The following is a 72,089-nucleotide window of genomic DNA, read 5'->3' as shown; positions in this document are numbered from 1 at the left end:
ATTTTTAAAGAATTTTCCTATATATTTCTATGTAAAACGTTGGTCGGCCATTTTGGCCCCGCCCTACCCCCGGGGGTCATGATTTGAACAAACTTGAATCTACACTACCTGAGCATGCTTCCATATAAATATGATGAATTATGGCTTTGTCATTCTTGAGAAGAAGATTTTTAAAGAATTTTCCAATATATTTCTATGTAAAACTTTGGTCGGCCATTTTGGCCCCGCCCTACCCCCGGGGGTCATGATTTGAACAAACTTGAATCTACACTACCTGAGCATGCTTCCATATAAACATGATGAATTATGGCTTTGTCATTCTTGAGAAGAAGATTTTTAAAGAATTTTCCTATATATTTCTAATCTATGTAAAACTTTGGTCGGCCATTTTGGCCCCGCCCTACCCCCGGGGGTCATGATTTGAAAACTTGAATCTACACTACCTGAGCATGTTTCCATATAAATATGATGAATTATGGCTGTGTCATTCTTGAGAAGAAGATTTTTAAAGAATTTTCCTATATATTTCTATGTAAAACTTTGGTCGGCCATTTTGGCCCCGCCCTTACCCGGGGGGTCATGATTTGAACAAACTTGAATCTACACTACATGAGCATGCTCCCATATAAATATGATGAATTATGGCTTTGTCATTCTTGAGAAGAAGATTTTTAAAGAATTTTCCTATATATTTCTATGTAAAACTTTGGTCGGCCATTTTGGCCCCGCCCTACCCCCGGGGGTCATGATTTGAACAAACTTGAATCTACACTACCTGAGCATGCTTCCATATAAATATGATGAATTATGGCTTTGTCATTCTTGAGAAGAAGATTTTTAAAGAATTTTCCTATATATTTCTATGTAAAACTTTGGTCGGCCATTTTGGCCCCGCCCTACCCCCGGGGGTCATGATTTGAACAAACTTGAATCTACACTACCTGAGCATGCTTCCATATAAATATGATGAATTATGGCTTTGTCATTCTTGAGAAGAAGATTTTTAAAGAATTTTCCTATATATTTCTATGTAAAACCTTGGTCGGCCATTTTGGCCCCGCCCTACCCCCGGGGGTCATGATTTGAACAAACTTGAATCTACACTACCTGAGCATGCTTCCATATAAATATGATGAATTATGGCTTTGTCATTCTTGAGAAGAATTATGGCTTTGTCATTCTTGAGAAGAAGATTTTTAAAGAATTTTCCAATATATTTCTATGTAAAACTTTGGTCGGCCAATGTGGCACCGCCCTACCCCCGGGGGTCATGATTTGAACAAACTTGAATCTACACTACCTGAGCATGCTTCCATATAAATATGATGAATTATGGCTTTGTCATTCTTGAGAAGAAGATTTTTAAAGAATTTTCCAATATATTTCTATGTAAAACTTTGGTCGGCCATTTTGGCCCCGCCCTACCCCCGGGGGTCATGATTTGAACAAACTTGAATCTACACTACCTGAGCATGCTTCCATATAAATATGATGAATTATGGCTTTGTCATTCTTGAGAAGAAGATTTTTAAAGAATTTTCCTATATATTTCTATGTAAAACGTTGGTCGGCCATTTTGGCCCCGCCCTACCCCCGGGGGTCATGATTTGAACAAACTTGAATCTACACTACCTGAGCATGCTTCCATATAAATATGATGAATTATGGCTTTGTCATTCTTGAGAAGAAGATTTTTAAAGAATTTTCCAATATATTTCTATGTAAAACTTTGGTCGGCCATTTTGGCCCCGCCCTACCCCCGGGGGTCATGATTTAAACAAACTTGAATCTACACTACCTGAGCATGCTTCCATATAAATATGATGAATTATGGCTTTGTCATTCTTGAGAAGAAGATTTTTAAAGAATTTTCCTATATATTTCTATGTAAAACCTTGGTCGGCCATTTTGGCCCCGCCCTACCCCCGGGGGTCATGATTTGAACAAACTTGAATCTACACTACCTGAGCATGCTTCCATATAAATATGATGAATTATAGCTTTGTCATTCTTGAGAAGAAGATTTTTAAAGAATTTTCCTATATATTTCTATGTAAAACCTTGGTCGGCCATTTTGGCCCCGCCCTACCCCCGGGGGTCATGATTTGAACAAACTTGAATCTACACTACCTGAGCATGCTTCCATATAAATATGATGAATTATGGCTTTGTCATTCTTGAGAAGAAGATTTTTAAAGAATTTTCCAATATATTTCTATGTAAAACTTTGGTCGGCCATTTTGGCCCCGCCCTACCCCCGGGGGTCATGATTTGAACAAACTTGAATCTACACTACCTGAGCATGCTTCCATATAAATATGATGAATTATGGCTTTGTCATTCTTGAGAAGAAGATTTTTAAAGAATTTTCCTATATATTTCTATGTAAAACTTTGGTCGGCCATTTTGGCCCCGCCCTACCCCCGGGGGTCATGATTTGAACAAACTTGAATCTACACTACCTGAGCATGCTTCCATATAAATATGATGAATTATGGCTTTGTCATTCTTGAGAAGAAGATTTTTAAAGAATTTTCCTATATATTTCTAATCTATGTAAAACTTTGGTCGGCCATTTTGGCCCCGCCCTACCCCCGGGGGTCATGATTTGAAAACTTGAATCTACACTACCTGAGCATGTTTCCATATAAATATGATGAATTATGGCTTTGTCATTCTTGAGAAGAAGATTTTTAAAGAATTTTCCTATATATTTCTATGTAAAACTTTGGTCGGCCATTTTGGCCCCGCCCTTACCCGGGGGGTCATGATTTGAACAAACTTGAATCTACACTACATGAGCATGCTCCCATATAAATATGATGAATTATGGCTTTGTCATTCTTGAGAAGAAGATTTTTAAAGAATTTTCCAATATATTTCTATGTAAAACTTTGGTCGGCCATTTTGGCCCCGCCCTACCCCCGGGGGTCATGATTTGAACAAACTTGAATCTACACTACCTGAGCATGCTTCCATATAAATATGATGAATTATGGCTTTGTCATTCTTGAGAAGAAGATTTTTAAAGAATTTTCCTATATATTTCTATGTAAAACTTTGGTCGGCCATTTTGGCCCCGCCCTACCCCCGGGGGTCATGATTTGAACAAACTTGAATCTACATTACCTGATGATGTTTCCCCATAAGTTTCATCTTTCCTGGCACAGTGGTTCTTGAGAAGAAGATTTTTAAAATATACCACTAAATTTTCATTAATTCCCAATTATCTCCCCTTGAATAAGGGCGTGGCCCTTCATTTGAACAAACTTGAATCTTCACCCAAGGATACTTTGTGGCAAGTTTGGTTGAAATTGGCCCAGCGGTTCTTGAGAAGAAGTCGAAAATGTGAAAAGTTTACAGACAGACAGACGGACAGACAGACGGACAGACGGACGCCGGACAAAAATGTGATCAGAAAAGCTCACTTGAGCCTTCGGCTCAGGTGAGCTAAAAAGTTGTAACCAAGGTTAAAGTTTAAAAAGTAGTTAAAACTCCAAGGTCAAGGTCAAAGGGTAAAAGTTGTTGGTACATAATGGAAGGTCTTTTCACAATGATTACATATATGAAGTACGAAAGCCCTAGCTCTCGCCGTTCAAAAGTTATGGTCAAGGTTAAAGTTTTTTCGTAAGTACGTGAAACTCCATGGTCAAGGTCAAAAGGTCAAGGTTGTTGGTATCTAATGAAAGGTCTTGCCACAAAAAATACATATGTGAAACATAAAAGTCCTAGTACTTACCTTTCAAAAGGTATGGCCAAAGAAAAAGTTTGGAATTTTTGTGTAAAAATGTGTCAAACTCCAAAGTCAAGGTCAAAAGGCCAAATTTGGTGGTACCCAAAGAAAGGTCTTGACACAAGGAATACACCTGTGAAATATGAAAGCCATAGCCCCATCCAGTAAAAAGTTATGTGCAAGGTTGAAGTTTTTGTGACGGACAGACTGACAGACTTACAGACTGACAGACTGACGGACAGACGGACAGACGAATGAGATTTAATGTCCCCTCGCTTTCGCGAAAGCGGGGGACAATAGACTATGACCTTTCCATTCTATAGAAGATTTTCCCTATATATTCCTATAAATAAAACTCGTTTATTGTACGTGTCCAAGCCCTAACACCCCCCCCCCCCCCCCCCCCCCCCCCCCCCGTCATGATTTGAACAGACTTGATTCTAAATTAACCGAGGAAACTTCCATTTAAATATGACCAATCATGTCTTACGTTTCCTGTTCTCCTAAAGAAGATGCGTGTTTCCACATAAGTTTGATCGTTCCTGACCCGGATGTTCTTGAGATTTTAAAAAGAATTTTCCTATATATTCCTATGCAAAACTTTGATTTTTTTCGTTGTGACCACCCTATCCCCGGGGGTCATAATTTGTACAAACTTGATTCTACACTACCCCAAGATGCTCCCACATAAGTTTTATCTTTCCTGACTCATTGTGGCCCCATCCTACCCGTGGGGATCATGATTTGAACAAACATGATTCTACACTACCCAAGAATGCTTCCACATAAGTTTTATCTTTCCTGACCCAGTGGTTCTTGAAAAGAAGATTTAAAAAAAAGAAGACTTTTCCTATGTATTCTTTTTTATTAACTTTGATCCCCCATTGTGGCCCCATCCTACCCGTGGGGATCATGATTTGAACAAACTTGAATCTACACTACCTGAGGATGCTTCCACATGATTTTCATCTCTCCTGGTCCAGTGGTTCTTGGGAAGAAGATTATTTAAAGATGCCATTTATTTTTCACAAATTCATAATTCACAGTTCTGCAGCTATAATGCGATGCTCCAAAGATTGAAAGAATTAAGATGGGCGCATTTGGCGTGTGATCTGTAGGAATCATTTGTACGAAACATTTATGGTTTAAAGGTACTTGGACACAGATTTGAAGTTATTATTTTCTCTATAATATTACGACTTAGTTATATATATTTTAATAGCATTTCACATAAAAATTAATTTAATATCTTATTTCATTTAAAGTGAAAGATAGTAAAATTTCAAATTTTTTGGCGGGTTTGATTGACACATCCTTGCACTTTCACAAATTAATTCTATTCTTAATATTTATATAGGAAAAGTGACAATCTCGTTGTGTATAAATGAAAAATATTAATACTATAATCCAGAAAATTCAGAGTAGACATGTTTGAAAGCAAAACAAACACACAATATATTGTCAGTCCGTGCAGTTGTGGTAAGCAGACTGTGACTATTGAACGCACCCGGTGAATTGTAAACATCGACAATAAGAACTTGTGCCCTGTTTACAAAAACTGTGTACATAACACAAGTGTGCTCGATTTGCTAAACTCTAGATCTGTACACAACTCTTACCCCAGAATGACGATACTTGTGAAGGAGTTTTGCTTCCTAACATTTCTACTCTGAATAAAATTATTTTTCTGGATAAAAGTTTTAATATTTTTTATTAATACACACCAATATTGCCACATTTCCTAAGGATTAAGAATAAGGTTAAAATTTGAGAAAGTGCAAGGATGTGTCAATCAAACCCGCCCAAAAAATTGAAGTTTTAATGATTTTTAAATGAAATAAGATTTTTTATTAATTTTTGTGTGAACTGCTATTAAAATATTTAAGTCGTAATATTGTACAGAAAATATTGACTTCAAATATGTGTCCAAGTACCTTTAAATGTCCATAATTTGGTTGGCTGATCATAGCTGGTCAGATTTTACAAACACGTCCATAGGGTTTTTTTTTCATTAAGTTTGAAAGACTTTGTGAGATTGTAACATTCAATATGTCCGTTTTTCCTAGGGGGTACTATAACACAGTAATGTTTCACAAAAATTAACACCTAAATATTTAATGTATGGATTCTTGATACGAAGTAAAGAAGATTGGAATTGATTTCGCTCAAGAACCAAACTGAACCAAAATTTATCTAATTCAAAATTTTAATACATCAGTATATAAAACGAAACTGACAAAATAAATGGTTGTTTGCATGAAAAAATAATTAACGCCCCATGCAAGGCTCGAACCAAAAAACTTTTCACTTCAAGTGCACTGAACAGGTAGCAAAACTTGCTGAGCTATCGCCGCTACACAAACAAAGCTGATCACCACATTTACATATTTGGATTTTTGGGGAAAAGTTCATTTTTCGTGGTCTCTGGGTCTTCTCTCCATTTTTCAAAAATGTGTATTCGTTTCTTTGAATTAAATTACATACAAATAACGTTAAAAAATAATGGAGAGAAGACCCAGAGATAGAAGAAAAAACGTTTAAAAATGTACCATTTTGTACCAAATGTCTGATCTGGCCAATTTTCAAGTTATTTTTTAGCAAATCAAAGCTCAATTTCGGGAAAATATTTTTTCTTTCCTGTTGCACAGGAACCCGATAAATAAAAAAATGTAAAAATTTCATGTGACATGTCGATAAAATTTTCACTTTTCAATTACGCCCAGATTCCTGCCGAATGCCAATCAAAAGCGCCCTCGTTCTTAGAAATGGGAAAATCGCGAAAGCGAGGGGGGGGGCATGTCCATCACAAAAACTTAAACCTTGCAATTGGTCAGATCTTTTGAATTCGGACTTCAATCATATTACACGTCATGTGTAAAATGTACCATTTTGTACCAAATGTCTGATCTGGCCAGTTTTCAAGTTATTTTTAGCAAATCAAAGCTCAATTTCGGGAAAATATTTTTCTTTCCTGTGGCACAGGAACCCCATAAATAAAAAAAAATGTAAAAATTTCATGTGACATGTCGATAAAATTTTCACTTTTCAATTACGCCCAGATTCCTGCCGAATGCCAATCAAAAGCGCCCTCGTTCTTAGAAATGGGAAAATCACGAAAGCGAGGGGGGGGGGGGGGCATGTCCATCACAAAAACTTAAACCTTGCAATTGGTCAGATCTTTTGAATTCGGACTTCAATCATATTACACGTCATGTGTATAACTTGTAACGAGACCTTTCTAAATCCATTTTGATTTTTGACCTCGAGACCTTTTTAAATTTGACATACTTCCAACTTTTTTTTAAAAAACATTATTTTAAAAAGTTTAAATCGGCCATAACTTTTGAATGAGAAGAGATATGGCTTTAAAATTATAACTATATATTACCTGTGACGTCCTTTCTAATAATTTATTACATGCTTTTTGACCAAGTTACCTTGAAGTTTGATCTAGTTTTGAATGAGAAGAGACAGGACTTTATTTCACATGTACACCACCTGTGACAAGACCTTTCTAAACACATTATTTACGACCCCATGACCTTGAGGTTTGACCTACACTGTACCTTTCATATTTTTTCCTCCTTAAAAACTTTTGAGAAGAGATAAGGCCTTCATATTTGTTACCTGTGACAAGATATTGTCGTTTTCTGACCTTTCGACCTTCATGTTTGACCCAATTTTTCAACAACAAAAACATATGATAGGATGTCCATATTTGTCACAATGTGCCAAAAAAAATATCTCACCCACAGAGACAATGAGAGCAGGGTACAATTCTTTGTTTACCTTTATAGATTAGGCAGCAACAGAGAAAAAAAAATCACGAATTATTTCCATATTTTATTCTTTCATCCAAAAGGTGAAACCCATCTACAGAGAATTGCAAGTGGTATTAATCCCTTTTTTTTTTAATGTAAAATTTGTAATATTTGAAGATACGAGATGATAAAAATCATTGTCAAATCTTATAATTGAACTTTAGTCAAAACTGATTAAATGCAAACTTGGTTGTACATTGTTGGCACCATAAAAAATGGATGCGAGACAACATCCTAATGAATGATATACTTAATCTATTCCCAGCTTTGCTGGTGTATTTTCTCTGTATTCTACTATTTTTGGCTACATAAATACTAATATCAATGCACAAGGACAAAAGATAACATACACAATGATGAAATGATCTGCACTACTAAAAATATCAGATGATAAAATTATGGTTACAACACTATAAATCAAAACTACCATAACAAGCAGATTATAAAATGAAGGATTAATAAAATGATCAGCATAAAAATATGTAATGTTTCTTGAACACAATACAGGTACATGAAAAAGTGACTGAAAAAGAGAGAGAAAGAAAGTTTTGAGATGACTATACATAAATATCTATACAATTCTAAAATTACCTGAATTTTCATGCAAACTGACTACTCTCTCACAATATACACAGAATAAATATACAATCTTATTTGCCACTGAAAAGTAAAATGGACATTTTCATCTTCAAGATTGTTTCCAAATTATTCAGGTTCAAACTGGATAAGAATGTACATCCAATGCTTAAAAAAAATACTCTAATGAACACAATTGTGGCTGCTGCCTGAATTAAAAAAAAAATTGCCCATTCTTAAAAATTTTGTTACTTACACCAGTAAATATTTATATAAATATCTCCGGCATTTGATGAGATTGCCATTTATAAAACTTTTACAATAAATACATAAAATACATTTTTTACACGAAGAATTGGCAGTCAAAAAATATCAGAATTCACACTTCACTTCCTTCGTAACCGTGTCGTCCTTTTAGCTGGAGTTGGTGATTTTGCTGCAGCTTTGCCTCTAGTTTTCTTTGGGGAAACCTTGGGAGTGGGAACTGATTTCTCAGGTGCAGCTGCTTTGCTTTTTGTTGCTTTTTTAGGTGTTGCTTTGGCAGGCTTCCCTGCTGCCTTGCCTCTGGTTGCTCTTGATTTTACAGGACTGGCTTCTTTCACTGGTGTAGCAACTTTACTTTGTTTTGGGGCTGCAGCTTTCTTGCCTCGCGTAGTTTTTGTGACTGGGCTTTCTGGTGTTACTTCTGCAGGTGCATCTTTAACTGGAGATGGAGCTTTGCTCTTGATGGCCTTCTTTGGAGTTGCTGCTTTTGTAACAACAGCCTTTCCTCTCCCTCTCCTTGCTTTTACAGGACTGACAACAACAGGCTCTTCAGTTGTTTTCTGCTGTTTGGGTGAACTTGGGCCCTCTGATGCTTTTCCCTTAGTAGCTCTTTTACGAGAAGCAGCAGGAGTTGCAGTTTTCTTGGGTGTTGCTTTAGCAGCTTTACCTCTTGTAGCTCTTTTCACTGGACTCACTGCAACTGGTGCTTCCTTCTTTGGGGTAGCTTCTTTCTCTGCTTTACGCTTGGTTGCTCTGCTCATTTTGGGACTTGCTACTGGGGTTGTAGCTTTCTCTTCTACTGCAGTTTTCACTTGTGCTACTTTCTGGGGAGTTGCTTTCTTTGCAACAGCTTTTCTTCCACCTCTTCTGGTAGTCTTGGGAGTAACTGCTGGTGTGGCAACTTTCTCTTCCACGGCAGATTTCACTGGTGCTGCTTTTTGAGTTGCTTTCTTCCCTCTTCCACCTCTTCTGGTTGTCTTTGGACTAACTGCTGGTGTGGCAACTTTCTCTTTCCCTGAAGTTTTTACTGCTGCAGCTTTTTGAGGAGTTGCTTTCTTTGCAGTGGCTGCCCTTCCACCTCTTCTGGTAGCTTTAGGACTAACTGCAGGAGTTGCTGCTATTACTTCTTGTGTCTCTGCTTCTGCAGCTTTCTTTCCCCGAACTGTCCTCTTTTTAGTACTAACTGCTGGTGTTGCTGGTTTGGCAGGCGAGGCTGCCTTGACTGCCTTTTTAGGTGTAACTTTTTTAGCAGTTGCTGTTTTCTTTCCTCTAGTTGCTCGTCCCTTCACTGGACTTTCCTTGACAGGGGAAGCAGGTTCCTCCATTTTCTGACATTTTGCAACGGCTTCAACCTCATCCTCTTTAGCTACTTCTCTACCTCTTTTCTGTGCAACTGGTTTAGCAGGAGAAGCTGCCTTCTTTGGTGTGGGTTTTGCTGCAGCTTTCCTCCTAGTGGCTCTACCTTTGACTGGACTAACTTTAACAGGCGTACTCTCCTCTTCAGTGGCTACTTTAGCTGCCTTTCCTCTTGTAGCACGCTTTTTAGGTGTAGGTTTGGGAGATTCCTTGACAGGTGTTGCTGCTTTCTTCGCAGAAGCCTTTGTTGCACGTTTCTGCTCCTTCTCCACAGCCTTCTTCATTGGTGTGATGCTAACCACAGGCTCTTTATCCTTTCCATTCTTGACTGGTTTCACCACCTCTTCCTCAACTTTTTTCTTAGCACTCATTGGTGCCACAATAGCCACAGGCTTGGGAGATGTCTGCACTGTTGCTGGAGACACAGGAACAGTCGCCTGGGTCTGTCTTCCTCTCCTTTTCAGGGCATCTACCATGAATAAAATACACAGTAAAATAACTGTAGTCAACCTTTGTAATTTTTTTTGTCTTATGACTATCATTTTTTATGCTTCTTCGTTTTTTTAATGAAACAAGTGATACAGGCAATGCTTATATATATGTTGTCAGCACATACTAAAATTTAGAAAATTCCATAGACCAATGAAAATTGAAATTTTCCAAAGTACACAGGATTATTTTGGTTAAAGTTTATAAAAGCTTTGAAGGAATTTGAGAAACATATTGAAGTTTAAATGATTTTTTTTTTGTCAACAAAGTACAGCATTTAAAATTAAATGTTACCATGTAAAAATCGATATGGTAAACAAGGGAACAGAAAAATTCTTTGTTTTTCCTTGTATCTCAGGTATCTGGGTATAAAAATGCTACGCATGCACTTGAAGATTTCCTTATCCAGAATTGTTATTTACCTTTCCTCTGCTTGACTGGGGTTGCTTTTTTTGGCAGGAGTCTTCTTTGCTGTTCTGCCTCTGTAATATGTATAAAAATTGGATCAGTTTTTCTCCATTCTCTTTAACTTTTTTATAAGCATGAAACTCATTTCACAACAAATTAGAAACTATATCTTTTTATAGTTTTCTTAAAAAAGCAAGTTTGTATGAAATACACACACTATTTCTTTATCTATATCATTACATCTGATTTTTCAGACCTGTATTGATTTATACCCACCCTCTTCTAGCTACAGGGGATTTAGCAGGAGCTGGGGAGGCAGGGGTGGCTACAGCAGCTATTACTTCTGTACCAACAGATTTTTCCTCTGGGGTGGCCTCCACACGAATCTTCTTTGTGGGCTGTGGTGGGGTAGCTAAAACCTTGGCTCCCCTCTTTGTCCCTCTCCTTAGGAAAATATAAATAATTTAAATCCAATTCCGATTACCTTGTTATCTTTAAAAAGCTCAATTTTTTTCTTTTCATTTTCTCTATGTACATAAACTGATCACTACCTAGTTGCCGGGGATTTCGATTTTGTGGACTTTGGACTCTTCAATTTTTTCACCGATGAGGCTTTTGGACTCTTTGCTTTCTTGGTTGATGAAACTTTAGGACTCTTCTTGGCTGATGAAGGTCTTGAAGATCCAGGAGTCTGAAATTCAAAAGCAAATTTTATTAAAGAGCTCTTCCAAAAGCTACAGAAAACTTGTTAGAATTTTGAAGATAAGCATGTTAGGCTTCTTTAAATATATTTTTTTTATACCTTCATCAAATCCTTGATTCCCAGTGGACTTTTAGGTGACTGTACATTTTTAGGCTGAGCAAAGAGCCTCTTCATGCCACCCAGACGAGGACTTGCTGCAGCAACGCTGTTTGACAGAGGTGACACGGCCATTTCTCCAGGTCCAACGGGAGTGTCTGGCAGGTCAGAGAATAGAGAGTGGGGGGTTCCTGTACTCAGTGGAGTGCCTGTTGGGGATTTCCCTTTGGGCGTGGCAAACAATTCTTGGACTCCTGATGGGCTTACTGCCTTGTTCTTTATTGCCTACAAGGTAGAATACAAATATGACATTTCCTTAGAAATGTTGTAGAATTATGACACTTTCCGATTCCAAGATGGGAAACAAGGAACACTATAAATAGTACAGGAAAAAATACCTTTGACTTTCCAACTGATTTTCTTCCTTTCTTAGGTAGAGCAGTAGGAGTTTTGACTCTCTTCTTGCCTATGACAATAGTCATTGGTGAATCTGCATGTCCAGTTGTTGGTGCAGTGGCCCTTGCCTTGGTTCTGGGTGTCTTGGCAATGGACTGAAATGTACGCAAAAAATCTATAAATTTTACTGTTGTTAGTATTTTTAGCTGTTGCTGAAATAACACTTTATATATTTGGAGGATAAATATGTATAAAAAATGATACTTGATTTTAGCAAATTTCACCTTTCACACTGAATACCGTTAACTTTGTGTTCAAGCCATTGTAAAATTTTTCTTTTTATATAAAAAAAATATTATCCCCTAATTCTATAAAGAACTTTATATAGTTGGGGGGTGGGTGTTTTATTTTAATTAGAAAATAAATAACGTCAGATGTCTGTGCCTGGTACCATTCATTAGAAAAGAAAAAAAAATTTTCTGTGAAATACTGTTACATACCTTCCTTGTATTCTTCTTGGCACTCTTCTTTGCTATTCTCTTCAAATGCATAACTCTCTTGGCTTGTGGGGGAACCACTTTTTTGGGCACACCTTTCTTCACTACATCTGCCCAGCTTTTAGGTGCCATCTTAGGCAATTTTGGGGTCGCTCCCTTGCCATGAATGGCTCGGATGGCAACTGCTTTCCTCAGATCAGCCATAGGAGCATCAATTTTCTGTACAGCTGGGGAAGCAACAATTATCCTGGGTGTCTTCTTCTTTGCGGAGGCCACCTTTTGTTTAGGAGTAGCTATCATTTCAGCAATGCCAGTGTAACTTGTCTCTGCAGGAGTCTTGGCAGATTTGACCTTTGGAGTAGTCTTCTTTCCTGAAGCAGATTTTGGAGTTTCCATCATGTCAGAAATGCCAGTATAGCTGGTGTCTGCCAGTCTTTTAGGGGTCTTTAGTAGTCTCTTAACACCTGCAAGACTTCCTGTACTTGCTCTTCTGTCACCCTCCATTTTCTTCTTTGACTGAGAGCTGACAGCTGATCTCCTCCTTTTATTGCTACCAGCAGCTGGGGTACTTGCAACCACACTTGGTGACTGAAACAAATTATCCAGTCCCATGGATTCATCCAAGGATCCTGTAGATGCAGCCTTCTTGGGACTTTTTGGTGATTTTTTGGGGGTAGCTTTAGAGGACTTAGGTTGTGGAGTTTTACTCTGCACAGGAGACTTTGCCTTTGGTGACTTCTGCTGAGCTGGAGACTTGGGAGAAGATGCTGCTACTGGTGTGGAAACTGGTGTTTCTTGAAGTGTCTTGGGTGATGCACCTTTGGGGGTTGCTGCCTTTGCTGGTGATCTGCTTTTAGGGCTCTTGGGGCTTGGGGTGACAGCCTTTACCTCTGGGGATTTTGTCTCAGCTGAAGCCTTTGGTGAGGCCCTTGGACTCTTTGCTTTAGGCTGTGGAGATTTTCCTTTCTTTGCACTTCCAGGAGAACGGCCTCTAGCCCTGGGAGATTTATGTGGACTTTCCTCTTTAATAGGTGACTTTTTGGCAGTAGCAATAGATTTCCTTTTCAGCAGTGGTTTCAGTGACTCTGTGCTGGCTGTCTGCCGTTTGGGTGTTGCCCCTTTTCTTACAGGTGTTGATGGAGGAAGAGTCTTCAAGAAATGCTCAGGACTCAGTTTGGGTCCGAAGGACACTCTTGATCGTTTAGACTTGGACTCCAAAGTTTCTGTAGACTTTCTTTTCTTTCCAGAACTTACAGGTGTTTTAGGCAATGCTGAAGTAAAATATGAAAATTAATATTCATGCATTGTTTTTATTCCTCAACAATTTGAATGAAGTAAGTCATTTTACATAATTTATAGTTTGTAGGCCTAAGATACATATATTGCACATGCAGCAGTCTTCACGAAAACTTTTCAAACTAACTGGCCAGTCGGACCAGTGAACTTTCAAACTTTACTGGCCCACCAAAATTTTTACTGGCCCCTAATAAAATACTAGTAATAAAAAACTAGTAATAAAATAAATACATTTTCATAACTGTTAATTTACTGTAGATCACTAAATTTTCGCGACACCTTATTTGGAGATTAGTCGTGTGACTCTTTATAAGCGAGACACAAATTTTCACGAATTGTGGTCATTGCTCTATATAATCTTAAGGGATTCCATATATACGCGAGAAAATCAAATTAAATTTCAGCATCTGAGCATACCAGCTCGCAACTGGTTTATATAAGCCTTATAGTTTCTTGGTGATAGACGAAAATAAAGCTATTATCTTGCGAATAAAAAGTGATTTGTGTGCATCCTAAGAACAATCCATGTTTTGGTCAACATACTTAAAGTTGACTTGCAAATGCCGCCAAAAAATTTTTCGTCCTTTGTCGCGTTTCGGTAAGTTGTTCGTTGGAATTTTTGAACATGCAATTTACGTCATTATACGGTTAATAGTAACTAGCTAAAATGAAACTTTCACCAAAAACTTTAACCTGTTCACTCAACCGGAAAATGTAGGTCAGATTCAGCATCCGAAACAAGGCTGGTTATCATCCTACGATGTATCAACACATGTAAGTTTGGTCATTATATGTCTCATAGTAACTTAAATATTAATGAAAAAACTTTAACCTGTTCACTCAACCGGAAAATGTAGATCAGATTCAGCATCCGAAGCAAGTCTAGTAGAATACATCCTAAGATGTACCATCCATGCAAGTTTGGTCATTATAGGGCTCAAAGTATCTTCGAAATGAAACCTTCACCAAAAACTTTTAACCTGTTCACTCAACCGGAAAATATATATCGACAGGTCAGATTTTATATCCGAAGCAAGGCTGGTAGTATGCATCACTACCCGATGTATCATTCATGTAAGTTTGGTCATTATATGTCTCATAGTAACTTGGAAATGAAACCTTCACCAAAAACTTTAACCTGTTCACACAAAAAAATTAACATGGTGTATTTATTATATAAAATTTGCATTCAGTATTTTTTTACCAAAAACTTTATTATGAAAATTAAAAATTACAAAGCAATATTTTAAATATATCCATGTAAGTTTGGTCATTATATGTCTCATAGTAACTTGGAAATAAAACCTGCACCAAAAACTTTAACCTGTTCACTCAACCGGAAAATGTAGGTCAGATTCAGCATCCGAAGCAAGTCTAGTAGAATACATCCTAAGATGTATCAATATGTATAATCCATGCAATTTGGTCATCATAGGGCTCAAATTAATAAAATAAATTCACCAAAAACTTTAACCTGTTATAGAGAGCACTCAAGCAAGGCTATGTACACAACACCATGGTTTGGTCAACTAAACTAAATGATATTCAAGACACTCAAACATTTCTTTTTCAATGACTGTTTGACACAATGAAACTCACTAGCAACATCTTCCATGCATGTCTAATCAATATAGGACAAAGAAGTACTTGATGCTCCAAAAAACTTAACCTTACCACTGACAGCTATTTACTTCGGATGAACAAAAATGTGAATGACAGCACTAATTAACACCTTTCACTTCAGCTAAATGTTCACCTCTGTTTAAAACAACACTAATTAATTCACTACTTCAATTTTATATCAAAATATACCACTGCTTAAAATTATTATTTTTTCTTTTTATTACTTACTCTTCTTTCCATTTTCTTTTTGTTCACTGAAAGAAAAAAAATCAAATCAAAGGGTTAAAATTTAAGAACATACACATCACAGTGTCAGCTCAAGTTCATTATCATTTACTTCTTCTATACACAGAAAAATATTCATGAATCAAATCAATCTTTTTAAAGTTAAACTACCACCAAGTTAAAATTTTTTATTATAATTATTATAAAATTATAACTTTACAATTTATTTCAACTGCTTACCAACTGGTGTCCATCCGCTGGTGCTTGGAGACTCCAGAGTGGTGTTTACTGATGCAGCAGCTTTTGGGGAGGGAGTTCTCGTTTTCCTCCCAGGACTAGTAGCTTTAGGAGTAGTAGCCGGTGATTTAGCCAGTGTCTTTGCCTTTGGGGAGGGGCTCCTGGATTTAGGTGATCTGGCCTTCTGTGCAGATTTTGGAGTGGCAGCAGGTGTTGTTGACTTTGGAGAAACACTTCCGGACTTTCTACCTGACTTGGGTGTGGACAAAGCTTCTTCAGAAGTTACCACTGGAGTAGTAGATATTACAGGAGTCTTAGGAGATGCCTTGGGGGTCTTGGCTTTAGGTGATACACTCCTTGATTTTCTACCTGATTTTGGAGTTTGTTTTGGTTCCCCGACAACAGGAGTGGTAGACTTTGCAGGTGTCTTGGCTTTTGGTGAAGCCTTAGGAGTCTTGCCTTTAGGTGATACACTTCTTGATTTCCTACCAGACTTAGGGGTTGCAATTACGTTAGCCTCTTTGACAGGAGTTGAAGCTACAGGTGTCTGTACCTTTGGAGATACAGTTCCAGAGATTTCTGCCTTGGGAGAAGCACTCCTTCCAGGTGACCTGCCCTTTGGAGACCTTGCTTTAGGAGTTGCAACTTTAGGTGTTTTGGCCTTAGGAGATGCACTTCTTGCAGGTGACTTGGCTTTAGGAGTTGCAACTTTGGGGGTTTTGGCCTTAGGAGATGCACTTCTTGCAGGTGACTTAGCCTTTGGTGAACTTGCTTTAGGAGTTGCAACTTTCCTTAGGAGTTTTAGCCTTTAGGAGATGCACTTCTTGCAGGCGACTTGGCTTTAGGGGTTTTAGCCTTAGGAGATGCACTTCTTGCAGGTGACTTGGCCCCAGGAGACTTTGTTTTCGGAGTTGCACTTTTTGGTGTTTTGGACTTAGGAGAGGTGCTTCTAGATTTCCTGCCTGGTTTAGGGGTTGACTGAATCTCTGCAGGTTCTGCTGGATTTGCCACTACAGGTGTATCAGCTCTTGGTGATATACTCCTTGATTTTTTCCCTGTTTTAGGTGTTGTCTTGGATTCCTCAGTAGCTTTAGCTGGCGTTGTGGATGTCACTGGGGTCTTGGCTTTGGGTGACCTGTTTGGTGTCTTGGTTTTCGGTGAAGCACTCCTCGATTTTCTACCTGATTTTGGAGTTTTAGCAGGGGTTACCTTTGCCTTTGGTGAAGAACTTCTTGACCTGGGCTGAGATTTTGGGGTTGCCACCTTCTTTACTGGAGATTTTGCTGGCGTTTCTGAAAGTACCGCTGACTTTAAATTCGACGCTGGTGTTTTCTTTGGTGAAGGAGATCTTCCTTTTGCATTTGGAGTGGCAGCGGTATTTGAGCTTGGAGACTTGGGTGCAGCTAATGAAGTACGCCTGTTAGGGCTTTTGGCAGAAGGAGTATTAGGCTTCTGAGGTGTTCCAATTGGTGGTTTTACCTTAGGGGTAAGGATTTTCGAGTCTGCCTTCATCTGCAAGGATTAAATTAAAGCTCATAGTTCCTGATTATTCTGTAACATTTCAACGTCATCTTTAAAATTTTTCTTACACAAGAAGAAAACATTTAATTAAAGTTGTTAAAACTATTAATGATTGCAATCAAAAACAATAATTTTAATTCTTTTCTTTCTCCCTACACCGTTTACTTATTTGAATTACTGTACTTCTATTTTCATAATTTAACTTTTTTCAAAAATGAATTAAAAGTATAAAAGAATCTATTTTTTTCCCAGGTATGAAAATTGTTTTGAACATTTAGAGTAGCATCTACAGTACTATTGAACAATCAATGAAAGCATTATGCCAGTGATGAAAATTTGAAATTTAATATCTCCCATTCATGTGGTTTTACATTTGAAAAATATTTTTTTAATCATATTTTGTTTCTTTTGGTTTAATACGGTTATACCTTTTAAAATTATCAAAGGATGTCTCTTTTTCTTCTGCAAATTGTAGACAAACTTTACAACTTTGCAGATGTTGGTCTGACCAATTTAAAATGTAGTTTTATTTTCATTCTTTTTTTTAAATCTGAATACTGTAAAAGCAGAAATATTTGTGGGGGATTAAATTTTGTTTATTTGTTGTTAACAATTATCAACGAAATTAAATCCCACACAAAATTTTTAAATGACATATATATTGTATAGGGACACTTTCAAAACAACGAAATCAAATCCCCACGAAACTATTCTAGGCAACAAAACAATGAAATTTTATCCCAACGAAAATTTGTGATTCTACAGTATTCATGCTCAACATGCAATTTAAATGCAACCATTCATAAAAGTGCAAACTATCAATTATACAATTGATTCTAAGCAGATCTAGTATCACACACAAACACATGAACAAAATAAAAACAAACGGACGGATGGACATCCTGATCAATTTATCCCTCCCACTTTTCAAGCGGGGTATAATAAAGCATGCAGTTGCTAAAAATACCTTGTGTGGAGATTTGACAGGGGTCTTCTTCGGAGATGCACTGCGCATGTTCTCAGGAAGTTCGAGCCTAAATGATCTGTCTATGATTGTGAAGACATCTTTGTTGGAGAGTTTCTTCTTTCCATCCAGAACTTTTCCATTAAGTGACACGGGATTTGAGTCACTCAGATTAGTTAGATATACCTTAAAAGGACATCAAATATATATATTTTTTTAAATTAAAGGCTATAATGGTTTGAACCCAACCCTCCCAAGGTGATGATTCCAAACAAATTTTTCAAAGATGACCCTGTCATATATTAATACAGGCATTTAATTATCTTAACTTGACATGAAAATATCTTGTAAGTGTTAGTCTGTGAGCATGCATGGTATTATCACATAAAGTGATTTGGTTTTTCATTATTTTTGATGATCCCATACTTACCGCACCATTTTCCACAGTCACTCGACAGTGTTCCCTTGATACATTTGGCAGCTGTATTCTTATGTCACATTCACTGGACCTGTTTTACAGAAATCATCATATAAACAACAAAAGAATAAATTTTATAGCCCTGTTCTTGCATGTATTATGTCTACAGGGTTTAATGTTTTGCTTTATAATCAGAAATTAAATCAAAGACTTATGTTCGATTATTATATATACCCTTAGGGAATGATGAAAATCTGCAAGATTTATAAAATATTGCCAGAAAACATTTTGTTTCATACCTGCCAAACACACAGTTCTCAGCAGTCAAAGGAAACTGTGCTCCATCTGCACCTGACCTTTTTATTACAACAATTTTTCCATGTAACATCTGCACATAAAAACAAGAGCATATATTAATAATGTCAACCTTGTTCCATTTCATATAACCTTGTAGAATTATTTTAAACATGTGTACAGAATCTTCAAAACAATTCACAGGGACCAGTCCTGACTTATAAAATATTAATAGATCTAACACAGGTTTACTGCCGCGAATTACAAACTTTCGATCAGCTGGTAAACTGTTACATGGATTCCTACAAAGAGTCTGACGAATATTTTTAATTGTGAAACATCTACAGTAAATAAAATTAAGAAATATAAAAATGTGATCAATGTTGCACATCTCTCAGACTCTGAAACTTCATTATGCATTGCTTATGGTACGCTTTTAAAACACATGAAATACACAACATGCAATTTACATGATTTTCATTTAAATGTCGCTGTTTTCCAAACATGAGTAGCATGGTTTTAAGCTATGATATGAATTTGTCAAAAACTTACCTTTGTTTGCACGATAAATTTATAAACCCGGGGTATTTTTTCACATTTCCTACTAGAAAGTCAAAGCGCGAATACTCGTGGGCGAAAAACACTCTTCTGTAAAAACCGTTCGATAAAAAATATAGTTCTTTAAAAAATGTATGCACGTTTTGAGTAGTAGCTGTTTTGTTATATTAAATTATTTTAAACACTTTTCATACATTTTATTTCCTCTATTTCTTATAACAAAAAATAATTAAAACGTAAAAGTCTATCATTTATCGAGCACGCGTATTTCGTTTTAGCGGAGTGATATATCAGTTTTCATTTGAAATTTATTATTTTTGACTTCTCATTGGTCAAATAACCACAACATCGCCATTGTTGTTCCTTATATGGATAACGCTAGAAGTTTAAATTTCATATAGTTCCGGCGGCGAATTCGGAAAGAGAGTAAGTGTGAAGCATATTTATATTATTTTTGAAATATGATAAGTAAAAGTATATCCAGTATTTTTAACTATCAGAAGTTGCATTTGAATCATATTTATTTTCTTTATAATATAGCTTTTATTTGATATCAGAAACAGGTGTTTGTAAATCCACATCTCGAATGTAAACAAAATGAAATGAAGGATGGTGGGGAAGAGATAGGCCATCAAACATGTCATAGGGACATGTTGTGCATTTCTAGATCTATGTTTGCTAAAGCTCCAATCTCAATTTTTCATAGGCCCTAATTGTAAAAAAAAAGTGCATAGATAGACATGAGCAACTGTGAACATATGCACTGATGTAATGTAATAATGAATGTTTATAGGCCTAGAACTAGAATTATTTTGAAATGTTTAATGCTGCACACGTGTAAAAATGATGTACTATTTTAAAAAAAAAGGGGGGGTGATATGAATGATATATAGAGGATATTCAATGTTTTGTCGTTGAATATGGAAATGAATTTATTTCACGAGTGGGACAGAATTTTTTGATATTTTCACGAGTGCGAAGCACATGTGAAAATATTAAAAAAAGGCATAACTCATGAGTGAAATAAATTTCATTTTCAATGACAACACATTGAATTTTCTGTTTATTACCATTTTCTTTGATTTTCCCTTTGCACACATTTTTTTTTGTAATGCAGACTTTTAGGCTACAACTCGTCATAGTTAATCAGTTGAGACATCATTGCTGAGTGAGAAACATTGTAAACATGAATTTCAGCAACATATTTGGGGGAATGTTCGCTGTCTTTATCTCTGTCAAAATTGTCTATTAACTCGTTCTTTGTCTTATAACAAGCCAAGGAATATTTCTTACAACACTCTTTGTTATCGGGAGGAAAAGTCGTGAGTTTTCCCACACTTCTGATATTTGTCACAATTTGAAAGGATATCATTTTGATATCCTGTCACACTGTGACAGAACATCATTTTTATTCAATGAATAAATTACAGTATTACACTGGTAAAAATGTAATAAAATTTTACCTACATGATCTATTAGACGAATATTTATTAAAAAAAAAAAAAAAAAATCTAGTTAAGTTTATTTCATCCTTCTGAGCTTTTAAACAATTGTTTATGTTGTCATTATATTTTAACGGTAAGTGTAACCATGCCAGGTGTGTCCAGCAGAACCCCACGGAGGAGAGGTCCCCCCAAAACCCCAGAAAAATCAGCAGGGTAACTTAGATCTATTCATGATTTGGAGAGATTATTTGCATATATATAAAACATGTACATAAAGTACAGTGTATATTGTCTTTTAAATGAACCTTCGAATGGACAAATTTCAAACATTTTAAAAGAGAATGATTTATTATAAATACATAATACACATAATGCTATTTCTTCACAACAGGATGTCCACTACCCAGTTTTACAGTCCTAAAACTCCTGGCTGGGTGTCGGGAAGTCAGATGAAATTTGAGTTAGAAGAATCTCCGCTAAACAATGTTCGCAAAGGAAGGTGAGAATAAACTAACATGAACTTGTTCTAAATTTGCCCTGAAGGAAAAAAAAATTGTTGTAAAGTTATTATCTTAGTCTAAAAGGTGTGAGTTTTTCCTCTGTGGTTTTTTGTTATAAAGTAATACATGTAATTACAATACTTGTATAAAAATAAAGGAGGGCCTTTGTGGATAAGATTTTATCAGTATGTCAAGAGTTATAAAGTTATGTACAAGAGATTAAAAGGAAAAAGCAGAATTCAAGCAAGAGAAAATAAAAGCAGTTCGAAATAAAAAAAAAAGACATTGTTTTATTCAAAGAAAAAAAAAGAAAAGAAAAAGCACTTGCCGATTGAAAACATTCCATTGTTCAATACATATAAGATTAATTTAAAATCAATTATTCATTTTTGGCACTGATAGGATATTCATGTTCCATGTTATTTAGTTGGATATGGAATTTATTTCATGAGTAGGACAGGATTTTGGATATTTCTATGAGTGTAAAGCACAAGTAAAAAGATGAGAGGAAAAAAATCCTGTATCACAAATGAAAACTTGATGTTCACACCTCTGCCCATGAGGTTTTCAAGATCTATTAAAAGTGAAAATATTTCTCTTAACCTAAACATAAAAACAAAAATGATACACAGAGTTAGTTTTCATGCAAATACAGAGTCTACCTTGTATAAATATAATTTTCACCTATTTATTTGTATAAGATCTGATTTATGTATATCTATGGCAAAAACAGTTATTTTCACTGAACAAAAACTGTGTTTATTCCCCATTTACACTGTACATGCTGTAACAGTATTTGAAATTCATATAGTTTGTTATATCATTATAAACTCTAATGAATTCCGTAAAACATCCAGCTGCCCGAAATGTTTTTAAAAATCTTTCCATAGTGTATGCTATACACTCTGGAAAAATAAAATTTGTCGTAGAAGCAGTTGCAAAGGACTGAACATTTTATGATTTTTTATTCAATCTATATATATTTTTGCAGGAAATCAGTCATTCCAACAGGAACAGCAACGCAGAAAACCACCAACTCCAGGAGACACACCATGTTCAAACTCCCTGAGCCCATTAGGTCCTCTCCCATAGGTACCAGATCCAGACGGTCCTCCATATTCAACGTCCATAGCAGAAAAGGAGGGATAAGGCTAACCATTGCAGTGACCCCTCAGGAGAAACCAAAGAAAGGCCCAGGAAAAGTGGTATCCCCACCCGGAGTAAAGACGCGCACCAGGCGGTCATCTGTTTATCAGAAAGGTAAAACTCTACAGGAAGCTTGTTCTCAGGTCCAGAAGACGGTAGCTAGCGGTCAAACCAGGAAAATGACAGGAACCAAGGAAAAAGAAGAAACTGCAGAGACAAAGAAGCCAGTGTCAACTCGCAGGTCTGTATGTCCAAAATCACCCGAAAGGTCTTCTTCTAGAACTTCTCTACATGGAAAAGTTTCATCTCCACAATCGAATGAGGCAGCAAGTAAAAGAAAATCTGTCCAACCAAACACATCAAAATCTGAAGAAAAGGACTCAAACACGCCAGTGCAAAAGAAGCTGAGGAAAACACCAAGACGATCTGTTGCCAAATCCAAAGAAGAGCCCAAAGTTGTTCTTGAGAATGTGGAAGCTGTATTCAAGACTCCTGCTAGACCAGTATACAGTGCCTCAGAGGATACACAACCTGTCTCCACAAGAAAACAGAGGGGAAGTGTCAAAAAGACCCCAGTGAGTCAAGCTTCAAAGTCTATGGAGGATGTTAAACCTGGCTCACCAAAGATTACACCTAGAAGTATAAAGAAGACGCCAGCCCAGTCTGCCTCTAAACAACTCAGGTCTGCATCGAAGAGGAAGAGCAGAACTCCAGCCTTATCAAGAAGCACCAGGAAGAGAAATGTTGAGCAATCAGACGATGACAGTGAAGTAAATGATACAGACTCAAAGAAGAAATCCAAAGTGACATTGACACCAGAACTGAAAGAGGACAAAAAGACTCCAAAAAGTCCAAAATTGACAGTAAAACGGAAAATGGATCTTTCCACAGAGACCCCTCAGGTTAAGAAGGTCAGGCTGACTGAGGCAGTGTCAGCAACCTCTTCTGGAAAGTCCGCAAAGTCTGCACGGAAAACTCCAGCTAAGTCAAAAAGTAGTGTCGACGGTAAACGTGGAGATACTTCCCTTGATGAGTCCATGGAATTTAAAACACCCATGAAGACTCCAAGATTAGCAAGGTCTGCCAAGAAAACAACTAAAATGTCAGCAGATATGACACCTCAGGTTAAACTGACAAAGATCTCACTACCGAATGAAGATTCCAATAAAGAGAAAGAATCCAAAATTGAAACTCAAGAAAACCAAGATGGAAATTCTCAAAAAACTGTACAGGTTGTCTCCCCTGAGATGAGCTCTCCTTTGCCTCATAGTGGAAAATTGGCAGAAAGAAAAGGTACCCCAGCGAGAGTACAGCCTGATGCTGTAAACAGGGAGGTGCTGCTGAAAGGGAAGAACAAAAAGGAGAGCAAAATCAAGAAACTGAAAACTAAAGAAAAAACTAACTCAACAGTGACATTGAATGGCAGTCTGAACACCTCTGCTCACACCAGCATGGGTGCAAAATGCACCATCTTGTAATTGGAATCTCATGTTATACATGATTATCAATAGAGTTTTAATATCTCAAATTTGCTTGTATCTCTAGTGTATCGGTATGTAAAAGTACATGTATTGGAATTCATTCTCTGGTAGTAAGCAATGAAAATAAATCTGTTGAAATTCTCTCTAGGATAGGATAATGTATCATATGATAGATATTCCAATCCGTAATTAAATTTTCCTGTCTCATCTAATCAGCTTTTGAAGATGGATGAGATTTTGTGTTATTTTATTTTCAACTTGAAAGCAAATACAAGTGTGTTAAATTGATTTTGATATGTGTCAGATATGTTTTGTAACTTTTGACGGATGCTCTTGTATATACAAAAGTTGTTTCTCTATATACTCAGGTTTTATGTTAGTTCAGTAGCCATATTTAGTGCACATATGACTTTGTAAAGACTGTATATTTGATTTGTAAAATAATTGTACATAGAACTGTATAAAAAAAGTTTTAGTTAATATAAAATAGATTTTAAGATAGTATATACATGTATTATAATTTTTAGGTTTAGATTTTAATAGTTAATTTTGGTGCAATTTTTAAAAGACATCTTCTACTTTTATTTTATGTATGTTTCTGGTTTTAATTTTCATCTTTTACAACTGTCATAAAGTACAAATATCAAGATTTTTTCTTCCTGTTAAAAAGAAAAAAGAAGTGTGACAATCATTTTTGTATTAATCCTATTTAATGTAACTGTCCTTTCCCTTTTCATCATTATCATTAATTATATTCATTTTGGACTGAGTTGGTGAATGTAACTTCATAAAATCATTTTCATTATTATGTTGGTTTTGTCATCTTACATTATAAGTTATTTTTTTTTAAAAGTTCATTGAAAAAGTTTTGTGTTCTGTTTTCTTTGAAAAATTGTAAAATAATAGTGAAAGCTTTCCAAGAAATAGACCAAAATTTGAAATATTGTTTTAATTGCCTCTCTTCTCGATTCTCTCCTATAAAAATATTTAATTACTCTCTCAAGCCATTATTAAAACCAACAAAAAACCCCATAGAATTTTAAAAATACTGACTTTAATGAAAAGCCTGAAACATCATATCATGTGTGAGTGGCCTGTCCTTGTTTTGGGTTGATTGTGCTCGGAGCATGCTCTGGATTAATGAATAAGTTGGGAAACTTCGTTAGTACATGATATCAGGATATTACTGTCATAAATAAGATGATGGAAAAATTTGAAAACTAGATTGTCATTATACACTTTAAATATTAGTTGGCCTTTGTCGTCAAAAGTCGGAACAACATCCAAATATGAAACAAAATGGCAGCCTACGGCATCTTTTAGTTCTAATTCAAGGGATATATATAAAATACATGGTTACTGTCTTGAGATATAAGTGATATTTGGGCGAGGGTAAGAAAGCGTGATAGAGGGCGAGGCTTGCCAAGCCCTCTTACGTTTTCGACCCGAGCCCAAATATCGCTTATATTTCAAGACAGTTATCATGTATTTTGTTTATCCTGCAACAAAATTTTACATTTGAGCGTCCAAAACAAGCTAATTCCGACAGATTTAGGCACATCTCTGCAGTTGAAACTATGGCGCCATGGCGTAAACATTGCAGTATACGTGACGTCACAATTCTTTTAGAACGTCGGAATATATGCACGAGGCTTTATTAGGGCAGTGATCGGATAAAGCTTTGGTTTATTAGGTTACCTTTATTAGGTTACCTTTATTAGGTCAATGCAAGGGGTAGTTGCAGGATAAATCACTATAACTATTGTTTGATTATTAATTGTGGATATATCTGAATGTCAAGTTGAATGCCATGGCAAGTGCTTTCTTGTCTGTAGAAGTTTTGAAATAATTTGTTTGATAGGAATACAAAAACAGGATGGTCAATAAAGGAGCAGAATTAGTACCCATTGGAATTCCTACAGTTTGTTGGAAGAGACTATACATATAGATGTCAGTGAGAAATTCCAATATCTTTTTTAATATCACATTCAGAGTACTTACAGAATTGAATGAATTTTTTTTTTGAAAAAAGTTATTATTTTGTTGATGACCGAGCAGAATATTGCTCGAGTTTTGTTTTTTGTGTAGAAGCTGCTGACTGCTTTACATGTATCAGAAAGCCTAGTTTTTAAAATGTCTAAATTCTGAACTTTGGATTCGGATAAGCTGAGTACATATTGTATATAAAAATTATCTTTTTGGGTGGAGAATATAAGTGTTTGCTTATGAGCATGATTTTTTTAGTGGAAAATATAATTCTTGCAAAAGAGATATACTACAATTAAAGAACAATATGCCCAATCACGAAACTTAATTTTGGCAAAGGGGGGGGGGGGGGGGGGTAACGTACGTATTGTTTCATAGAAAAGCTTCCAATCAACTCAAGATGGGTCCAGGTCATCTTGGGGAGTCCAACAAATTTAAAGTGATTCTTGGAATAATATAGGCCTACCTTTTAAATGTACTGAACCACGTTGCACTGACCTCACTTCCCCCTGTGAAATGCTATTTCAGCCTTACTTTTGCAGGAAGGGGGTTAAACATCATCCCATTTCGAAGATTTTTAAAATCTGTTAACATTCATTCAATCAGTTACGTTACATATCAGTGGCGGATCCAGAAAATTTTGAAAGGGGGGGGGGGCGACCAGTTTGAGATCAGAGTAGGGGCCCACGACCACGCCAAAAAAAAACGTTGATTTATCAACTACTATGTATTTGTTTGACTCAAAGGGAGGGCCCGGGCCCCCTGCCCCCTCTAAATCCGCCAGTGCATATGCATAACTTCCAATAATTTGGAGGGAGGGGATGATGTATGGCATACGTATATATTCATTTCATTTTATTTGAAACATGAATTCAAGCAATAAGGACCAAAGAATTTTACCATTATATATTAAATTAAAGATTGAATAGTTGAATAATTTATGGTAATGAGCTTATAAATGCCGTTTGCGCAAACATTCAACTTAATTCCTGAAGGTCCTCTAAACAAACACTTTAGTTAACATGGTGAACGAAACCAATTATTACAATTTTCATATTTTTATACTATCAAAATTTGAAGTATACATGTAAATGATGCTACTTTCCTGTAATCTAAAAAAATGAAGCAACCGGGGGAGGGGGCTCCCAAAAACTTGTTTCCAAAATAATATTTTCAAGTTTACTATTGAAAAAATGTTCTTTGAAAGGCTGCCCCCCCCCCCCCCATAACCCCCACAGTAAAGTCAAGACAAGGTATATAATTATAGTTTAGCTGGTATTGTATGAATAAAATTTCGTAGTGAAAGAAATTGAACCCACCCTACCCCCAAAATAGAATTATTTATTTTGATTTATTTATATTACATGTATTTTTTTTTTTTTTGCTTGATAATTTTTTTTTCATGCAAGTCATTTTTTTCTCTCTCCCCTCCGCACTTTCAAAACTTTATAAACGATGAGCTACGTCACTGTAAAAACTGATTATACCCAAACAGAACCAAGTTCAAGTTCCAAAAATTATTTCAATAAAATAAAAAGATTATAAATCCAATCATTCATGAATTTTTCAATGGATTCACACGTGTACACATGCCCCAAAAGAAATAGATTAGATAATGTCATAGTGCAGTTTATCTCTACCTGTGGTGTATAGCAACCCAAAACTTTCAAAAAGTGAATAGCGACCCAGGATTTAAAGTTAACAAATGCAGAGTGCTATCTTAGTTAAATCTGCATCGAGTTTGAGACAGATCTAGGGTGTTCCATATAGTTACCTAGAACAACGGAAAAATCTACAAGCCTATTTTCTCTCAGTTACCAAATGTTGGGTGCTGGAGGTTACCACAGTATTATAAAGTGCAATTTGTTGTAATGGATCTAATGTATAATAATATGATTCTGAAAACCGTTTCATGGATCGAATATGCTCGGATTTTAAACTTGAGTCATTTATGAAGAAGAATTTTTTATTACGTCGAACTCGAAGTGCAATAAATACAAATTATGGAGATGCAGTCACATGATCGAAAAATGGCGCCCTCCGGTGGTTCGAAGGAACATCCCGTAAAATCGGAAAGTAAACAGTCGATTGTCTCCAAACCAGACGAGCAATACGTTGTATATGCACGAAGATGGTTCATTCTTTTAGTTATTGTCATTTTGAATTTATCAAATGCTATGGTAAGTGGTGTTTTTGTAAAGGAATGTTTTGTCTAGGTAACCGAACTCATTCTTCGACAACGAGAGTTTGTTATCAAATCAGGACTTTAAGCACGTTGAGGGGTGACAGAAGTCAATCAGACCAGACTATACATTTGTCTTGTAGCTACCAGTATATCTTTGTTTACACAATATGTAAATCAGAAAGCTGAGATGTAGTGTTTACAATTTATCAGGTCCAGAGAAATCACTACATTTAGCTATGTAGCCTGAATTATATAATCAGGGCATTAAGCATGGGGTAGCCATCTTTAGTTATTTTGTTGTAAGTTTTTGCAACATTGCTTTTTCAAATTAAATAAAAATTCACAAATATGTTTTTAGTACAATCAGGGACCTATCTACTAACGGGATAGGCAACTCCTTCATCGCCATGTTTATCTACCCAAAACATCACGCACAACACTACAAGTTTTTCAATTTACGTTTATTCCCAGTAAACAGGATGTTTTCTGATTATTATCATTTATTCCTTTTATGTATTGGAATTGATTTATTAATAAATTTTAAAGCATAATAAAAGTATAATTTAAATAATATGTTGACGGTGCGACCGTTAGAGCGAGCGCAAACTCTTCTGTTACATTTGGAGCGTCTAGACTCTGACGTCACATGACGTCGTATGTAAGTTACAAATACGAAGAAAAAACTGAACAGTGCTGAAAGTTAATGAAAAAGTTACGTTTACTAATTTATCTTCTATATGTATCCATTTAATCAAGGTGAGTAAACTTTTTGTTGAACATTTGCCGTCATTCTCGCGAGAACGCAACTTTACTAAGTGATGCATTGTGGGTCAAAATTACTGCGGCAAAAAATTCTAAAGAATGAATGTGCAATAGTCCGAATTTTCTCTTTGCCCAGGCGTTGTCGTTAGAGCTCGCAGTTACGAGCGTTGCTTTGTGACGCTCGCTGCGCTCGCTATAAAGAAAACAAACACCGAAATCGGCGATTTCTCGGAAATATGGCGGATCGGGGCATGTGCTGATTTTGCATAAAACAAAATTACTACTAAGATAAGGGTTATAATATGTGCTAAAAACAAATCTTGAATTATTTTTTGACAGATAATTAAAGGTTTTGATCTAAAATATGCGATAGCATTGGAGATATAATTAATTAAAGTTGACTTACGAAATCTCACGACTTACGAGATATCGCGAGACTCGCGGTAGTTGCCTATCCCGTTAGTATGTAGGTCCCTGGTACAATCTAGAGAGAGCTGTTATATATTTAGTATTCACTGTACGAGTTTCTATAGTTGTACTGTGGCAAGAATAACTTAAAAAAAAACTTACCCTAAGTAAATAAAAAAATTGATACCAAAAAAGTAACATGGAAGTATTAATTTTGTGATTGTTGGCAGTAATATTGAATTTGGTGCACTTTATTGTAGACATGGATTACATTTTCCCCAATAGCTGACCTCACCAGTACATATTATGATGTGAATGCATTCAAAGTAAATATACTATCCCTCATCTTCATGGTGGCATCTGTCCCTTTTGGTTTCACTGCCTCCTGGGTTCTAGACACTTATGGACTGCGTACCAGTGTAAGTGTTACTGACAAAGTCACTTTTACTATGTGTAAAATGAATCACCTTGTTTGTGTTTTTTTCACATGCCTGCATTGGTTTAAAGTGGGTTAGAAATGGTGTATACCATGTAACTATATGTTTTTTTCACATGCATGCATGTGTATAATGTTGATAAGAAATTAAATAGTACCTGACTAACATTTTAGAAATGGAATGGCAATGGATTTGTTGGAAAAAAAAATAGTGATAAGAATTGAATTGAATCAGTGATGCTCAGTTATATATTAATTTTAATGAACAGATACTATTGTCAGCCTGGTTGAATGGCATTGGAAATCTTTTGAGAAATGTGAGTACATTTGGAGGTATACCAGGTGACCTAAGGTTTTGGATCCTGCTGGCGGGACAGACTTTAGCAGCCATTTCTCAACCTTTTGTGATGTTTGCACCAACCAAACTGGCGGCTATGTGGTTTATGGACTCTCAAAGAGCAACTGCAAACATGCTGGCCTCCATGGGTAATAAATTATTTTTATATTCATTGAATTCAGTCTTAATAATTACAGAGAGAAGTTTATCTGGTCAGAATCTAGTTCTCTGTTTTTTTTCAAGGTTAAAAACATATTGATCTTTGTGTGTTGTCTTCTTTGTTTTGCTTGATGTTGATGGTAAATATTGCATTGTATGATGCACTGGATCAGGGAAAGTTTGAGAAATATTTAAAAACAGATTCAAATAAGGATTTATCAATACAGTTACCGATATCTTTAAGAAAAAAGCTCTCAAATGTATTCAATCTTGAATATACCCAAAGAGGAATATTATACAAAGAGATACATGTACTTCAGATTGATCAAATTTCCTTATTTCAAACAGGGTGGGACTAAAAAAAAAGGATGATGTCTGAATGTTGGAAATACTGTAAACATACATGTTGTTTAAAGACTTAAGTGCACTGATTTATTACTTTTTTGACTTAGCTAACCCACTAGGAATATTAGCAGCTAACTTGATAGCACCTGCAATGGTCAATGGATGCAACTCCGAGGAACTTCCCAGAGCTGTGAGTAACACTGAATTAAAATTTACTTAAACTGATAGATAGCCAACTAAGAAAACCATTACTCTTCTGATTTTTGTTCACAATATTTCGTTAGCTCTGGGTAATATCCTCGCCAGCATTTTTGGTAGTTATCTTGGCTACTTTTGGAGTGTGTTCCTCCGTCCCTCCCACCCCTCCTACAGCCAGTGCAGAGGAGGATTCAGAACCATTTAAGGAGGGGCTCAAAAAGGTTTGTGAATTGATTTTTAAGGGCATTAATTCATCTATTTAAAAGTGTTTTTTTTTCAATAAGCATTAAAAAATTATCACACATCCACATATCAAAGTCTTTACAGTTTCTGCATGTACAAGTGTATATAGAGAAGATGTTCAACATAAGAATAGATTTACAAAAAGCAGACATCTTTTTCTTGGACAGATTGTGAAGAGCAGAAACTACTGGGTGTTGTGTCTTAGTTTTGGCACAGGATTAGCAGTATTCTCAGCGGTGACATCATTCCTGGACCAAGTCTTGTGTCCAAGAGGTTATTCTAATGTAAGACACAAGACTTATAAATTAGATATTTAGTACACTCTTTGCGGTATTATTTTCATGCCACTCTATTTTTTATTTTTACATATTTTTTGACAGAATGATTTAATAAAATGTAGACATTAAACTGTTATGAAATTCCTGATAGAGGCGTACCATATAACTTTCTCATGAAAATAAGGTATTGCGAAAATTTGATTATCCGCAGTACTGCCTTTACCTGTTATTACATGTACTTGATAATTAAGTGAAATTCAGAAAATGGAGAGAGACTTGCCTATAAAGCATAAAAATTTAATTTTTCAGGACTTTGCTGGATTGTGTGGAGCTCTGATGATTGTAGGTGGGGTAGTGGGGGCCATTGTTGCAGGGATATACGTCGACAAAACCAAACGATTTGAAGAAGTGGTCAAGGTGTCTTATGCAATAGCAGTAGTATTTGGAGTTGGATTTTTTGAGGTATTACATTTATCACAAATCTCGCTTGAAAGTATTACACTTCGGCCAAAATAGCGTTGCCTTGAGTGATGACAATTGAACAATTTGAATCATGAATTTCATTTTATAAAACAAGCGTTTTAATTGGTTGATTAGGACCCGACCACTCTCGTGCGGTATCCTTTGCCTGTATAAGAGCGTCCAACGGCCTAGCGAATAGCCATGTTTGATTGTCGGAAAGCATTGTTGACTTTCTGAAGAAAAAAACACAAAAAAGCAAACAAAATATAAATAATGCTTAGCATGTGATTTATTCCTTACGCAGACGTTACATGAATACATTGTATCATTCAATGGTGCACAGTATTTCTGCCGATTTCCTATTTACATTTTTACATTTTATAGGTGTTTGTTCTGTGCGACTTTTCAGTGCATTGAAAATATATTTTTCCTCCATGTTTTAGTCAAAAGTGAGCTATTTCATTGCAAATACAAGCAAATTTAAAACGGGGGTAATACTGGAAATCATGCGATTACCCAGCTGATAACAAACCACTTGTTATTCAGTGAATAAAAATATAAATGCATAGGTGGTAAAACACGAAAAACATTGGATTTATTCAAAAGTTTACTGTTTTATTGTCACGACTGTCAAAAATACCATATGTTTTAAATGCATGTGTGCTACTACATACCCATTTAACCGTCGTCATGGCAATAAACATGCGACCAGAAAAATCTAAATCCTTGTGCTTTTTTTCAGGCAGTGCAATTTTTACTGTCACTGCGAATATTATTCATTAAAGATAAGAAATATCACTTATATAAATAATATATAACAACATTTACCTGTTTTCTACAGCTGTCTACCTTTCTTGGAAACATTCCATATCTTTGGCTTTACCTTTGAGAAAGTGGTCGGGCCTATAAAAGAGCATCAGTCAGATTCTTTGTTGAATTTCACATTTGAAGATCAGTAAGATTCAATTGTATTTCAGTCAGATTCATCAGTGTCATCACTCAGTGCATTATAATATCGGTCAAAGTGTATACTTTCGAGCAAGATTTGCGATAAATTTAATATACAATAATATTGTTCATCCATGGCTAGGATTAAAAAAAATCAGAAAACATGAAAAGTTTTATTAGACTTTATTTACTGATATATGTGTATGTAAACAGGTTAAAAAGAATTCATGTCCAGTCCTTGATTCAGTCAGGTGTGTTCACCTAGCAGACCATAAAAAATATGAACAGTAATTTAAAAATCAACAAAAATCAATGTTAATACACTAGTTAGTTTGTTTAAACTTTACAGAAAAAGATCTTTTTTACTTGCTATTTTTCAGATGGCCAGATATAAAGATCAAGAAATACTTATAGCAGTGATGGTGACTGCATTTGGAACTTTTGCTTTTGCCATGTATCCAATATCTATGGAATTAGCAGTAGAAATTACCTACCCTGTTGCGGAAGCAACAAGCTCAGGTCTTTTAATTGTGTCAGGGTAAGTAGAGATTCTTTTCAATATTTTAGGCTCTTGAGATGAAAAAATGAGGAGACAATAAATTGAAATATTATTTCTATCCCACTTTAATAACTTTCAGACTATTATAAATATACATTAAGAGCCTGTGCATTTGAGCTGAGAAAATGAACTGTTTAAGATCAGATTAATATAAAATTTTGAGAAGATGAAAGCACTGGATTTGATTTGTCCCAGAACGTGAAATATATACAGCTATAAATGGATAACAATCATTTATTTTTGTGTAATTCTGTATTAGCTCATGAACCACAGATGACATGTTTACAATATTTATTCAGTGATTTAGGGATGAATGCTTCACCGACACGTGAAGTGATAAAGTTTTATCCTACGCAGCACAGTTAAGGTTACAAATGGAAATATCTGCGATTTTTTAACATAAAAAATACATACTTTATTAGGATGGGCGATTCTTTTTAGGACTTCACTGATATCAAAAAAATGTAATGTGGTTTAAATCTACATGTTGGGGAAATTTAGATTTTTTATTTAGACTTGTCACGTGATGTCGACGTCACATGATTTTTGCAATTATACTTGCAGTTTAGAGGTCATTTATAAATTCCAATATTGCAAGGGCATAACCAAATTAAAAATCTTAGTTTAATTTATAATCCTTTTCAACACTATATGTAGTTAGTGGAAAATGCTGCGAACCTATATAGATTCCCTTTTTAATTGCGCAAATTTAAGTTGTTGGACGGCAGGTTGAATATTTTGCTGGTCAACTACATTAAATATAGCTATAATTAATTTATTTGCAAGATTTCATGAGGTTCGCAGCACGTTTCAAATATCCTAATGCTTCTTGAGTTTATGTGTAAAAACTTGGCAAGATACATCGAGAGTATGCCCTTGCAATAAATCAATTTATTAGGGCCCTTCCATTACTTTTTCAACGAAACTGCATACAAACACACGACAGTATCACGTGTATGGAGAATGTACGGACAGTTTATAAATAAAATACTAAAATAGACATCGCGTCTAAATTAACGGCCTTTTATTTAATTGCAAATAATATTTTATTTAAGAACAAAAGACATTTTTCATTGTACAAAATGTGACTTGATCAGCCTCTCACTATGTACAAACTACGTCATTTTGACAAATGCATTGCGATCGATGCATCGTTTATATACTGTTGTGTGGGATTTAACAAACATCAAAACTGCATGTAATAGTAAGTTTGTATGTAGTTTACAGCTATCCAGCTGTTTGAAATAGCAAATAATTTCATTTTGTGGTATTTTGAAGACCTTATATTATGCGTGACGTCATAGTAAACATTTCCCGTATAAATTAGGCCCCGCCTCCTTACTGTAACCTTAACTGTGCTGCATATTGATGTGGCAATAGGTGCAGATTCTCAGGTTCACACCATTCTATCTTACTTAAAAATGTATTAAAAATGCATCAAGATGAAGATCATACCTGTATTACACGTGCTATACCTGTCCTCTAGACAAATCCAGGGGATCATTATTATTCTGGTGACCCAGTTACTGACCCAGCCTCTTTCTGATTCCCAGTTAGCTGACTCAGCATGTGCACAAGGTTAGATAACCATGTTTTCAGTCTTCTTATTTCTTGAATACATTATAGATTAATACATGTATGTACCACTTGCAGGCCCTATTTTTAAAACTGCGCCATAAACATCCTAGAAAATGCTACTACGGAAACATTATGTGATATACATGTACCAAAAATATGTTTTCAATTCCCATTGATAATTTTAATTAAATGATTAATATGAATAATAATACAGAAAAATACATTTATGATCATTCTATGACATTTGTTGACATTTGTTTGAATAATAATACAGAAAAATACATTTATGATCATTCTATGACATTTGTTTGTTTACATTCTCTTGAAATCAGGATCTGGTTGCAGTAGTAGTACATCAGATTCCTTCACACCTCAAGACTGGACAGGTAAGTCATAAAGGGAGGAGGGTGATAGAATTTTGTTAAATGAAATGATTTTTGCACAAGTTTTCTCATTTTTGTTTGTTTTGTTTTTCAGTTCCAGGACTTTTTATGAATGCCTTAACTGCGGTAGCTGCTTGTTCTGTGATTTTATTTATGAAGGGAGACTACAAAAGACTGAAGGCAGAAAAACAGTTAAATGCTCAGCGAGTCTTGAACCAGAGCTTAAGTAATGTAATAGATGTCACCCTGGACGTCCACACGGGGGAAAATGTGACATAAGTGTCCACTTGCTTTATAATTTCAAATTTTCAGGAGAAATAAATCAGGGATGATTTGGAATAGTGCTATGTGATGCATGATGAAACTGTGCAGTTACACCAAAAGATGTAGTTTTTGTGATCAGATTATTTTCTTTGAATCAAAGGAATATGTCATTTATAGAATTTTACCAATTCTTATATCTTTTGTAATGTTATCTAGATAATTTGTTTTTTTAGTTTGAGATGTACATGTGCATGTGTATAGTACCAATTTAAATTTTGAGACCTTTTTTCGAAAAACAAATGCTGATTTACTCAACGTATATAAAAGGCTACATGTGTTGGGGAGGGGGGTGAATGTTAACTGATACTTGAAAAAAAGTAGGTTTCTGTACACAGTGTAGACAAGGTCTATGCGGTAGACATGTTCGAGAGTAAATAACAGTTTTTAATGCTAAATTTTGAACATTGATGAACAGTTTAAATCATTGCTTAATATGAATAATTAACATACTTAACATTTTAAGGCAAAAGAAATTTGTAAGGAAGGGAGCACAACCTAACAGTACAGTCATGTAAAAGCTATTTTGACAAGGCTTTATTCACAGATAAAATTTATAATCTTTTAAACAGGTGTTTTAGTGCTGACAAGATCTTTACTTCAGTAGTGCTTGATTTTGACATTGGTGATGAATAGAAACTATACCCTGCTCAAAACCCTTGCTACTCCCACCTCCATTTTGGTGAGCAGCTGGCAACAGACACAGTCTGGCTAACAGAAGAGGTACATGTATGCAATGTATTTGACTAAACAGGGCAGTTAGTCTCTGCTTAACTACCCACATCCTTGTCTTTTGAATTCTGCCAAAATTTCCCTATACATTTTCCATTGAAATGTGCACAAATTTTACCCTAATTATCTGGTCAAGTCCCTTAAAGGTCAGTAGTTCTTATCATATCATTGACCTTCTAAACTGTCTTCCTTGACACTGCATGTGTTCGATTAGTTGCTTTGTGAGATGAAAGTTTTTTTTTTTAGTTTAAGGTACAAAAGCCAAAAATTGCCTTCAAAGTTTATGGCAAAATAAGCTCAATTTGAGCAAAAAATATAATTTAGAAAAATAATTTAATTACAAAAATAATAATTCACTGGAAAAAATGCTTATATTTTCCAAAAAACATTTAATAATATGGATTCTGTTATTTCTGATTTAAAATATTGTTCAATGAAACAATTCACAAACATTTTTTTTATAGAGAATAGGTGTTTTGTAAATTAATCTTAGCTTATGCATTTGTCACAATAAACAAATTATTATTAACACTTAAAGTACTGTAGACGAATTTTTTTCTACAGGGTCATAATTCCGCAGAATCTCAATTTCTGTTTACTCTGCGGGAAGAACATTACGGGGATTTCTAAGACTGTCACTATAATTATGCCTTACATTTATATTAAGTACGCTTGGACAAATTTCCACGGAAAACTTGTGACCGCGTACATAGCGTAAATTAATACCATGCGGAAAAGAGTACTTCTACAGTATTTGTTTAAGGGAGGAGCATTTCATTAAAAACCTGTCTACAAGGGATGTAGTTCATTTTGGCGCCTCAAAGTATACAGAGAATAAAAAAAATAAGGCTGTCCTCAATTATAAGGAAAATGGTTAAAATATTTTTATCTCATAAGTCGGTAGGATTAGTAATAAAATAAAAATTTTGAGATATCTAAAGATTCAAGAGATACATGTAGAGGTTGAAATACACAACAGAAATAGTTGTTGGGACTTTAAACTTTTGTGGACATTACCAAGGTGTTCAATTGTCATTGTAATTAACATTCATTTTGATCACTTTTTATAAAGTTAGGTTTTTTGTGTCTTAGGCACCAATGCAGTTTACACTGTGTGTGAAAAACAATCATAGAAATGCCCTTTCTAACAGGTTTAGCTACATGATCTTGACCAAAAAAAAAATCCTGTCATGGATTTTCTGTGATATACTGATTTTAGTTTTAATATATACTTAATGTTTGTTTATTCACAATTTTTTTTATTACATTGACAACATGAATGCATTCAGTATAAAAAAGTGCTTCTTCAATAAAACGAATAAAACCATGCACTCTGTTGTTTTTTGTATTACCTATATGTTACAGTGTATTGTCTTATGTACAGTGTATTGAGTTATAGGATATGATGGATTGAATACTTTTAGAACAGAGCAGGTTAAAACACCAAATAGTTAGCTTATGTATACATTACTTAAGGAGTTGAATTAAGAAAAATTAAGAGCAGAAAGTTTCATAGAGGTTTGTATGGTGTGGGCAACAATCATCCTTGAATTTTCAACCGTGAGTAATGAAATCAAAAGCTTATGTTAGTTGCAACCCAAAAGTGTCATCATAATTATATTAAAGAAATTCTGAAAAGTTATTGAAAACATACATTTATGATAACCTTTCTCCATAGAAAAGTATTTTATAGAAAGTCTGAGGAGAAAATCTAGTCTTGAAAGGTCAGCTATAGTACCTGATAAAGAGTAAAAGAAACAAGAGGCCCAGGGGCCACAGCGCTCACCTGAGCACATCAGGCTTGAATTTACTCCCCCCCCCCCAGGCGTTCATTATTTGAACAAACTAGAATCTACACTACCTGAGGATGATTCCATATAAATATCACTAATCATAGCTTTGAAGTACTTGAAAAGAAGATTTTAAAAGGTTTCCCTATATATCCCTATATAAAACTTGGGTAGGCCATTTTGGCCCCACCTTTGCCCCGGGGGTCATGATTTGAAGAAACTTGAATCCACACTACCTGAGGATGATTCCACATGAGTTTCATCTTTCCTGGCCAAGTGGTTCTGGAGGAGAAGATTTTTAAAGATTTTTTCCTATATATTCCTATGTAAAACTTGGGTCGGCCATTTTGGCCCCACCCTTGCCCCGGGGGTCATGATTTGAACAAACTTGAATCTACACTACCTGAGGATGATTCCACATGAGTTTCATCTTTCCTGGCCCAGTGGTTCTGGAGAAGAAGATTTTTAAAGATTTTTCCTATATATTCCTATGTAAAACTTGGGTCGGCCATTTTGGCCCCACCCTTGCCCCGGGGGTCATGATTTGAACAAACTTGAATCTACACTACCTGAGGATGATTCCACATGAGTTTCATCTTTCCTGGCCCAGTGGTTCTGGAGAAGAAGATTTTTAAAGATTTTTCCTATCTATTCCTATGTAAAACTACGGACGGCCATTTTGGCCCCACCCTTGCCCCGGGGGTCATGATTTGAACAAACTTGAATCTACACTACCTGAGGATGATTCCACATGAGTTTCATCTTTCCTGGCCCAGTGGTTCTGGAGAAGAAGATTTTTAAAGATTTTTCCTATCTATTCCTATGTAAAACTTGGGTCGGCCATTTTGGCCCCACCCTTGCCCCGGGGGTCATGATTTGAACAAATTTGAATCTACACTACCTGAGAATGCTTTCACATGAGTTTCATCTTTCCTGGCCCAGCGGTTCTGGAAAAGAAGATTTTTTAAAAATGCCATTAATTTTTAACAAATTCATGATTATCTCCCCTTGGAAAAGGGCGTGGCCCTTCATTTGAACAAACTTGAATCCCCTTCACCCAAGGATACTTTGTGCCAAGTTTGGTTGAAATTGGCCCAGTGGTTCTTGAGAAGAAGATGAAAATGTGAAAAGTTTACGACGACAACAACGACAACGACGACGACAGACAACGGACAAATTTTGATCAGAAAAGCTCACTTGAGCCTTCGGCTCAGGTGAGCTAAAAAGTGTAACTATCAATTCATCCTCAGTTGAAACCATGCAGCAAATGAAGAATTTTATCTCAACTGCTTTAACTCCCAGACCTTTGAGTTTAATATAGAGTTAAAGATGAGATGACACCACTAACATCAAATGTGTGAGGTATCAAATTTTAGCCAGATGATTGGCCAATATTTAAGTCGGCTTAAAAAATGAAGCTCTGGTCATCATACATTATATGACAACAAATACTTTAGTAGTTGAATTATATGTGTTATTATAGAAACATATTTTTTTCTCTCAATAGGAGGCATGGCCTTGACCTTTGTAATGTGATGTTAATTCATGATTATAACAGTCAGTCAGTGTAAAATAAAACAGAAATGGGCGTGATAGAACCGATTGTCATAATGACCTTTAAGATAAAAGATTCAAAGTCAAGGCATTACAAAACTTTACAATTATACAATCACAATTATTCTGCAAGATTTTAATGAAATATTTTGTTTATAAGCCTAGTCAGAAGATGCACAATGACTATACAGACTTAGAATTTAATATTTGTAGTTGCACAACAGAAAACTAGTACTGATGATTCACATAAATTTATATTTCATATATTAAGATACAGAAGGTACAGAAGAAACTTTGTCAACAATATTGCGTAATTGAGTATAACGTCACATTAAAATAAATACAAGGAAGTTTAATATAAACTTTGTACAAAATGAGACAAAAAATGGCTCTCCCACATGAACATAATGCATCACTCACAGTCAAAGTGGCTGCCTTAAGGTTAACACTAATTTTTCACTTTCACCTCTCTGACCACTTTTACATCTGACATGCATTTCAAACATTTTAAAGCTGCAGAATTCTCTCCCTTTTACCGTCAAGTGCATTAACTATTTTTTGATTCCATCTAGAATTTGAGGATGTTCGGTCCAGAATTTTTCACTAATGATGTCACAATGGAGTATTTGGACCCGTGTCCGAGGAATATAATCGCCTTGGGAACTAAACGACACAGAATTCCGAGGACTTCTCTCCACAGGGGACAAAGAATTTGAGTCCAGCTCTTTTTCCTGAAATGTATTAACCAAAATTGAAAATATCTGAACAATTATTGAAGACTAGAACAAAAAAGTTTTAAGAATTTTGCTTGCACTAAGGCATGAATAACATTAGTAAAATTTACCTACAAAGCAGTCTTTTCAAACAAATTCAATACATATATCATAATTTATTACTATTAGTAAAATATGCTGTGTATTTGTGTTGGCCATCAATGAAATTTTCCTGACAAAAATTGAGTAATCTAGTGTATTTAAACATTAGTCAGACCTTTTGATGAATAATCACTGTCCCCTTCCTATACATTTCTGGCAAGTTATTGTAGTTCAGGTTGAATTCATTGAATAATATCTCATTTTTATCACTTGACAAGGTCCCCTGAAAAACAATGAAGATTTACTGGTATAATCTAATAACAAATTTGAAATTAGAAATATTGAAGCACACAACTGAGTTTATTTTATGTGATTTTTCGGTACATTTAGCAAAATTATATTTGCAAAAATGCTTGCATTATACTACGTACGGGTACATTTTATATAGTGATTAATACAGTTCTGACCTTTAACCTTTCCTGAGATTGGGCAGGGGTCAGGCCCCTTTCCTGGACCAACTTCCAGAAACAAGTGTTGTATAAATTGTTGATGTGACCTAGAAAAAAAATTATGATTGAAAAGTGCTAAATAAATAAATAGTTTTAGTTCAAAAACTTTGAGATCAACAATGTTCAAGTTTACATGCTCAAAAATGTTCAGTGCTGCACCCTTATGCTTTACAAATACTGTATTTACAGGACTATTTTCGTACCGCTTTATTTTCGCCCTTTCACCCTCGCAAACGATTTCGCCCTGTTTTAAATTCACCCAGTCAAAGTTTTGTTTAAGAAATTTTATTGTATTCTTTGAAATTGACCCTTTTTAACAGGGGGCGAAAATTTCCCTGAAATATAATATGTTTCAAAAATGCAAAAATTGGACTGCAGAGAAAAATTAACATATCTGATCTGGACACCAATGGTTCCATACTAAATTAGCCTGGTGAACATCATTCTGGATTAGATAGTAAATTGGAATAGACAATATTTTAGACAAATGAATTAACTGAAATGAACTGTTAAGTTTACATCCCATCACAAAAGAATGCAGAATATCCAGATGACATAGGTTTCACTGTATATTCCTTTGCACTGGCCACCTGTAACCTTGCAATCTATTGGTAAATAAGTAGTGTTTACCCATATAAATATTTATTACGCCTATGAAAATGTATGTACATATTATATAATTGATCTGTTTTCGACTTACAGTCTGCTTGTCTCCATGACAGATAGTCTCTGAGATTTTTATCACTAGGATACAAGACAACACGGCCATCAAAGGCTGGAGGATACTGCATGGACTGGGTGTTGAAGTATCGGGGCCAGTAGAATACATAGGACGAAGTGAACAGACTGACCACATTACTCATTATTTTACTGCAAAGAAATACATAAAATATATTTTTTAAAAAAAATTAACAAAACACATATCTAAAAAAAAATTCTACATATAGTATACAGCTTAACAATATTAAAACAGTACTCAGATAAAGCATTTACTTATAACGAAAAAAAAAAATGTGAACAAAAAGTATTTATAGCTCTCTGTTATGCACATGCATTATAAATGCTCATGTCAGTGTCAACTTTGAACTTTTGGAAATAGCAAGCAAGACACTTGAAATTCATATGAGCAATTTACAAACTCACTGAAAAACAGAACAACCAGGAAAATAATGCATTTTTAATGTTGCATCCTGTATACATATACATTTACTATGCCAAAATAAAATCTAGGGTCACGCACTAGTATGTGTGGCAAAGTATGAATTCAATATATCAAATCTTAGAAATATAGCAAGCATCTGATCACCTTCCTCTCCTGTTGAAGACATTGGTGTTTTTCTTGAAGACAAAACTGTACTCATCACTTTGTCCATAACAGAATACCACGTCTTTGTACTCGTCCATAACACACTGGGCAGCCCTGGTCATCAAGTTCAAACCTCGGTCATCATTGGGCTTCACAAAGTGGTGGACATCTGCAAATCTGTTAGATAAATAACATCATTTTACCATAGCAAAACTTAAAATGTATATATACTGTCAATTAAGTCATGTAATTTTCTTAATGCTAATGAATGAATATTTTTTTCCTTACCAGAAGTTTACTCCCTTTTTAAAAAAGTGTCTTAATAATTTCTGACCATTATATTACAGTGAATTACATTGAATTTGATCAATAGGAGATGATTTGAGGGAAAAATATAATATATCCTTAAAATATCAAGGTTGCTAAATGTAATATTAGTCAGGATTGACTGATCACTCAGATATCTACCTATTCAAAAATAGACACATAATCATTATTGTTTGTGTTTTTTCATCTGGTTTTGATTTTTAGATGGAAGCTAAACATATAAATTTGGAATAGCCTAAAGAAGTATATGCACTTGAGGCATTATATTACAGTACAGTATTGAGTAAAGGCATTCCTATAACAGAGATGTGGAGAGTACTGCTTTATTTCTGAGTAAGTGTACTCAGCATAAAACATTGATCTTAAAAAAAATATTTCTCCATTTCAAATACTGGTTAAGAATACAACATTTTGTTCAAGCCATTGGACAGTAAACACCAGAATGATGCCATAAAATTCCTACTCGATTCTTCAGCCTGATTTTACTTGTAAAGGAAATATGCTCTCCATATTGAAAAAATGTGATTTATGGGTGTAACTGTCCCTTTAATAGCTAATATACAACTCAATTAGAATTCTTTCAGGCTTAAATTAAATCTGCATTTCATATTCCTAATTTTAAGCCATTTATGTATCACAATGAAAACTTTAACATATTTTCCACGTTTTTATCTGGACTTTTTTTCCTGCTCTTGCATAAAATGGGTACAACATAGATAAACTGGGAATTAAAAGATGGAATCTTGTGTTTGATCCATTATGTCATGTTGGAACACACAGAATTTTTAAATGGCATGCCTCTGGGTGATTGCCAGGTAGAATTAATTAATCTCTTTCCTTCAAATAATATTACAACCACGGCCCTTCACTTTTAAATATGCCGTAAGATTTAATGAGGGTTTAGGATGTGAGGGGGATTTTTACACATTTAAACCATTCAATCAGAAATTTTAAATGGATTGATCTGTACTGCTAAAAAATGTGTCATAACATTCAAGATCAACAGAACTGAAAATTGTAATAGATCGGGGTATAAAATAAACAAAGAGATTTTTTCAGGTACCTGTTACTTCAAATGAAAACCACATAAAAACTGCCAGCAAAGAAAATAGGTTTTCTCTATGGATTTTTTATCTCTATGGATTTTTTAGAAGACAAAGCCTGCAGTGTATCGGTGATGCTATTACCATAAATAACTCAAATATTTCTGCTATCAGTATTTCAAAATATGGTATTCAATGATTAAGGCTGTATTCTCCCGCCCAGTTGTCATTCATTTGAAGAGAAATATCTGCATTTGACAGATATTCAGGAAATTTTGTAACAAATATCATATGTCTCTTTAAGGAGAGGATGGAAGAGAATAGAAAGTTCCCTGTCTGAATACAGAAGTGTCCATATTAAATTATTATTTTGTGAAGTTATGTTCAATTAAACCTATTCAAATCCAGATATGGACTAGCCTAGGGATTCTAAATGAAGCAACTGAGTTGTATATGCAACAGATATAACTATCTGAACATCAAAGGCGAATCCAGGGCAATGCTAATTTTTGTATTTAAAATTTATATTTCCATTATATTAAAATCAAGGAAAAACATCTCTTATTTGTAAGAACTTGTCAGCTTCCGCGGGCTTTGCCCCCAGACCCCCAAAGGACCTTGACTTAGACCCACTGTGGGCTTCAGTACAGTCACCAGACCTCTCTGCCTTCTACTGCGCCCCCCGTTACCAAATTCCTGGATCTGCCACTGAACATTATATGTCAATGCTAATATATGACAAAACTTCATTATTCACTTTTCCAGAAAATGATATACCATAAACAGGGAATATTTGCCCCCAATTTATTTTTGCCCCTTTCACCTTCATTGCTAGTGAGCAAATTTAAAACGAGCAAAGTCAAAGAAATCATCAGTGTCTCTTAAACACAGAAATGTGTCAAAGAGAATTCAAACTGGCGAAACTGTTTGCTGGTGGAAAGGGCAAAAATAAGATTGGGTAAAAATATATAAATTTTTATAAACTATTTACCTGTGGAAGGATTTTCCGTCCACCCTGATGACGATCCAGCAGTTTGGCAGACATTTATCCTCTGATTCAAACTGCTTCACATATTCAAACTTGCTCTTTGCCATTTCTCTGTTAAAATGTCTTTATATCTTTACTTCACTTCATCCTTGAAATTCTTACTACAAAAGATAAAAAGTTTGGTTGAAATTACTTCTAAGGAACAAATTGATTGCATATTTTTCAACTAAAGGCTTTACTAATTTCTTTCTTAATCAAAAAATTGATTAAGGCTAAGGAAATTGCCTTTTAGTATTAAATTTTCATTTAGGGTAATGCTCAAAATCAAATTCAATGGTGAATGTTCAAGTAGCCATTTCCTGGAATATGTTCAGTTTGGTGCTGATCAACAATTTAATATCAATTCTCTGTAATTATCAAAATGAGGTGGCCACTTTGTGTTACAGAATATGATCAAACTTTGTCAAAGAAATCTAAACATCACTTCTATTTGTAAAAAATGGTTTATTACTATAACAATGATTGCATTGTGTACTTGTTGCCATGGAAACATTTCAGACCCTAAAAATCGAGGTTTTTGAATAATTGGAATTTTAAAAATACCTTCTTCATTAACATGGTGAATTTTGCTGAAATGAAGGTGGAAAATCATAAATTAATTTTTGATTTTTGTTTCATTGTTTAAAAAAGGGTGAAAATATCAAATTTTAAAAATATCTAGTTTTCTTACATTCAAATAAGTCCATAAATTGTTGGATTTTTTATTATAATTGCACACTGATTCTGAGGGAATTTCTATTTCACATTTCATCTTTCCGATTTTTTAAACAAGATAAATGAAGAAAATTAATGGGACACCTAAGAGTTTTTTTTTTAAAGAAGTTTCTAATGTCCAATATTTCACCGCTTGTATACAGAGTTATCTGCCCTGAAGGAGCTCTTCTGGAAAATGAAATCACAAAAACTATATACATGATAAACAAACATGTCAGACGACAGTAGGCACAGTCTATTGATTTGATGAAAAATGGCATGTACTCCATGTAGCTTTAAAAGTTCAACCGTGTGTGAATGTACTGGCAAAAATTTGGCCTTAAATTTATATTCCGTAAAAGATCAGGAGATTATTTTAACTGAAGCTGGCGTTTTGGCCAGTGAGATTACAGAAAAGTTTGTTATATGTAGTGAACATTATAACAGGTCCAGTACAATCAGTACATTTAGCTACGTAGGTAGAATTACCTACGTAGCTTTATTTACCTACCTCAGGTAGCTTTATTTAGCTTTTTCAATGTAACTTTTCTTTTTATGGAAAAGAGACAAAAAATTGCAGTTAAATGACTATTGATATTTATACTAGGGAGACTTTAAAAAACATTCCAAAGCAGAGATAGTTTAAACATCGCTGTGTTTGGTCAATTTAGAGCAAAACATGTAATTCCATTGTTTGGTTATCTGTCCGTGCGGTGAGGCATGACTGAGTTTGATTACTTAACATTGTGCTAAATAATTACAGACCTATTATCATGTTGAGCAGAACTGGACTTCTTTGTCATTTCATTCAAGGAGTAACTGTTCCAACTGTCATACATAGCCCCAAAACTTTCAGAACTTTGATTGCAATTGCGCAGAAAAAGACATTTCTTCAAGAGGGAATTTTTCATGAATTGTTTTCAGATGAGTTCAAAGTTGAAAATGATCACTGCATCAAAATGATAGTTTTTGCACATCCTGAGAAAAATGCTTTTTTATAGAAGTAAATTCATTTGGTAGCTAAATCAAGCTACCTGAGGTAGGTAAATAAAGCTACGTAGGTAATACTACCTACGTAGCTAAATGTACTGATTGTACTGGACCTGTATAAAAGTTTTTCAAATCAAAACAGAAGTCGGAGCAAATCAAAATTATGTTGTATACCTAGTATTATTGCACAACATGAAAAGGAAAATAAAGTTATAGGAGGATGTCACGGTGTCAGGGCTGATCGAACAGTGTCCATGGGAAAGGTTTTGGAGATCCATTCCAAAACGGGCATTATAGTTCCAATACGAACTCGTAAGTACTGTATGACTACTTATGTGTAAAATTGAATGCTGTGATAATCATTCACTTAATTTGGTTTTAAATTGAGCACTGTATAAAATTTCTCAAGATGCTTATAAACTAAAAGACTAAGAGTCCCCCCCATTTTTTTCCTAACATTACCTTTACTATTGAAAGGTTTGTTCGCCCCCCCCCCCCCCCCACTTCTTACCATAGTATAATGATAGAAGGATATGTAAGTAAAAATGTAAGTGAAAGGAAGTTGGCATTGAAAAAAAGTTAGCCCCCCCCCATGAAATTGGATTTTCGAGTTTGGGTTATTTCTTTTTTTTTTTGCCCCCCCCCCCCCCCCCCCCTGCCTGTACTGTTGATTGTAATAATTTTTTTTTATTCAACACAGCTTGGTTTTAGGATTTATTTGCTTAATATTTGTTGTGGCTACTGGTTGAAGTACTCAATTTGACTTGGCATTTTAGACAAGCATTTTCTGTACTACAATCCTTTGCTACTTGTTAAATCATCATATCATCATCGTCATCATTTCATCCACGTCATTGTCATCAACTTCACCAACCATGCCATTGTCATTGTCATCAACTTCATCAAACCATCTGATAGGACTAGAGAGTATTGTACGTTTGCATATAATCAACTATTTGTGTATCCTTCATTCCCGTTTTTAATTCACCAGATTCATAATTTTGTATGGCATGCCTTACTAAATAGTCTTTGTTAAGTTATGAATCATTATTTTTTAGTCCTATAGATGTGCAACCTGAAGGGACTCGAGGGTTGAACCTCCTTGTCTGTTTGACCTAATCCCAGGAATTGACATTTATGTTTTGGCAAAGAATGACTGCACATAAAGACGTTATTTCGAACCTTTTTCGGCTATCCATTTGAAGCTTCTGATTATAATGTATCGCTAAACTAATAAATGATTATTGTGCATGTAAATGCTTTTGATATATATGATATAAAAAAGTTGGGGGGGGGGGGCTAAGCTTATATGTATTAGTTTGAGTTAAAATACACATTCTGTGCAAATGAGAAAAATGGCTAAGTTGCGGCTATATGTAAACAATGTCGCTGAAAACTGGTATGCATATGAATAACAATAGAAATGAGCCAAAACTATAAGACCCCTGTCTCAAAAGCTAGTGTCGCTCGGCATTATTAAATTCTTTCATGTAATATAATATACTAAAACCTGCTCATAAGATATTGTTTAATACCTATAAAACATAAATTTAATGAATTTTGGAATTTATTTTGCGCAAAGCATCGGGATCCAACTCTCATACCTTAAGTGCAGTCACTCTTTGGTTGAATTCCCCTTTTATTTTAAAGTCAGAAAATCTTACTGGAGATGAAAATATTTTGATTAAAAGTGAAAAGTAACTAAACTTATCTTGTATTTATTTGAAATTTTAAAGTCAATTCAGTCATTTTTTCTAGATAAAGTTTTTGCACATTTTTTATTATCTCCCTTGTTACTCCAAAATCAGAACATCTTGGATGGAAATATTTTTATCAATCGTGAGAAAAGTAAGATATTACGAAATATACATTGCTAAAGTATTAATTTACTGTATATTATGTTTGAGGTAAAGAGGTGGAATATGGGATAATGCTGTTTAGCAGAAAACAATAAATAATGATATACATGTAACACTTACATTTTTTTTTCTAGCAATTTGTCCAAGATGTAGGAAAAGTCTTTACGAAGATCCTGCTGAAAGTGTAAGTGTTTTAATGCCCTATTTTTTTTTTTTTTTTTTTTTGCAATTGCAGGACACATCTTTTTTCTGTTTATTCCTTATATCTCATCAAAAAATATATAGAAATTTTCTGCAAAAAAGGTTTTTCAACCTACCTACTGACCCTATATCGGTAATTGTTCTCTGAGTCAGGAGAGGACAAACAAATATTTTAAAGATGGTCCTGTATACAGAACATTAGATATTACTAATTATGTCTTAGACTAAAACTTCACAATTTTCATTTGTCACATTGTTGATGTTTATGTTTTATTTTTTCAAAAGATTGATTTGTGCAGGTCGTATGAATTTTTATCAAACAAACTTTAACATTATTTAAATTTATCTACAGAGCTCTGAGAATAAAAACCTTCCTGGTAATGGACTAAATGGAGAGTATAACTTAAGGCCGAATAGACTCGCGTCTGTTTATATGGTAAGAAATTCTTAGCAAGCTCTTATTGGTATATAAGTATATTATCAGTTTCAGACTTTGTCTTTAGCTGCAGATCTGTAGCTCTCCGAAAAAAATATTGATATACCGGAGAGCTACAGTGCCACCCATTGAAAAAACTGTATATTTATTGCGCACAAAAAAGTGCGCTCGGTTCTCGGTTTATTCCTCTATGTTTTTAAACTGTAATCTCAAAATACTAATAACCGTGAATTTCTAACATATTCTTTGACTCTTTCCACAATAAAACATTCCTCATAATTGTTGTTAATAGTCCTCCTGGCCCTGATATTGTAATCATCGAACATTTCGCTTATTTATACTGCCATTTTGGTTTCAAGGATAATTCGGTCCAATATGCTTCGTTCAGATGTCAACTACAAAAGTACTTGATAGAGGAAAAAGGATTTTTTAGAAATCTTCCAGTTTATGCAATTTAGGTAAGAATTTGGAAGAATTAATCAACAACAGAGCGCATTTTTTGTGCGCAATAAATATACAGTTTTTTCAATGGGTGGCACTGTAGCTCTCCGGTCTATCAATATTTTTGTTTTCGGAGAGCTTAACAGATATGCAGCTAAGTTTGTCTTCCACTTGATCTCCCTCACAAGCTCATGTTTATACTATCATTCTATAGAAACCACTATTTAGTTTGCTGAGAGAATTTATGTGGTAAAATACAACAAGGTTCAACAAAACTTTTTCTGAGACAAAAGAAACAAATTTCATGAATAAAACTTTTGTCACATATAGATACATTGTAAATGAATACTGAATCTGGAAGATACTCTGGGCAAAGGCACTCAGGATAAATGAAATTTACTGGGTATTTTATTCTCAAATGTCCTGCAGGTTCTTTAAGATGGTTATAAAATAAAATGTATATATCTAAAGGCTCTCCTTAAATCCAGGATGAACAAGTGATCAGCATAATAATAATAAAAAACAAAAACAATAGCCTAGGGCTTTTAGCCTGAAAAAAAAAGCCAAAAAGCTCTAATTATGGTAAATGAGGTCTTATAAATCACCTAGAACATACATTTTTATGCCTGCCATGAATATGGCTAGGGTATATAGTGTTTGGCATGTCCGTCTTCCAGTCCTCCCATCTGTCCTTCTACAGCGATTTGCGATTAGTTCACTTTAAAGCTCAGTTTCAGAGAAACTATCCAGGATATTTTTATTAAACTTCATTTACTGATAGAAATTGATGAGAGCTATTAACTGCATCAGCATTTTTGTCCTTGACCTTTCCTTTGACCTTGACCTCTCATTTCTTAAGTAAGTGTTTAGCTCAGTTTTAAAGAAACCATTCAGGACATTGTTATCAAACACTATATTCTGATACATACGGATGTGAGCTACTGTACTCAACTGCTTTCATTTGACCTTGACCTCATTTAAAAAAAAATAAGTGTCAAACTTCATATGCAGATAGCTGTGATTAGTCATATTTACATGGAAGCATCCTCAGGTAGTATTGACTTAATTTTGTACAAATCGTGAGGGAGTGAGGTTGGGTGGGTAGGTACTGTTACCACAGTGTAATTTCAAACTTAAGGGTAAAATAGCCATAGTTAGTCAAAGAAATATGTGAGCATCTTAAGTTAGTGTAGATTCAAGTATTCAAGTTTTTTTTTCAAATCATATAGTCCCTTCCCTTATCCACTGAGTGCTCAAGTGAGCGATTGTGGCCCATGGACCTCTTGTCTCACTTTGTGTTTAACTCATTTTTAAAGAAACCATTCATAATATTTTCATAAAACTTAATATGCCTCTGATCATAAAGGTCTTTATAAGCCTATAGTCCTAAATTTTTAGTCAATTTAAAGATTATTTTCAATTCATTTTAATGAATTTATTGCTTTTCAGTTAGAAGAACATGCATCAATTTCAAGCCAGGAGAGTTCTGATTTAGACAGCTACTGTAACAGTCAAGGGACAGATACATCTGCTGTCAGAGTTGATAAGCTTCAAAAGCTTAATGAATTTTTGGATGTCTGTGACATTAGTCCCGTGAAGTTTCTCCGTGACTCTTTGGAAAATTCTAGTGAGAGGACAAAGAGGAGATATCTTTCAAAAGCTACTGACTGTGTTACAGCTGTTCTGAAAACAATCTGTCCCGAAGATTATAATTTCATCAGAAAGTCTCTTTTTGGGGAGATTAATGTTGCTGAAAAGGACACTTCGAATTCTTTGCTTGAAGCAATAGCTAGCTCTTATATGAATGCCAATACATGCACATTAAGGCGCCAGTTACTTTCTATAGCAACTAACGATTACAGTTTTGCAGAAGTCAATGCACTTTTACCTTGCCTAAGTCGCTATAAGTTCTATACTGCAAAGAAGCAAAGACTAGAAGCAGGCCTTGGTATACCCATTGAGCCATCACTGGTCCCTCGGTCCAAAATAAATGACGTGCAGCTTGACCATTTTTTAGATTTTATCACCTCTAGCCACCTCATCAAAGATTTGCCACTAGGAGAAAAGATGCTACAACTTTCCACGGGAGAAATAATCCAGACTCCAAACGTCATCAGGAGTCTTGCTCCAGCTACAATCATCAGACAGTACACACAGCTTTGTGCAGAGGAAAACATAAAGCCATTAGGTATAATGATTAAAACATCTGTAGATGTTTTTTTCTTATCAAAAAATACTCATTTACCTCCCCCTTCCCCACCCCATCAAAAAAAAACCCCCAAATAAACCAAAGGAAAATCAATGCTAATCTTAAAGATGACGAAATATGTCAAAACAAAGCTAATGAAGCAAGATGCTTTCAAGTTTGGCATAATTAATAATGTTGTTGGAGTAATACATTTATGATGAAATAAATTACGATCTCAGTTGTATGAAAGAAGAGATTTTTCAAATGTATAGATTTAATCATTTTTATAATTTTGTTAATCAGTGCCCAATGTGAATTCAGTTGTGAACCTTTTTTTTTATATTTTATATTCATTTGATAACTATTTCTACAGGTACGAGCACAATGTACAAGATTCCGACTGATTGTAGTGCTTCTGTAAGACAGTCCATGCAAGGGATTGACTACTATGTATCAGAGGGGACTCAGGCCTTTTCGGACCTTACAGCAATTGTTGAAGACCTTGATTTGACCATTGATGAAAAGAAAAAAACACTTGACAATTTGATTGCTGCTAAGCATTACCTGAAAACTGATTTTAAGGTAATTATTTTTACATAAAAATTAACTCTTATTGATCAGTATATTGATTAATTTTTCCATTGCTTCTGCAAAAATAAAGAATCCTTTTATAATCTTCTTCAACTGTCAATTTTTCTGTCTAAAAATTCACCTTGGTCAGGAATTATAGAAGAGAAGACTTTCATATTCAATAATATCATGTGCATTTTACCTGTGTCAAACTCTTAAAGATAATTCAGGGGCATATAATTTTTGCTCCGTCAGTTCGTCTGTCTGCCTGTTTATCTGTTTATTTAAATTAACCTTGCATGGCCATAACTTTTTGAAAAGTCAGTACTAAGGTAGGGCTTTCATATTTCACAGGTGTATTCCTATTGATAAGGCCTTTCTTGTGATACCAACAATATTGACTTTGACCTTGGAGTTTGACTTGCATTTAAGAATTTTCAACCCTTGCTATCTGGGAGCATCAGTATTTATTATATAATAAGTTTGACCTACTTTTCAAAAATAATTTGGTGTTTTTCAGCTACACGTCAATACCACATCATCTGTAGCAGACCACTGCTGTTCCTTTGCTTTGAGTGAAGAAAAGGGTGCTTTTAGCAAGACATGTGTTGATCACCTGCATACAGAAGAATGCCAACAGTGTCATTCTGTTGATAATGCATTGTTGTTTATGTCTGAGAAAGTAGAAGAAAGACACTGGGATAACCCAGAGGCTATTTTGTTTAAGGTAAAGATAAATTTTAGGTATTATTTTTTTGCCTAGATAATTGAAGATTCTGAGGTGTAAAGGTTTTGCCTGTATGTCTGTCTTTTTGTCCGTAACTTTTCATTGAATGGAGCTTTGACTTTATATTTCACTTGTTTATTCCTTATGACAAGGCTTTTCCTTGGGTATAATCATATTTGGCCTTTTGACCTTGACATTAGAGTTTGACCCATTGTGGCAAAAAAAAAATAATAATAAAAACTTGACAATCACTTTTAAACAGTTGGTGGTCAGGTGCTAGGGATTTGTACATCTATTGTTTCAAGACCTATCTTTTTGATTTGAATTTGACTTTTACCCACTTTAAAAAAAATTTAACCTTGGCCATAACTTAATTATGAACAGTTAGTATTAGGGCCTAAATACTCCACAGAAATATTCCTTGTGACAAGACATTTGTTATGTTGCCAACAATTTTGATCTTTATTAACATAGAATTTGACAATTCTAACCTTGGCCATAATTTTTTTTTTCGTAGGTAGAGAAAGCCATTGAAAGTATTTATGAGTGGAAGGGGCACATCCTTAGGTCCAAAAATCAGGAAAGATCAAGGCAGGACATCATCAATTCTTTGGGAGAGAAAGAGGCACTAGTTGTAGCAGACTGGGCTATGAAATTCTTGCCAAGAAAATATAGGGAGGGCCAAACAGATTGGTACGGGAAAAGAGGGGTAAATTGGCATATTACGTACACCATCACAAGAATGGGGGGTTTTGTTACAAACGTCACTCATGTGCATATATTTGAGGAGCCTATATCTCAAGATGCGGCAACAACAGCAGCCCTCTTGATTGATGTTTGTAGCAGTCTTTCAGAAGTCAATCAAATACATTTGTATTCAGACAATGCCGGATGCTATAAAAGTACCACAACAATGACACTATTACACCAGGAACTTGGAAAAAAGTTGAAGTCATACAATTTTTGTGAGGCCCAGGATGGTAAAGGTCCTTGCGACCGAAAAGCTTCACACATGAAATCTGCCATCAAGAGGCATGTGAATGAAGGGAATGATGTAATATCTGCTCAACAAATGAAAAAGGTACGTACGCATGTTATAATTGTAAATATTTGAAATAAAATATGTCACAAAAATACAATGAACTGTCAATGTCCTGTGCATTAAAATTTCAACCACTTTTTCAAATGGTTTCACATGTATATGAGATTGTGAAGGGTGACAATAACAACAAATGGTCAATTTATATATAACTTAGATATTTTATCCCCCAATGCTGATTCCTTTTTCAGATCCAAGAAATTGATATTTAGACAAGTCAAACATTATTTTAATGAAATACATGTTAATGTATTTGTACAAATTGCTTATTCATCTTTTTTCTTTGAAGTATTGAGATTTTCTCCTTTATTCATTCAAGTCTGTTTGTTTTTTCAGGCAATAGATTCTCAACAAACAGGACTATGCAAAGTCAAGGTCATAAGCCAAATCATAGATGCAGAACCTGCCCATGTAACACTGAAAAGCATACCATCCATTTCCACTTTACACAATTTCCAGTTTACAGAGGAAGGATTGCGAATTTGGAGAGCATTTGAGATTGGTCCAGGTAAATGATTTTCAGAATTTTTTTAATTATTAGGAATTTAAGATGATTTACCCACAAGAATTCTGTATAAATACAAGCATTTTATAATTCAGGAAAGACAATACCATGGGATAATATCTGCAGTAAGAAAATTCCAGTGATGCAGTTTTATGTTCACCTTGATTGGTCAAGCACCGAATTTATGCCAGCTGAACCTAAAGCTGATGATAGAGGTATAAAACACTTGTAATTTGTTAAATAAACAAAAATATTGAAGTAGCATCAATATTGCAAGATCACAATATTTTAACTCCCACAGAAATTTTGACATGCCAAAAAATAAGGTTACAAGACATTATTTTTCAAGGGAAGGGGGGCATACATTTTATTGTTTAATATATGCATGCATGCTTGGCAAAATTTTTGTCTCTTTAGGCTTAATTGTCTCCACTTGCAAATTAAATGTAGATACTGAGTATATGGACAGAAATATATTGATATTCTCTAGGCCAATTGACTTGTTCTATTACAATTATTTCATTAAAATGTAATTGAATTTAATTATTACTTTCATCAAAAGTATACAGCATAATTAAGGCATATGATGGAAAAACTGAGATGTAATACAAATGTTTCAAGATTAGTTATAAGTTATAACACAACTTTTCCATAAGTATATAACACAGTACAGTTATATCTAGTATAATGCAGATTTTAGTAGAATAAATCAAATTTTCAGCATTGAAAGAGGATATACCGTATAAATGGAATTTTTAGCGAGACGCAAATTTAGAGATTTGTCCCTAAAAACTGGTAATTTATTTTTAGCGAGATGTTATTTAAGCGATTTTTAAATGCACACTAAAGAAGCCTTTACTAATAAAACGCGAATTAATTTTTAGCGATATTCAATTTCAGCGATCTCGGAAAGCTCGCTAAAAATGCCAAAATTAAATCCTCACTAAAATTTCTACTTGTACGGTATATTATTTACTTTGTTATTTACAGATTCAGATGATGACAGTAATGATAATGACAGCGCAGATGATGAAAGTAGAGATGGAAATGATGAAGGCTCAAGCATTATGCCAGCCTCAAAAAGGAGAAGAACCATGAGTAAAATTTTCAGCTGCCCTGAAGAAGGATGTAGCAGAAAATTTAAGAATTCAAAATCTCTTGATAAGCATATTATGACAGGAAACTGTAATATCAAAGAAGAAAAACTTAGTCTCCCTGATAGGTCAAAGATATTATACTCAGAAAAATTGGAAGGAAGAACAGAGATCCTATTCACAAAGCAGTCAACCAAAACAACCAACACTGAAAACAGTAAACTCAAAAAAGGATGGGCTTTGAAAGTTCATAAAGCAAAAACTGTTTTCACAGAAGACCAAAAGTGTTACCTGCAAGAAAAATTTAACACTGGTAAATCAACTGGTAGAAAAGAAGATCCGTCTAAAGTAGCTGAAGAAATGAGATATGTTAAGAGAAATGGTGTAAATAGGTTCCCTCGATCTCAGTTTCTTACCTCACAGCAAATAGCCAGTTTCTTCTCTAGACTTGCACAAAAAGATAAAAGATTGAACGAGGAAGATTTAGAAGCTGCTGATGTAGACAGTAAGCGTGCTAAACTGAAACAGGACATATTAGAAAAATGTACCTATGTTTAGAAAATTAAGGGACCATGTACATTCCTATATTAAGCTTTTATTTCTGTAGGTCTGAAAGATTGTGAGGTGACATTTTTTTCCTCCATCATATATTATGTGTTTATTGGTTTAAGGCTCAATAATTACAAGGTTCTAATAAATTTGAAAATGGATCACATCTTTCGTTTATCGATCTAGGCAATCTGTATGGTAATAGGGAATTAGAATGCTATTCAATCAAAATAAATATGCTCGTTTTTTAAGATCATCTTCTGAAAAAAGATTGTAAATTTCATGTAACAATGGATCCAGCTTTCAGACCCAAGAGGGCAAAAAAAAAAGGCCTGAAAAGGATTGTTGTACACAAATTGGTTAATTTGTTAGTTTTTCAGAAGTCTGAGGGGGCATTTTGAGTGAGTGTTTATATTTCTCTTACTTTATATATGAATAAAATATGTATTTATTTAAAGGATCATACTGCATAAAAATTACAAGGAAACAAAGATACCTCGGATGGATAATGAATCTGAATTCAATCCTTGGTCAATTCAATGCAAAATTAACATTTATGTAGATCATATTTACTCGTGTAGAATTGGACAGTCAGACAGACAAAGTACATCCCAATGTATCTAAAGGCTTATGGAAATGAAATATAAATATTTTCACATGATACATATCTAACTATAGACACTACATTTACTATTGATGACTTAAAAACAGGTATAATGGACACATTTCTGTTCTGTAATATATGCACAAATGTTCATCAAAATATGTACATTTTGTAGATTTTGGGTAAATTTCATCCACTTTTTAAAAAAAAAAAAATTTAGTCTCCCATAAATGTTTTTATGTAGTTAGACTAACTTATATTTACTCTCTATAATATACTGTTTCATAAATTTCAAATCAGTGTGCAAAGGTTAAAAAAATCACTTTGAAAAGAGGTCTAAAATGTAAATTTTCTTATTTTGGCAAAATGCCAAAATCCCCAAAGAGAAGAGTTATTTAGTCATTATATAGAATTACAGTTCTTAGGATTTTTTTATGTAAAACTAAAGGGGAATAATAGTAGTTTTAATAAAATAATAGGTTTTTTCATTCTCTTGTTTCTTATAAGTTTTGCTATGTTCAGTAAAACCTATAAAATCAGGATTTTTGGGTCTTATTTTAGGTCGAATATACAGGGAAAAGATATGTGCCGTTACCATAGCAACGAAACATTTTTTAAAATAAAAAAATATAAAATCATTAATGATGTGACAGTATGATTGCACACAAAAAGTTTTATTGAAATTGAAAGTGTAGTGTGGCCAAACATTTTTGACATTGTTTGATAATTACAGAGAATTGATATTAAAACCCTACATTTATTCAGTGGAGAAGTTGTGGAAAACTTTCAATATAAAATCAATAAAAATCATTAACAATAAAAGATCTTCATAAAATTTTCAGGGTAAAGGTTTTCAAAGGTCTGTGAAAACCCCACCTTTAAAAATATCACTATTATTATATGCAATTTTATTAGTGTCATGTTTGTAAAGGATTTATTCAAAATAGATTTGATTTTACTTTCTTATTCTTGATATATGTAAAAGTTTTGATAATTGAAGGATGTTTGTAGCTTTCATAACTTGTACCGGTAGTTACATGTATCCTATTCATCTTTTCCAAAACAAACAAAGAAGAAATACCAGCAAGAACGACATGTTTTGTTTGTTTGTATGTTGATTAACGTCCCACTCAAGGATTTTTCACTCATATGGAGAGCTGCAAATTTTTTCCTATACTCGGCACTCAGGGCCATTGAGCATGGAGGGTTTTTTTTCATGCCAGCACCTACTGCGACACGAGACCTCGGTTTATACGGTCTCATCCAAGGGACCGGTCTCCATGTCCCACAGTGGGATTCAAAATCCCGGCTTAAGGATAAACTCCTTACTCCACAACTCTAAAGAAACGCTCTACCACTGCCCCTTTGTGGGATACATCATCAGGGATTTTCCACACCATTTTGGGAATGGGGCCCAGGCCCTTACAATTGGGAATTTAATGACATTTTATCACCTTTTGGGAATTTTTTATTGCTCGAGTTTTTTCAAGAAATAAACACTTATAATGAATAAAATTGATTTTTACTTCATTATTCAGAACTATAATTCAGAGTATAGATTAATTATTATGAAGTTTCCTCAAATTTTGTTCATTTCATTTAGATTTCAAACCTGACCATGTTTGTTTTACATGAATTTCGATCAAGTTAACTTTGTGGAGTTTTTGTCTGTTCACTTTTGGGAAAAAATGGAAGGAATTTGCAATTGGGAATGGGGCCCATATTCGGCCCTACACGGGGTAGTGGAAAATCCTTGTGACACAATGTTAGTAATTTTTATCTTTGATAACAAAATAGATCTTTCATCATTAGATATCTATTCTAAGAACATTCTATGGTCTTTATTATGATTTTAGATCAGGAATATCTTTGTAAAAGGTAAATTGTGCATGGTGTAAGGTACGTTGCTTTTAATCGAATTTGCTTGGTGGCAAAGCAGATTTTTAATTATTACATTTTGAAAGAGAATTCCTAAGCATACGAGGAAAAAAAAAGACAATCTCTTTGAATATTGGAATCTCATTGAAGTAGGTTTTTAATCTATTTATGACCTACATACAGGTGCAAATGTGGAAAGTGTTCTATATTGATTACAGGTTCTTCATGGATGTGCCTACAGGTAGATTATCTATTAAACTGCTTACGAAGAGTCAAACCTGAAATATCACTAAAAACATCTACCATGTCAGGTGTAAACTTGTCTGTGAAAGACTGTTGGATTGCATGTCTAGAACTACACACATATATATGTCTGCCAGCCACAGCATTAATTATATCGTGCAGCTTTGCAGAATGTATCATACATTTTAAACATTTTTTTCCACTTTTTGCAAGTCACTGACACAGTGACACTGTACATGTATGCATTCTATATTGATTTAGGGTTATCCTGTTCAACACAATTTAATGATTGCCATGATTACATGCTGTGCATTTTACTTCTCTTTTTTTGTATTGCTCATACACAGAAAGACATGTAACAGGAAGTATATTTATATATGCATTAGTTTTAATCTATCTAACAAAAACTAAAAAACCCTAAGAAGAACCGATATTTGCTAAATACACAACTGTAGCTCTAGCAATACTAAAAATATTTTTTATATAATTTATCAATAAAAAAAAATTGCATGCAACATGTAAAGTCCGACTCCTACCTTTTTTTTTACATGGCAGACACAAGTTAATTCACAGGAAATATATTTTACAAAGCAATTCCTCATGTAAAGTTTATAAAATCAAATAGGCTAAGCTGCATTAATTCATCATAACTTTAACGTTTAACATGTTTAAGTCACTAGCACCTAATACTACATGTATATAGCAACATTTCCAATATACATCTATTTTAAAACTGACTACTTCAATTTAGTCCCTGCATGGGCATGCTAAAGAACTTTGTCTGGAATATATTTAAACATGTTCAGTATGAATTGTTACATTGTTACAATATCATTAAAAAAATATCTTCACAAACTGCTCAAAAGCAAATTAAATACACCATAGATCTATCATCAAATATTTAAAAACTTACCAGACATTCCAAAATTCCCTTCACACTCATATATCTACACTGAAGGGTCATTTAGGAGGTGACAACACATATGGGAGAATTTAAAGGTATCTCACTGACAATTTTTTGTTGTAGTGGCCCCAACAACCCAGTACTTGGGAATTTTATTGGGGGGTATATTTGTCAACATCTTGAATTACATTTAAAAGACAAACAGAGGAATGTCATCTTTTGTACAGGACATCGCAATTTACAACCGTTTTATGCTGGAAGAGCACCCCATTATGTACACATCTACATATGTATACAACTTCATTTACAGTCATTTAAAGCTGTCGTTAAAATACACCAACAAGCTCCAAACATCAATAAAATTTTTCAATGAATAAGAAACACACCAAACTGTGATACAATTCATGCATACAGGAAAAAAAAGTTTGATGAGCATGCAATACTTTTTGTTCAATAATTCAATAAAGAAAAAACCTACCATGACAGATGTGGACTTGGTAACACGGTATTGTCTGAATTCTCGAGGGCCCCTCAATCAGATATCTGGGTTGCGACGTGCCTTCCCTTGTCATCTATACTTAAGGACAACTGAAATATAATTAGGTGTTAGCAACTCGATATAGACTATTCATAAATTCTCAAAAGCCCTCTTACGCTAAATATTAGGAATAACTCTTTGCCAAATTAGTTTCTGTGCTCGAACGAATCTATGAGCCTTGTAGATCTGATAGCACTGGAAAACACACGGCTGGCCAAAATATTTAGAATAAACATTATCATTTCCCGTAATAATAGGAATTAATAAAATGTGCCGCTAAGGCATTGCCCATTTAAATTTTTGTCAAAGAAGTCTTTGGTCGAACTGTAAGGCTTATCTCAGGACTAAGTAAATTAAGGCTTACTGCCTCTGTATGTTAACAAACTGTTATACACTGGTTAAGTAATATTACAGTGGTCAGTAGGTGGAATATCTATATGGCACTTAAGTCCACTTCAAATCAATACACTCGGTCAACTTTTAAACTGATAAACACATCACAAAACACAATGAATAAGTGACTTAATAATTATCAACTGTGTTATTAGATTTATTACTTATCAGCAAGACATCAGAACTTCATTTTGAATGGTCAAATGGTCAAGTAAATTATGTTTCATAAATATAATACTAGAATGCAAATAAATTTTCAATCAAGAAAAAAAATGAGATGAAGAAAAGTTTTATTTTGAACAGTGTTGAATCTAAGCATGTTAAGGATAAAATTAAATAGGATGAAAAAAAAAACTCACCTGCTATTTTTGATTTTATAAACTGATTCATCTGCTTATTACGTTTCAGTCATTGAATTAGAAAGTACTGTGTATTCATATCTGCAACATGTGCAAGGTGTATTTTGTGCATAGAATAAATGATCTGAATTTTAAATCCTTTTGTCAAGATTTGGGCAATATTTTTATATAAAGTTAACCCAAATTTGTTTCACTTAGACATATATAAAAAAATATAAGTTTTAATGGCCCATATAATTTTGAGGTTGCATGCTTATATATAAACTAAGTCAACTAGTAGTAAAAAAAAACCCAAGAGACATTAATGTTATATTTTTATGCCCCCTTATTTGAGTATTCCGTCCGTGAATGAAATTATGAAGAAGCTTCAAGATTCTACATAAAGATAAAGAACAATTATATAACATTCTATCTAGCCAACTAATAGTTGAAAATATACAATTCTTAAACCAATCTTTCACTGCGAAATTAAATAAAGTCAGCAAAAAAACCCTTTAAAATAAAATACTGAACAAGTGTACCAGGTAATTCAATCATATTACATTACTTTAGAAAAATTAGTTTTATATACATGTATTTTAAAAGTCACCAAAGTACAATTAAGAGCTCTCAATTACCCAAAAGCAAAGAGAGGATTGGTCATTTTGCCTGTACTTGGTGAGTTTCCGTTGTACCTATTAACTAATGGTATTAAAATCATGCACTGTTCAAATGAGTTTTAATTCCTAATGAGCTAAGTTTACCATGTTTACAGCCCTATAAACATTATAAGATTAATCTTCTTCAGCAGTGCAAATGCTTGTCCACTACTCCATATGCATATTACTATTGGTATTACGGAAGCAGAAAAAAAGAGATAGCATGAAGCGATTTGGTGATCAAGATCAAATACCTGATTGTCATTCACTCATTTGCTGATGAAATCGACAGTAGTAAAGGAATTTGGAAAAAATAATCAGAACTGAATTGGAAATTAAAAAAACAATATGACCAGCCTTTACATACAATCATTCAAAAGTTCTATGGTTGATACAATGACCTTGTCAGCAAATACAATTCATCATTGACTCAAATGCTGACTGACGTTTTTCATACTAATTGTTAGTCCATTATTTATACACTGAATTGATGACTGATTTTTCCGTTATTTCCCAATCATGACGATGAGCACACGGCAGATGTGACCGGTTGGTAGGTGATGCTCACTCCTCCATTATACCTGATCCCAACTCTGAAGTTTTGCAAGGTCCGTGTTTGTTTTATGCACTCTTGACCTTGAATACTGTTCATTATCTCCATATGTTTCATACAGAATTTAATTGGCCATTAAGTGTCTGTTAAGTGTTCAATTTCTACCCATTTGGGCAGATAACTTTTACTGGCAATTTTGAATATTTATCAGCAAACGGCCAATGGCAATCTAAAACCTTGCAATATATTGTCCGTTAAAGTGTAGACTATCGCCAATTTGACATTTAAATGATTTCCCAATCTAATTAAAATTAGATGTTCTGAATCTGCTACAGCTTCTCAAACATCTAACAACATCTCATTTGGGGTCACGTCAGAGCGACCTTTCGTTTAGCCAATGAAAACATTGCCTCAGAAATCTTGGCTTACACTGAATACAGGGAAATTTTCACCCCCATTTTATTTTTGCCCTTTTCGCCCTAGTCTCATTTGGGTGAATTTAAAACAGGGCGAATTCATATAATACAGTATAATTACTTAAATAAAACTTTGACAGGACAAATTTAAAATGGGGCAAAATTGTCCGCAAATGTGAAAGGGCAAAAATAAAATGGGGTGAAAATAACCCTGTATACAGTAGTTTGAATGGGTTTCCTCTGTTCACTGCTGAATCTAAACGTCCGAGGAGTTTCTTAGTAAAACAAAATATGCATTGCAAAAGCTGTGCTATGTATGAATGTGACGTGCGGGATATCTTGTATAGTTTGTGCTTTTTAGTTTTTGTTATTCCCCTAAATATGCCAGACTTGCGGACTATACATTTAATTAATACCATTTAGATGTTCTTAGATGTTTGAGTAGCGGTAGCAGATTCGGAACATATAAGTTTAATTAGATTGAATGATTTCCAGGATCAAAACATGAAGGTTTGGGAAAAGAAGTGGATGTAGGCAAAACTCTGTCCAACTCTTTAAACAGGTTAGACACAGTTCCTTTTTCATGGAAGTATTACTATAAAACAGGATTGTTCCTCTTTTCAGTAATAAAAATATTACTGTTTATGGGAATTTTCACTCGTTTACTCAGGGGATGAGGCAAACTTTTTTCAACATCATATACTTCTTTCAGTATCAAATTTTCTTCACACAACTACTGCATTACCCTTATATCTATGGCATGCCAAATTCACAAAAAATGAGCTAAACCTAGTTTCACAATTGATAAACTAGGTTTATCGACTGTAAACTATAGTTTACAAACCGTGAACTATAGTTAACGATTCGTTAACTATAGTTTTCATCTGTAAAACTATATTTAACGGTTGTTAACTATAGTTTACGATTGCTAATCTAAGTTTATCTGTCTGTAATAAAACGTTAACACTTAACAATAGATTTTGTTGATAAACATAGATTCACGTTTGTAAACTATAATTTACAATCGTAAACTATAGTTAAGAGTTGTTAATCATAGTTTCACAAATCGAAACTATATTTATCAGTTAACAGTTAACTATAGTTAAGAGTTGTAAACTATAGTTTACAAATCGTGAAACTGTATTTATCAGATAATCTATGTTTTGCAATCGCAAATGATTGTTTTCGATGTTAAGTATAGTTTATGGTTGTGAAACATAGATTATCGCGTTAACTATGGTTTACAGATGTAAAATATAGATTAATGTCGTTAACTATAGTTAACAGTCTTTGAACTATAGTTTACAACCGATAAACCTAGTTTATCTACTGTGAAACTATGATTATCTCATTTTTGTGAATTTGGCGTGCTAAACCTAGTTTCACAATTGATAAACTAGGTTTGTCGACTGTAAACTATAGTTTACAAATCGTGAACTATAGTTTACAATTCGTTAACTATAGTTTTCATCTGTAAAACTATATTTAACAGTTGTAAACTATAGTTTACGAATGATAATCTAAGTTTATCTGTCTGTAATAAAACGTTAACAATAGATTTTGTTGATAAACGTAGATTCACGTCTGTAAACTATAATTTACGATCGTTAACTATATTAAAGAGTTGTAAACCATAGTTTACAAATCGTGAAACTGTATTTATCAGATAATTTATGTTTTGCAATCGCAAATGACTGTTTTCGGTGTTAAGTATAGTTTACGGTTGTGAAACATAGATTATCGCGTTAACTATGGTTTACAGATGTAAAATATAGATTAACCTTGTTAACTATAGTTTACAGTCTGTAAACTATAGTTTACAACCGATAAACCTAGTTTATCGATTGTGAAACTATGATTAGCTCATTTTTGTGAATTTGGCGTGCCATATATCACTTTACTTTAGCCAAAAGTAGGGGGACCAGCTTTTCAATAAACATTTCAATAGTAAAAGTTATGTTTGAAAAAAAGGTGGGGGGGGGGTCTGTTTCGCCTTATCTGATTGGTTAATTGTAATACAGTTTAAATATCTAACCAATCAGATAAGGCAAAACAGAAGTGCGACTCCAAAACCTCCTCCAAAGCTGCCAATGGAGGAAATTTTATGTATCCGATTAATAAATCGTCCGATTATGGCATATCAAATGCTAATAGAGGGGTTTAGGTTAAAGAGACTAGTAAAACAACATCTCCCAGACAGAGTGCTTGCAAAATTATGATAGGTAACACTAATTATTACCTTGGTAATCTGTCTCGAAGCAGGGGTCCCCCCGTTTGTTTACAACTTTTGTTTCTTACCTTGTGTATTTTTATTATACCGAATAGGGCCATTCTTTAAACGTGAGAAAAAGTACAATCTGCTTGCATATAACCATATATAGAAGTGTTTGACGGGTAAATTTTACATTTTTGAGATATTATACAGTCTTACATTTTTTTTTCATTAAAAAAGGGGGGGGGGGGTATTATCCATACTTCAGGTGCCTGTGGTACAATATGGATTAAAAAATAAACATATGATCACTTACTGCATGACTGTGTGAAAATATCATCCAATGTAAAATACATATTAAATAAACGGCTTTTAAAAATCAAAATAATGAATTAATCAGATGTACCATGCCTTGTGCAATAGGAAACAGTCTTTGCCGACTAAAAGTAGGATGGATGACGGTAAAGTCCTCGTGTTCCGGATAAGTCAAAGAATTAAACTGCCATGGGGAATAGAGAATCCAAATAAGAAAAAAAATCCATAAATTTTAATATTGTTCAAAGTAATCACTTAAAAATCGATTTGATGATCTCATTATTAAGTTTTTTTTTTAAATAAGTACAGGAAAAGTGAGGGAACATTAAACCTCATTCGTTTGTTTGTCCGTCAGTCTGCAAGTCTGTCAGCCTATCACAAAAACTTTAACCATAGTCATATCTTTTGAATGGGAAGAGAGACTGAGAGAGAACTTTCATATTAAACATGTGTAACTACTTGTGACAAGACCTTTCCAAATACACTATTATTTTTGTCACCGTGACCTTGACCTATTTTTCAAAAATGTTATGATTTACAAAAGTGGTAGGTATGGCACGCCAAATTCACAAAAATGAGCTAAACCTAGTTTCACAATTGATAAACAAGGTTTATCGACTGTAAATTATAGTTTACAAACCGTGAACTACAGTTAACGATTCGTTAACTGTAGTTTTCATCTGTAAAACTATATATTTGACGGTTGTTAACTATGGTTTACGAATGCTAATATATGTTGTCTGTAATAAAGCGTTAACTGAATAGATTTTGTTGATAAACATAGATTCACGTTTGTAAACTATAATTTACAATCGTAAACTATAGTTAAGAGTTGTTAATCATAGTTTAACAAATCGAAACTGTATTTATCAGTTAACAGTTAACTATATAGTTAAGAGTTGTATAAACCATAGGTTACAAATCATGAAACTGTATTTATGAGATAATCTATGTTTTGCAATCGCAAATGATTGTTTTCAGTGTTAAGTATAGTTTACGGTTGTGAAACATAGATTATCGCGTTAACTATGGTTTACGGATGTAAAATATAGATTAACCTTGTTAACTATAGTTTACAACCGATAAACCTAGTTTATCGATTATGAAACTATGATTAGCTCATTTTTGTGAATTTGGCGTGCCAAAGATAGGGCTTGCACATTTGACATACATGCACATGTGCATTACCCGTGGCAAGATATTTCCGAGCATGCTTTGCTTCCTGACCCCTTGACCTTGAACTTCATGTTAGACCTAATTAAAAAAAATGATAGGGCCTTCATTTTTTTTGACATAATTAATGACAACTCACCCACAAAGACACCTAGAACGGGGGACCACATTTTTTTTTTTTTTTTTTTTTTTTTTTTTTTAAATTCTTTGAATTACAAAGTTTGCTTTAAAAAATATAGGTATTTCATTAAATCCAATGTAGGATTAGGATTATCAAAACACTAAAAATCATCAAAATTTGTTTCTTCCCTAGAAAATAAAATATGTATAACTAACTGTTGGGGATTACATCCAAATTTCTCCAAAATATATCAAATTAGCCTTACAAAGGTTGTGTTGTTACATGTATTGTCAGCTTGAAGTAGATACTGATCTTGTAATGAGAACAGGGTACATTTAGTTTGCCCTGCATTTTTATAAAATGTGGAAGTAATGTTAGAAATTAAAATTCACCCTTTATGAATATTCATATTGAAATTAAATGCAGTAAAAACCTACAAATCGTATTCTTATATGCCCCCTTATAGTCTGGTCCTGATTTTAAAAAAAGAAGGCTAGAAATAACTTCTAACGGCAAATAATTATTATTTGGTCCAGCATAGTTTTTTAACCTAATTCGAGTATGCTGAATCCGAAAAAATATGCTGGCCTTCATGAAAATGGCGTTAAAGAGGACAAAATGGCGATTCAAAATGGCGGACATAAAATTTTTCTAATTTTCACTTAAGGTCAAGATCTAGTAAATGGAAGGTGCCTACAGATTTTTCAAATTTAACAAATTAATTCCTTTAATGATGCTTTATAACATAACCTTGGTCAAAATAAGTGTTTCGGGGCATAATTTGTAGAAAAACAGGATGAAAAACCATATTTTAAAGTGTCATTTTCAATGAAAAATTGAGAAAACCAGTATTGAAAATGGGAGTTTTTTCCATATCAGACAAAGAAAATGTATCCAGATTGCCTACAGTTTTTCAGAAAACGGTTATTTGTATGTTCTTAACTTTAAAATAATGTTAAATTGAGATAGGTATCGGGACAATTTCAAATTGAATTCCATGAAAATACTTTATTTTCTACAAAATACGTAAAGTACGGGAAAAAGAAATTTGAAAGTTATTATGACGTCATAATGGATTTAGCACTGAAAAGTTATTCTAAAGTCATTTACTAGATCTTGACCTTAATGTCGTTCAAAATGGAGAAATAGTGAGCGAATATCTCACTGAGTGTAATAAATCTAAAAAAAAATATAATAGAATTATAACATTATTAGTTTTTAGGGGGCAAAAAAATTAGATAAAGAAGCATATTGGCCAAAATGCTCACCTGAGCTAATTAGGAATAGATTGATGATATGTTGATCAATTATAGCTATATTTTAAGGTCAATGCGATGATTCAGAATCTAAAGAAGTAAAAGATTTATCGAGCCTAAAGGGTTAGGTAAACATTGTTTTTCAATGGTGGAAATCATCGTACTGACAGAAAAACTCAGCAGTATTATATATTATTATATCCTCTGTTTGAAAAGCGGGAGGTTATATAGTAATCGGGATGTCCGTCCGTCTGTTACGCTTTGGGGTATCCATCTCTTCTCCGCAACTCCTCTTATATATAAAAAGATGTGTTTGTGAAACAGCTATGCCCTTGTAACTGCAAAAACTGCAAAAAATGCAATTTAAAAATATTGCAACCCAAAGTAGGGTCTTCTCACAAGAAATACAATTGCAAAATAGGAAAGCCCTAGCACCACTTGTTCAAAAGTAATGGCTAAGGATAAGTTTTTGAAAGGTAGGTCAAACTCAAAGGTCAAAGGGTAAAAGTTGATGGTTTCTTAAGAAAGGTTTAATGTAACAAGGATTGCATATGTGAAGTACATGTATGGAAACCCTAGCCCTTACCGTTCAAAAGTTATGGCCAAGGTTAAAGTTTTTTTTTCATAAGTACGGAAATCTCCAAGGTCAAAAGGTCAAAGTTTTTAGTATCCAATGAAAGGTCATGCCAAAAAAAAAAAAATACATATGTGGAGTATGAGAGTACTATAGTATCTACTGTTTAAAATTCATGGCCAAAGTAAAAATTTGACATTTTTGTGTAAAATGGGACAAACTCCAAGGTAAAGGTCAAAATGTCAAATTTGGTGGTACCCAAAGTAAGGTCTTGTCACAAGGACACATATTAAATATGAAAGTCATAGCTCCAATAAATGAAAAGTTATGCTCAATGTTAAAGTTTTTGCGGACAAACAGACCGCCAGATAGACAGACAGCCATACAGACGGACACGATAAAACTATATACCCCCCGAATCTTCGATTACGGGGACATAAAAAGAAATGGTCTTCAATTACCATTTCATATTATGATACAGAATAAAAAAGACGTTACAAAAATGAAAATGTTTGTTCTGATTTTCATATTAAATTCTCTGAAAATAATACTCAGAACTGAGTTAAAGGGTGGAGTAAAACAAGAATTAAGAAATGTAATGAATACTGTGTGGTAAATCAAAAGATTATTTCTACATGTATAGTTTTTGCATTAGAATGTATATTTTACACTAGCCCATCATATAGTGATAGTCTGCATATGTATAGGATGGAACATACTTATTTGTACGCACCGATATTAATTCGTCTGCTGCAAATTTCTACTTTTCCCAACAAATATTTTTTTCTGAAAAAAAAAGTATCAATGGAGTCAGTAAAGAAAAAAAAATATATTCATGATTTCATCTCCAGCGTGCATTTGATCCATTTACATGTACATTCTTTGAATTCCTAGGTTTGCTCCTTTAACAGAGAAATGAAAATTAATTGATTGATTGTTAAAACTGATTTGTCAATATTTCGGCAGAGAGAAATGAGGAACTTTATTACCCATACGTGCTAAGAAGAACAAAGATCAAATCTATTCGAACAAATGCATGAATTATTCAAAGGAAGAACAATTATAATATACGGCATATTTATGCACCCGAATCGATAGATCCGAAGCGTATATTGTTTTGTCCTGTCTGTTTGTGTGTTTGTCTGTTTGTCTCTTTGTCTGTTGAAAACTTTAACCTTCGGCATAACTTTTGAACCTTGAGATGTAGACTTCGTATCTGGTATACATACTCCACTAATAAAGTTCTTTCATAAGACACCAAGGTCAATGACCTTGTGACCTTGACTGTGACCTACATGCTAAAAATAGCTTTTTCAAACTTTTGCCTTAACTTTCAAAGCATAGGAGATACAGATTTCGTATTTGGTATGCATATTTAACTAATAAAGCTCATACAAATGACACCAAAGTCATTGACCTTGTGACCTTGACTGTGACCTTAATGCTAAAAATAGCTATCTTCGATCTTTTGCCATAATTTTTGAATCATAGGAGATAGAGACTTTATATTTGGTATGCATACTCCACTACTAAATTTCTTTCAAATAGCATTAATATCAATGACCTTGTGACCTCGACTGTGACCTATATGCTAAAAATAGTTTTTGTAATTTTGTCGCTGCCGGGTGCATAGTGTTTCACAAACACATCTTGTTTTCCCTTTCACCTGTTATAAATTTTGTATCACTTTAAAGGGGGTCATTTTTCAATGGGGTCAATTTTTTATAGGACTAACATATAAAATAATGACCCCTAGGACCTTTTTTCTACAAAAATTGATTTTTTCCTACGGGTGGGGGGTCATTATTTGTCGTTGAAAAATGACCCCCCGGTCTTTATTCGATGGGGGTCATTATTCGTCTTTACACCGGGTAAAGTGATCCCTTAGTGTCGTTCTGTTCCGCAGGAGACACAATGAGTAATTTTGATTTTTTTTCTGCAAAAAAAATGTGCCATATTTCCAGAATAATCATCCAGCATGCCATATTCTTAAATTATTTATCATATTCATCTACTCAACTAATATTAAAACAATTTCATAATTTTTTAAGAACATTTAAATCTTTAGGACACAATACAGACCAAACTGTACCTAAGTCTTTATTTTCACATGTTAAGGACTATATATAAAACAAATATGTTTTCATTTCCCTAATCCTTTTTTTCATTGATCTTTCAACAAAAGTAGAAATATTTCATGCATGTACACAAAGCATATAAGTGAATAATTATATTCCATGTTAGTGTTAGACGAGCTGACTTTTGATCCCAGTCGTGCATTTACAAAGTTTACAGAGAGAATACTGTACATAGTTAAAAAGTGAAACTGAGATCAAAAGTGAGTTTTTAGTTTGTATTATGTACACCAGTATTTAAAATCAAAATTTTGACACTGTCTCCTGCTGAAATCTGTGCTCGTCCGGATGTATACATGTACCTCTTAAACCATTCATATTGTTTTGGAGAGAATATATGAATGAATGGTTTTAAGGTCCCTGCGCATGGCGAACAAAAAGGGGATTGAATTACTGATCAATTCAAACGTATTTTTCTGGATCACTCAGCTCATGCAGAACTCTCAATACTTTGAATATACCATAATCACCTGCATACGGAGTTTATATATCTAAATTGATTCGATACGCAAGAGTATTCTCTACGCATGAACAATATCTAAAACAAGGTAAATTATTGACAAACAAGTTGATGAAACAAGAATTTCATCAGTCTCGTTTAAAGTCATAATTTCGTAAATTCTATGGTTGATACAATGACCTTGTCAGCAAATACAATTTATCATGAGTCAAATGCTGACTGGCGTTTTTCATACTAATTGTAAGTCCATTATTAATACACCGAATTGACAACGGATTTTTTCGTTATTTCCCGATATAATGACAAGGAGCACACGGCGGATATGACCGGTCGGCACTGGATGCTCACTCCTCCATGGCATCTGATCCCACCTCTGATGTTCCGTAGGTCCGTGTTTGCTCTGCTCCTATTTTGTATTGTTTTATGGAATTTTGATCTTGAATACTGTTCTTTATCTCCATATGTTTCATTTGATTAGTTGGTAATTGTCGAGATATCTGATTCAACTGACTCGAGTTTTAAGTAATTAAAAAAATTAAGTTTTGATGTATACAGTGACTAAAATAATTTTAAAAAAACACACAAAAAACTAAGATAATATATTAACATTTTTTTTTTAAAACGTGAATCAAAACTTGAACTAGTGCTAATTGTAACGGGAACCGTTACAGATGTTCCCCAAACGCTCCCCAACTCCCTTTTGGTGCCATATTTCCTGTAAGCTTCATTAAATAAGACAAACTCTGTGCATTTTTGCTTTTAACAACGTTTTCCCAAAAGGATACCAATTATATTCAAATTTTTGCATTGCACCCCAGCGCATGTGAATGCATGTGAGTTATGACCATATCATCTTGTCTACACTATCTATATATTTTAATATACTATATATTAAAGCATTCCGTCCAAAAGTAATAAAAATCACTCATTCAAGTGTATTTTTAATTATACTCGTTCTACATGCACGCACGTGCGTGCACGTGCATGATGACCATACCTTCTTGTAGGAGTCCCTTACATCGATCTATGTTCTAAATCCCATCCGGTTCGGTAGAAAAACAAGGGAGTTATAGCCATTTCAAGTTTCAGCCAATCAGATTGCAGCACACATGCATGTGCGTGATTTCATGATTTTTTTCTATACGATATTGTAGGTTATCCTAATGCATGACTATATTTTAAATTTCAAAGAATTTTGTCAAAAAA

General features: G+C 34.2%; 4 protein-coding genes across 12 annotated transcripts; 2 read left to right on the top strand and 2 right to left on the bottom strand.

The window, feature by feature from the left end:
- Positions 1-7,562: 7,562 nt before the first annotated feature.
- Positions 7,563-18,920, bottom strand: LOC134281649 (proteoglycan 4-like). The gene is given in 15 exon segments (XM_062764078.1): positions 7,563-10,219; positions 10,662-10,762; positions 10,924-11,091; positions 11,199-11,338; positions 11,450-11,731; positions 11,845-11,997; positions 12,343-12,968; positions 13,314-13,610; positions 14,295-14,321; positions 15,483-15,512; positions 15,724-16,517; positions 16,520-17,232; positions 18,209-18,391; positions 18,636-18,714; positions 18,901-18,920. Coding segments are annotated over 15 exon segments (5,316 nt in total). The 3' UTR covers positions 7,563-8,516.
- A 945-nt stretch (positions 18,921-19,865) lies between these two features.
- LOC134281671 (triadin-like) lies at positions 19,866-24,643 on the top strand. The gene is made up of 4 exons (XM_062764105.1): positions 19,866-19,907; positions 21,059-21,133; positions 21,312-21,419; positions 22,412-24,643. Exons 2-4 carry the CDS (start codon positions 21,066-21,068, stop codon positions 24,042-24,044), a joined length of 1,809 nt encoding a protein of 602 aa, XP_062620089.1. The 5' UTR covers positions 19,866-19,907; positions 21,059-21,065; the 3' UTR covers positions 24,045-24,643.
- Positions 24,644-27,822: 3,179 nt separating this feature from the next.
- LOC134281670 (solute carrier family 49 member A3-like) lies at positions 27,823-36,013 on the top strand. The gene is made up of 11 exons (XM_062764104.1): positions 27,823-28,213; positions 29,649-29,807; positions 30,094-30,310; positions 30,773-30,855; positions 30,950-31,084; positions 31,274-31,390; positions 31,694-31,846; positions 33,175-33,332; positions 34,840-34,931; positions 35,264-35,317; positions 35,409-36,013. The coding sequence occupies exons 1-11, from the start codon at positions 28,037-28,039 to the stop codon at positions 35,591-35,593; spliced, it is 1,530 nt and encodes a 509-aa protein (XP_062620088.1). The 5' UTR covers positions 27,823-28,036; the 3' UTR covers positions 35,594-36,013.
- Positions 36,014-39,946: 3,933 nt separating this feature from the next.
- Positions 39,947-65,284, bottom strand: LOC134281656 (probable tRNA(His) guanylyltransferase). 9 transcript variants are annotated; one of them, XM_062764089.1, is made up of 8 exons: positions 65,166-65,284; positions 60,219-60,312; positions 44,703-44,860; positions 42,342-42,518; positions 41,736-41,905; positions 40,994-41,082; positions 40,702-40,809; positions 39,947-40,442 (listed from the first exon to the last, which is right to left on the bottom strand). In XM_062764089.1, the coding sequence occupies exons 3-8, from the start codon at positions 44,804-44,806 to the stop codon at positions 40,263-40,265; spliced, it is 828 nt and encodes a 275-aa protein (XP_062620073.1). In that variant the 5' UTR covers positions 44,807-44,860; positions 60,219-60,312; positions 65,166-65,284; the 3' UTR covers positions 39,947-40,262. The 9 variants fall into 9 exon arrangements, with proteins under 9 accessions (XP_062620073.1, XP_062620070.1, XP_062620071.1 ...); XM_062764086.1 differs by having other exon boundaries at positions 60,219-60,328; positions 65,166-65,283; XM_062764087.1 differs by having other exon boundaries at positions 60,219-60,328; positions 65,256-65,273.
- Between the last annotated feature and the right edge of the window lie 6,805 nt (positions 65,285-72,089).

The sequence above is a fragment of the Saccostrea cucullata genome, unplaced genomic scaffold (assembly GCF_032062105.1).
Source record: "Saccostrea cucullata isolate Sc308-1 unplaced genomic scaffold, CSIRO_AGI_Scuc_v1 ctg1055, whole genome shotgun sequence".
Lineage (NCBI taxonomy): Eukaryota > Metazoa > Mollusca > Bivalvia > Ostreida > Ostreidae > Saccostrea > Saccostrea cuccullata.
This window is presented reverse-complemented; position numbering and strand designations above follow the sequence as displayed.

Coding starts and splice junctions, on each gene's coding strand:
- LOC134281671 (XM_062764105.1), top strand. CDS start 21,066: ATGCCAGGTGTGTCCAGCAGAACCCCACGGAGGAGAGGTCCCCCCAAA. Junction 21,134..21,311: donor ACCCCAGAAAAATCAGCAGG/GTAACTTAGATC, acceptor TCTTCACAACAG/GATGTCCACTACCCAGTTTT. Junction 21,420..22,411: donor AACAATGTTCGCAAAGGAAG/GTGAGAATAAAC, acceptor ATATTTTTGCAG/GAAATCAGTCATTCCAACAG.
- LOC134281670 (XM_062764104.1), top strand. CDS start 28,037: ATGGAGATGCAGTCACATGATCGAAAAATGGCGCCCTCCGGTGGTTCG. Junction 29,808..30,093: donor CTTATGGACTGCGTACCAGT/GTAAGTGTTACT, acceptor TTTAATGAACAG/ATACTATTGTCAGCCTGGTT. Junction 30,311..30,772: donor AAACATGCTGGCCTCCATGG/GTAATAAATTAT, acceptor TTTTTGACTTAG/CTAACCCACTAGGAATATTA.
- LOC134281656 (XM_062764089.1), bottom strand. CDS start 44,806: ATGGCAAAGAGCAAGTTTGAATATGTGAAGCAGTTTGAATCAGAGGAT. Junction 40,810..40,993: donor AATCTCAGGAAAGGTTAAAG/GTCAGAACTGTA, acceptor ATTGTTTTTCAG/GGGACCTTGTCAAGTGATAA. Junction 40,443..40,701: donor CAGTGATTATTCATCAAAAG/GTCTGACTAATG, acceptor AATACATTTCAG/GAAAAAGAGCTGGACTCAAA.